General features: G+C 37.5%; 2 protein-coding genes across 3 annotated transcripts in view; both read left to right on the plus strand.

Moving 5' to 3' along the window:
• LOC109821470 (lysophospholipid acyltransferase LPEAT2) lies at positions 43,738 to 59,961 on the plus strand. 2 transcript variants are annotated; one of them, XM_020387659.1, is made up of 14 exons: positions 43,738 to 44,306; positions 45,325 to 45,505; positions 45,671 to 45,730; positions 46,561 to 46,724; positions 46,792 to 46,855; positions 49,807 to 49,875; positions 50,717 to 50,812; positions 53,849 to 53,893; positions 55,124 to 55,194; positions 56,345 to 56,411; positions 58,580 to 58,630; positions 59,094 to 59,210; positions 59,297 to 59,344; positions 59,800 to 59,961. In XM_020387659.1, the coding sequence occupies exons 1-14, from the start codon at positions 43,873 to 43,875 to the stop codon at positions 59,911 to 59,913; spliced, it is 1,581 nt and encodes a 526-aa protein (XP_020243248.1). In that variant the 5' UTR covers positions 43,738 to 43,872; the 3' UTR covers positions 59,914 to 59,961. The 2 variants fall into 2 exon arrangements, with proteins under 2 accessions (XP_020243248.1, XP_020243252.1); XM_020387663.1 differs by lacking the exons at positions 59,297 to 59,344; positions 59,800 to 59,961 and having other exon boundaries at positions 59,110 to 59,210.
• LOC109821482 (polygalacturonate 4-alpha-galacturonosyltransferase-like) overlaps positions 62,537 to 68,944 on the plus strand; it is an 8,873-nt gene continuing 2,465 nt past the window's right edge. Inside the window, 11 exon segments of the mRNA XM_020387672.1 lie at positions 62,537 to 62,674; positions 62,746 to 62,897; positions 66,325 to 66,359; positions 66,461 to 66,520; positions 67,381 to 67,518; positions 67,624 to 67,693; positions 67,767 to 67,810; positions 68,060 to 68,349; positions 68,424 to 68,781; positions 68,893 to 68,941; position 68,944. The exon segment at position 68,944 is cut by the window's right edge and continues 502 nt beyond it. Coding sequence (XP_020243261.1) covers positions 62,765 to 62,897; positions 66,325 to 66,359; positions 66,461 to 66,520; positions 67,381 to 67,518; positions 67,624 to 67,693; positions 67,767 to 67,810; positions 68,060 to 68,349; positions 68,424 to 68,781; positions 68,893 to 68,941; position 68,944 — 1,178 coding nt within the window. The 5' untranslated portion in view covers positions 62,537 to 62,674; positions 62,746 to 62,764.

Genomic DNA, 68,944 nt, shown 5'->3' on the forward strand with positions numbered 1-68,944 from the left:
ACATCATTCTGCTATAATCATCAATAAATAATAAGAAATATCTTCTTCCATTTAATGATGGGGTTTGTGTTGGGCCACAAACATCAGAATGCATTAATTCTAACGGGGCTTTTGCTCTCCAAGATGTTTTAGTAAATGGTAAGCGATGCATTTTTCCATAAATACATTCTTCACAAACATTTTCTTCTTTATTTATGTGTGGGAGTCCTATCACCATATTCTTTATTTTTAGCAAATTTAGACTCTTGAAGTTTAAGTGGCCATATCTTTGATGGCATAATAGAGAATCATTATTTTCTTCTGATTTGAGTGCAAGATTCTCTATTGACATTTTTAAGGAAAAAACTTTGTTAGGAGTCATTTTTATTCTAGCCACTATCTGCTTATTCTTATCATCTATTATCACACATTCATTCTTAAAGAAATTGATTGCATATCTTTTTTGGATTAATTGTCCCACACTAAGTAAATTTTGAGTTAGCCCCGGAACATAAAGAACATCTGAGATGTATTTCGTCTTACCTCCTTTTGTCTGGACTGCTATCACTCCTTTTTCTTTAATGTTTTGTAATTTTCCATCTCCAAGCTTTATTTGAGAGCTTGTTTCATCCATCAACTCTACGAAGATGCTCTTATTTCCTGTTATATGATTGCTGCATCCACTATCCAAATATCAAGTATCATTTTATTCTGATTGTGCATTAAAACATGAATAAAGTAGGTGATCGGTTTCTACTTCTGTATAGTGGACTTCATTATTTTTCTGATACCAGCAATTTTTTGGGGAGTGATTAGCATTTCTACAGTTTGTGCATTTAAACTTACAGTTGTATGTGTTATGTCCAAACTTACTACATATTTTACAATAGGAGGTAGACTTACCTTTTGAGAAATCTTTGTCTCTCTCATTAATTTTTCCTTGTCTCCCAAACTTTCTTTCATGGTAGTTTCCTCTTCCATCTTGTACTTTCTGAGAAAATCTTCTATTTTTATTTTCTTTAGTTCTATCTCCTCCTTTCCTTGAAAATATTAGTTTTGACTGAAACGCTTGCTCCACCTCTTGGCTTAAAAATCTGCTTCTTCTAAGCTCATGTGACTCCAAAGAAGCCATTAGTTCATAAAAACTTAATTTTGATAAGTCTTTAGATTCTTCTATGGCAGCAACAATATGATTCCATGTAAGGGGAAGATTTCTTAGTATCTTCTCAACTATCTTCTTATCCTCTATTTTATCCCCATAGCTTCTAATTTGATTAATAATTGAGGTAACTCTATCAGCAAATTCTTTCACGGATCATTATCTTTCATCTTTATGTTGTCAAAGTCTCTCCATAATGATTGTAGTTTGATAGAGATTATACCTTATCAGAGCCCTTGAAATCTTGTTTGAGTATGTCCCATGCATCCTTTGATTTTGACGCAGACATTATTTAGGGAAAGATTGCTTTGCTTACCCCTTGTTGGATAAAGAGAAGCGCATTCACATCCTTTTTCTTGTTCTCTTTATACTCCTTTTGCTTTGCTGGTGTCCATGATGCTAACATTGCTGAGTCATCTGGACCTTCATAGCTTTCTTCGACAAGCTCCCAAAGTTCTTGAGAGATGAAGAGTGTCTTCATTTGGAGGCTCCAGAAGTCATAGTTTTCGCCGTCGAAAATGGGGACTAAGTTTTGAGAGTAATTGAAAAGAGAATGGGCAATTGCTGATGAGGTTGCCATTTAGAATGGTAGTGAAAGGCTAAATGCTTTCAAGATTGATTTGAGGTGGAAAAGGATGGCTCTAATACCAAATTTGTTGGAGTTGAGGAAGCGGGATGGATTGAGAATGGAGAAAATAGGAGGGAAACTGAGAAGAGGCTAATAACTTGAAGAAACTTTGTATGAATTGCTTTAAAGCTTATTTATAAAGCTTACATTCAAGGCTATTTATAGCCTCACAAGGAATTCTCTAGAATATTTAGATTTTTCATGATACATCAAAATTCAAGAGAATTCTATATAATTCTACATACATCCATGCTTAATATATTTTCTTCCTAAATTATTCTAGATATTTCTACTTTACATACTTTTTTACAAATATCCTAGAGTTTTCTAGAATTACAAATTATCTTCTAACATATGTGACTCCGTTGCGTTTCTTGTACTCCCTTATCTTTCGTCTTTATAATTAATAGTTTTTTTTTTTTAGAAAAGATGGATTACCAACATAGTAATCCAGCCAGCTAATTTATAATTAATAGTTTGTTATCTCAAAAATGATATTCTCTGCTAACGTTACATGCAGGATTTTGTTGCGTCATTTAGGAGACATCACACGCTCATCTGCAAGGCGAAGACAGAAGAAAAATGTAACCTAGCTTTTTGCAACTCCTGACCTTTAGATCTGATTTTTTTTTTTGTTGGGTCATACTGACAAACACCGTTGATGCTTATGGTGGAATGTGTTAGGCTCTGATGATATGATGCTTATGGCATTCACTACTATCCTCGTGTGTAAAGAGAGGAATCCAGATATTCTCCTCTCGAATTTGCGTTGAGTAGCTCATTAAATAATAAATTAAGTGAAAAATATCACAAGGAGCACGACGAAGAAAAAGAAATGTGCTTGAAATTAAGAAAGGGAAAGTTTGGATGGAATCAATCGAATAATAACGCACCTTAATTTGCAAGCAGATGGGATGCGAGTAGTGCGTACGTAGACCCTGATTGATGGATCCTGAAGAGCAGAAATTACTAATTATGAAGGTCAATTCTGAAGCCGAAGAAGAAGAAGAAGAAGACAGAGTGATGGGGTCAGGAGAACCGACAAAGGTCGGTCTTCTGAGTTTCTCGGAGCGGATACTGGTATTGGTGGGCGTCTAAATGTTGTAAGTAAGGGAAAAATGCTTCCGGCCCCAAAAGCTAAGGAAACGTGTTTCTCACCCAAGACTTAGTCAATGGGTGTTTTACCCCTAAAAATAAAGATTCTGTTCTCTGAGCCCCAAAACACAAAACTCAAGAGATTAAAATATGTGAAGACCATAGTACCATTTTCTCTCTCTTTCTTTTTTTATTAAAATATGATGAGGATTATTTTATCATTTTCGTTTTTTTTCTCTCTCTCTCTCTTTATCATAATGTACTAATATGATAGTTGAAATGATTGATGATGATTATTTTATTATTTTTATTATTTGTATTGGGAGATTGTTAAAGTTACAGATTAATTGTTAAGGTTACGAGTTAATTGTTAATGTTACGGGTGAATTGTTAAGGTTATGAATCCTCTCTCTCTCTCTCTCTCTCTCTCTCTCTATCATGATGTTACTTTGATGATATTAAAATGATTGAAGATGATTATTATTTTATTATTTTTGTTTTTTATTCTTTTTGTATTTTTAGAATATTCATTGTTAAGGATAATGGTTGGTTGTAAAGGTTATGCATTGATTGTTAAGGTTACGGGTTGGTTGTTAAGGTTACGGGTTTGTTGTTAAGGTTATGGGTTTGTTGTGTATGTTACGGATTTATTGTTAATGTTACATGTTTAATTGTTAAGGTTACGGACTTACAGGTTTAATTGTTAAGGTTACGTGTTTAATTGTTAAGGTTACAGTTTAATTATTGCGGTTACAGTTTAATTGTTAAGGTTACGGTTTAATTGTTAAGGTTATGGGTTTAATTGTTAAGGTTACGGGTTTAATTATTACGGTTACATGTTTAATTGTTACGGTTACGGGTTTAATTGTTAAGGTTACGTGTTTAATTGTTAAGGTTACGGGTTAATTGTTAAGGTTACGGGTTTAATTGTTAATGTTACGGGTTTAATTGTTAAGGTTAAGGATCAATTGTTAAGGTTATGGATCCCTTCTCTCTCTCTCTTGTAACCTTAACAATTAAACACGTAACCTTAACAATTAAACCGTAACCTTAACAATTAAACCCATAACCTTAACAATTAAATCGTAACCTTAACAATTAAATCGTAACCTTAACAATTAAACCCGTAACCGTAACAATTAAACCCGTAACCTTAACAATTAAACCCGTAACCTTAACAATTAAACCGTAACCGTAACAATTAAACCCGTAACCTTGACTAAACACGTAACATTAACAATTAAACCAGTAACCTTAACAATTAAACCCGTAACTTTACTAACAAATCCGTAACCTACACAACAAACCCATAACCTTAACAACAAACCAATAACCTTAACAACCAACCCGTAACCTTAACAAACAATGCATAACCTTTACAACCAACCATTATCCTTAACAACAAATATTCTAAAAATACGAAAAGAATAAAAAACGAAAATAATAAAATAATAATCCTCTTCAATCATTTTAATATCATCAAAGTAACATCATGATAGAGAGAGAGAGGGGGGATTCATAACCTTAACAATTGACTCGTAATATTAATAATTAACTCGTAACCTTAACAATTAACCCGTAACTTTAATAATCTCCCAATACAAACAACAAAAATAATAAAAAACGAAAATAATAAAATAATAATCATCTTCAATCATTTCAATATCATCAAAGTAACATCATGAGAGAGAGAGAGAGAGAGGATTCATAACCTTAACAATTGACCCGTAACATTAACAATTTCAACCCGTAACTTTAACAACCTCCCAATACAAACAACCAAAATAATAAAAAACAAAAATAATAAAATAATAATCATCTTCAATCATTTCAATATCATCAAAGTAACATCATGATAGAGAGAGAGATAAAATAATCATCATCAATCATTTCAACTATCATCTTAGTACATTATGATAAAGAGAGAGAAAAAACAAAAATAATAAAATAATCCTCATCATATTTTAATAAAAAAAGAAAGAGAGAAGGGTATTATGGTCTTCACATATTTTAATCTCTTGGGTTTTGTGTTTTGGGGCTCAGAGAACAAAATCTTTATTTTTGGGGGTAAAACACCCATTGACCAAGTCTTGGGGGTGGGAAGCACGTTTCCTTAGCTTTTAGGGGCTGGAAGCATTTTTCCCTTTAAGTAAACTTCAGAAAATCAAAACCGACTAAATAAATATTGCGTGTTCAACGTCGGTTCTTATCTTAACTAATAGGCTTTACTAGGATATGTAGACCGCCTGATTAGCGAGCTCCCTCACGATGCAAAATATAATACCCAGCGTGGTCATGGTCTGGTCTCGACTCAATGGAGTACGTTAGATATTGAAATCTAAATAAATACCGAGGACGTAACGAAAATAAATATGTTGATGTAAAATGATCACACAGTCAATAATATCCGTGGAAGGATAAGGGTGAGTTTGATGGGGGGGCGCTTCCTTCCCCAAATTTCCGATTCTGAGTTGGGTTGCTAAAAAGTCTGCACATTGTAGGCTGTCTAAAAATTACTGCAGATAGTTGATCCTCATCGGTATGAAGATAGAAAAGAAAGATGATGGGCTCCAAAATCTTCATAAGGATTACAAATTGACGATCCTTGTAGAACTTGAGAAAAGAGATTACAATTGACGATCTGTTCAAGGTCAAATGCGAAGGTCCACATTCACGTTTTTAATTCCAAACGCGGAGGTCATACTTGCGTCCCAACAACAAAACGTGGAGCTCGTTGCTGCACGCCAAGCTCAAGACGCAGAGCTCACCGCTGCGTTTCATACTCAAAACACAGAGCTCATTGCTGCGTTCCTTATTCGAGACGCAGAGTTCACATCTGCGTTCCAAGAACAGAACGCAAAACCCAACTCCGCATCTCAAGTTCAAGACGCGAAGTTCATGCCCAGAACACGAATTTCGCGTTTGACTCGTTCAAACACGAGCTAAACATCGATATGCTTGGTACGAGCATTATGAACTTGATTTTTCTCCAAGTGAATCACACTCTGAATGTAGCACCACAAGTTCACGTTCTCCTGCTCAATCCCCAAATCGTCTAGAAGATCCCACAACCACAATACTTCATTCACTCCCTCCGTCATGGCCATGTACTCGGCCTCTGTAGTAGAAAGTACCATTGTAGCCTGCAACATCGATCGCCAACTAACTGAAGCCCCATGTATTCTGAATACATAATCGGTAGTAGATTGTTGTCTATCTAGATCGTCCGCATAATCTGAGTCAACAAACCTATCAATCTGACACGTATCTCCATCAAAACACAGACCCATATCAACGATATTCTTTAAGTACCTTGGGACCCACTTTACTGCTTCCCAACGTACCTTTCCCAGATTTTCCATGAATCTGCTGACCACACTGACTGCTTGTGAAATATCTGGGTGTGTACACACCATGGCGTACATCAAACTACTAACTATGCTAGCATAAGGAACACACTCCATGTGTACCTTATTTTCCGCTATAGTGGGAGATTGTTTACCTAAAAGCCTAAAATGTAAAGCCAATGGAGTCACCACCGACTTTGCATTTTACATCCCGAACCTTGCGATAACCCGCTCTATATAGCCCTTCTGATTTAAGAACAATCGCTGATTCGCCCGCTCTCTCCTAATCTCCATACCCAGTATTTTCCTAGCAGCGCTCATGTCCTTCGTCTCGAACTCTTTACCAAGTTAAGATTTCAACCTATCTATCTTCATCCTGCTCTTAGAAGCAATAAGCATATCATCCACATACAAAAGAAGATAGATATAATCACCTCCACGAAGCTTTCGAATGTACATACAACAATCATAATCGCTTCGAAAAAACTCATGCTTCAGTATGAAGGAGTCAAATCGCTTGTACCACTACCGAGGAGATTGTTTCAGTCCATAGAGTGATTTCCTCAAGCGACACACATGATTCTCCTTGTCCTCAATCTTGTAGCCCTCATATTGATGCATGTAGATCTCTTCATCCAAGTCTCCGTACAAGAAGATTATCTTTACAACGAGTTGTTCCAGCTTAAGATCACCATGAGCAACAACACTCAATAGCACCCGAATAAAAGTGTGTTTCATCATCGAAGAAAATATCTTATTGTAATCCACATCCTCTCTTTGTGCAAACCCTTTAGCCACTAGCCTCGCATTGTACCTTGTACCACCGAACTCTGAAGGATCTTCCTTTTTCTTATACACCTACTTACAACCAATAGCTTTTCTTCCTATAGGCAATGGGACCACCTCTCATGTTTGGTTTTTCCGAAGAGATTCCATCTTCTCCTCCATCGCAGCTAACCAACTCTCACTATCTCTATCTCGAATAGCTTTCTTGAAGGAGACCGGCTCATCATCCTCTACCGAGAGTGTGTATTCCACTAAATTAACCTGCCCATAGTGTTTTAGGGGTTTATCAGCCCCCAGCTTCAGTACCTGCTTGTATGCTTGTCTTGGCCTAGTGGAAGGCAAACTATCATCGAGCTGCTATTGTTGTAGTGCTTGTGTATTCTCCTGCTGATCAGTGGTTGATCAGCCCCTAGTTTCAGTTTCTGCTTGTATGCTCGCTTTGGCCTAGTGGAAGCCAAACTATCCTCGACCTGTTGTTGTTATAGTACTTGTGTATTTTCTTGCTGAACCTCCTCCTACTCAAGCTCATCATCTACCTGATTTCCCACTTGAACATGACTAGAACCTGGTTGGTCTTTAGGTTCTATCTCAATAACCTGGAACTTTGAAGTTCCAATAGTCCTAATACCATCATCATCGGGCGCCTTAGCAACCATGGATTTCTCATCAAAGGTAGTATCCCTGCTGATCATGAACTTTGAATTTTCTATACACCAAAGACGGTAGCCTTTTACACCATTTGCATATCCCAAGAATATAGCCTTCTTAGCCCTCACGTCAAGCTTTCCCTCGTTGACCTGATAATAGGCGGTACACCCAAAAATCCGGAGCCTCTTATAATCTACATGCTTTCCTGACGACACCCTATAGGGTGTATCACCATCCAATATAGATATGGAGAATGGTTTAAAATATAAAAAGCTGTAGCCACCGCTTCTGCCCACCATTCCTTACCCAATCCAGCATAAGATCGCATACTCATTGTTTTCTCTTATAATGTTCGGTTCAGCCTCTCCGCGATCCCATTTTACTGTGGTGTAGATCTGACTGTCTAGTGTCTAGCAATGCCCTCCTGATCATAGAACTCATTGAAAGTACCATATATATACTCTGTATCGTTATCAGATCTCAGTGTCTTCAGTTTCTTCAGTTTCTTCCATGTCCTGTTCTCAACCATCGCATTTCACTTCTTGAATGTCTCAAATACCTCATTCTTATGCTTCAGAAAATAAATCCAAGCATACATCGAATAATCATCTATGAACGAGACAAAGTATATGGAACCACCCTTAGAAGTTGTTTGAGCCGGGCCCCAAATATCTGTGTGCACATAATATAGTATCCCTCTGCTCTTGTGATTGCTTCTCAAAAATTAAACCCTGTGTGCCTTCCCGTACACACAATCCTCGCAAAAATCCATGCAAGGTTTCTTCATATTCTTCAGCAAACTCTCCTTACCAAGCAGAATTAGATCCTTCTCTGATATGTGCCCAAGCCGTCTATGTCATAACCGTGTGGGATCACATGGGTCTCCACTACTTCCTTTAGTTTCAACCATTGCATCTCCCATCACCGTCGTACCTGAGAGTATATATAAGTTACCGTGACGAAAACCCTTCATCACTACAAGGGAACCCTGAACAAACCTCTTCACTCCATTCTCCGTAACAATCTTGTAACCACCGGAGTCTAAAGCACCAACTGAGATAAGATTCTTCCGCAAGTCGGGAACGTGTCTCACATCCGTCAAGATTCGGACCACTCCATCATGTATCTTGATCTTGATATTACCTAGCCCCACCATTTTATAAGCATTATTGTTTCCCGTCAATACGGTTCCACCATTAATGCTTCTGTGGGTAGTAAACCACTTCTTATTTGGGCACATGTGATAAGAGCAACCTGAATTAAGAATCCACTTCTCGAAGATATCCTCGCCACCCATGATGATATAGCATTCCTTCTCGCTCTCTTCCTCTGAAACATAGCTCGCTTCTTCCTTGCCTTCTCTCCTCTCAGTCTTGTTATTATTCTTCTTCCCACCTACTCTCTTATTTGGACAATTGATCTTGAAATGTCCAACTTCACCGTATTTGAAACATGCTCGTCCCGCAAGAGGTCTTGATTTAGATCTAGACTTTCCCCCCTTGCCTTTTCCTCTCTCATTGCTCCTTCCTCTAGCAATCAATCTATGCGCTTGATCTTTGCCACCACTAGTAGTTATATCACTTGTTGCAATCTTTCGAAGGTCATCCACTAGAAGTGTCATTCTAGTCTCATCCATCGTCAAATTGTCTTCCACAAGCATCAGTGTTTGCACCATGTTCTCATAAGACTTCGGCAGAGATGGAAGTAGTAGAAATACCTGATCCTCGTCTTCAACTATCACGTCTATGTCCTTTAAGTATGATATGATCCTATCAAACTTGTTGATGGATTCCCGGATTGATGAGCCATCCTCAATCTTACAAGTATACAATTTGGATTTTAAATAGATCCGGTTCGTTAGACTATTCATCATGAAGGTACTTTCTAACTTTGACCACATGCCCGCAGCTGTTTCCTCTCCATCTACCAAGAAAGCTACATCCCTTTCAAGGCAAAGGATAATCGACGTTCGTGCTTCCAGACCAGCTCCTCCCAATCCTTATCAGACATATCCTTGTGCTTCTTCTCTTTTTCAGCCAAAACCTTATGCAATTTTTGTGAAATCAACAAGTTTTTCATTTGCATCCTCCAATAGAAAAATTATTCTTCCCATTAAACTTTTCGATCTTGTACTTTCCAATTTAAATTGTTTTGCTAGTTGGCGTCATCCTCCGCTTGTATTAATAAATTTGTTTCTCTCAGGAAATTATCGAGCATCATCTCAAAACAGAAGCTACACCACTCCCAATCTGAATAACAGCTCTGATACCAATTGTTGGGTACAGAGTCATATGCTCACGCTGTGGAAGCGATATAACCCGAGAGAAAGCTCTGGTTTTTATTTTCATAAAAGCTCAAGCCAACCTCTATATTCCCGTTTCATAAAGGAAACAAGAATAGAAAGTAAAATATCTCAACAAAGTAAAATATACACTCTTCCTCTCATCAGTTCTAGGACTGAATTATCGAGGGAACCTACAATTGCAATAGCCAAACACCCAAAAACAGTAAAGACACGAGATTTACATGGTTCGGCAAACTTACCTACATCCACGGGGAAGAGGGAGAGGAGATTCCACTATGAGGAGAACACCGACGACTTGTACAACCCACAAGCTCGTCTCAAAGAAGAAGGTCTGACTTTTACCCAAAAGAAATTGACCTCTCTCTTGTAAAATCTCTCTTTTTCTCTCCTCAAGATCTCAGTTTTCTAGATCTGAAAAGACTCTGCTTTTATCTCAAAAACAGCCGCCTAACCTCTTTTCTTCCTCTGCGATTTTTCCCCACGCACAAAACCCTAGAAATCATTCTGTATTTATAAGTTTCCACCTCTGTAGCCGAAAGAAATCATTGCCGATGGGCCGCACTGGGCTCCGTGCTCGTGGTGCACCCGAGAACCCCACGTGGGTGTGGCGATTGCGAGACACAAATTTGTGTCTCACACCCACGTGGGTGTGGCCCCCACAAGACCCCATGTTCACAGCGACGCTGACACGTTGTCAATGGGAGAGGCTCGAGGCTGAAGTTGTCATCTAGCTTCGCCAAGAAGTAACGCCTTTTGAGTCGACCTTGTGAGGCGTCGAGTAGTTGCTCAAGTGGGCTCGTTGCGAGTCGTCTTCGACAAAAGAAGCGACAAGTACCGTCTTCTGAGTCGACATGAGGGAATGTCGACTCGACGAGTCGGCTAAGTTGTCATCCTTGCTGGTCTCCGGCCGCCAACTTGATTGAGGCATTGTATGCAGACGTACACTTATTTGTTGCTAGCAAAGCGTCACAGTTAAGTGATTGAAAACACCATAACAAAATCAGTATCATTGAAAAATTTCTTATAAAACGACCGAAAACATGTAGCTTTATTGATATTGTAGCCAGTGTAAAACGCAAACTGAAATAGAAAACATTGAAGATTCAAGAACATCATGTAACTTTAGACGTTATCATACAACATATTCAAATATTTTTATGGATCCAAATAAACCAATGGAGGCTGACACTAGCACATGAAACAGACGCGGTTTCATACATTGCTATACGCACTCTGTTAAAAAAATTCAAGATATGTAAGCAGTTCACATGTCACAAATAAATAGTTCTTTAATTCTACACACATCAATGAAGATGACGTTTACATATAAACCGTTAAGTGAACTAATAAGAAGACAGAGTCAACCGAAGCTAATCATTGCTTTTATTTCGGTAAAACTAGTTGCATAGACTAGATCACGTAATATATGAAAAAGTTTAAAATATTAAACAACACTGGTGGAGTTGACTTTGATATCACATATTAGATATTAAAATCTAAATAAATACAGAGAACGCAACGAAAATAAATTAAATTAAAAGATACATTCAGCCATTGTTGTCTAGATAAACTTGTAACTCAGAAAATTAGATCGAATGTAGAGATAATATGAGTATAAACATAAACAAAGAACAAAAGTTAGATCACTATTAGAATAAATAAAATAGAGAAAACAGAAAGAGTTTCTAGCCTATGCCTTACCGAAAAGCCTTATATCTGATGGAGGAATTATGGCTGTATTTATAGGCTAGGCTAGGACCCTTTTGTTATAATTAGAATTCTTAAAAGATAAGACTTCTTAAAATTGTTTCCATCCATCAGGGAAACTACATAGATATGATCTTATATAAATTCATTATAACTCTTTATAGTATAAGAATTTAAATATCATAACAAATTAAGATAATATGTATCGAGTGGCCAAAACTTTATCTGGATACAACATTCTTCCACTTGGTCCATATGATACAAATATCTCATAATAAAAATTCTTACCATTTAGTAGTGGATAGCTCCCACTCAAATAAAAAATCTAATGCATGAATTATAGTGGTCAAGCTCTTAGTAGTAATAACGAGTCATTCCTTCAATGTATCACGATGCATAAATTTATCAAGTGAGCAACATTATGAGAAAACTTTATGAATAACTTCCTACAAGTCACTCGGGTCCAACTTTAACTATCCTAAAGGATATAATTTAAATATGAAGACTTTATTTGTGCACAATAAAATCAAACTTCATTCTCCAAGAATTTTCAGAATATGTCTAAAAATATTTAGAGAGAGAAACAAACACATAACGAGCTAAAACAATCTCATATGCTCCACATGACTTAGGAACTGTTTTGTCGGCAATCCTTTAGTCATCGGATCTGCAATCATAAGCTCGGTATTAATGGACAAAACACTTTGTTTCACATTCTCTCTAACTCTATACTACTTTATGTCGATATGCTTGCTTCAGCTTCCACTTTTATTATTTTTGGAGAAGAAAACAGTCGCTGAATTATCACAATAGATCACTGTAGGCCTCGCAATAGAATCGACAAATTTGAGACCTGAGATAAAGTTCCTCAACCGTAATGCCTGTGTAGTGGCTTTATAGAACAAATAAATTCTGCCCCAATGTTAGATGAAGCAATAATTATTTGCTTAATACTCCTCCAAGATATAGCACCTCTGGCGAGAAGGAAGACATGCCCCGAAGTAGATTTTCTTAAATCTATGCATCCAGCAAAGTCTGCATCTATATAACCGACTACCTCCAAATGATCAGTATGGCTGTAATTCAATCTACTATCCTTGGTTCCCTTCAGATATCTCATGACTCTATTAGCAGCCTTCCAATGCTCCATACCAGGATTACTCTGGTATCGACCCAATAATCCTACTGCAAATCCAATGTCAGGTCGAGTGCAGACCTGTGCATACATCAAGCTAGCCATAGCAGATGCATAAGGTATGCTCTTCATCTGTTCCTTTTCTAGTTTATTTTGTGGACAATGATCTTGACTAAGTTTATCTCCTTTGATGATAGGTGCTAACATGGACGCACAATCTTTCATTCTGAATCTCTCTTACACTTTTTCAATGTAGGCCCTTTGAGATAGTCCTAAAGTTCTTTTAGACTTATCTCTGTGAATTTCTATGCCAATGACATAAGAAGTTTCACCTAAATCCTTCATTTTAAAGTTTTTAGAGAGGAATTATTTTTTCTCATGTAACAAACCTAAATCACTGCTTGCAAGTAGAATATCATCCATATATAAGACTAGAAATATAACCTTACTCCCACTGACATTACGGTATATACATTGATCAACGATATTCTCAGAAAATCCATATGAAGAAACAACATTGTAAAACTTTTTATACTATTGACATGAGGCTTGTTTTAGTCCATATATAGATCTCTTTAGCTTACAAACTAAGTGATTATCTTTCTTGTCACAAAATCCTTCCGGTTGCCTCATGTATACTTCTTGCTCAAGATCCTCATTCAAAAAAGTTGTTTTCACATCCATTTGATGTAACTCCATATCAAAATAAGCTATTAGAGCCATACAAACCCTAAATGAATCCTTCTTAGAATTTGGAGAGAAACTTTCATGATAATCAATCTATTCTTTTTGAGTGAAACCTTTAGCCACAGGTCTAGTCTTATATCTCTCAACATAAGCATCTCTTTTGGTCTTGTAGACCCATTTGCAGTCTATAGCCACAACACCTTTTGGTAATTCAACGAGATCCCAGACTTGATTTATAGCCATAGATTCCATCTCTTCTTTCATGACATTGTAGGCGTCAAAAAATGCTGAAAGATATCCAAATACAGCTCAAGAGGAAATCATTCAAAAAGGCAGAAGAACACAAGTCTTTACTGTCTCGCACGCGAGACAGACTTGACTGTCTCGCCGTGCGAGACGGTCTTTACTGTCTCGCGGGCGAGACAGGCTTTTACTGTCTCGCCCACGCGAGACAGTCTTTGCTGTCTCGCCCATGCGAGACAGTCTTTGCTGTCTCGCCGTGCGAGACAGAATTTACTGTCTCGCACGTGAGACAGCTTTCTGATGGTCAAAACTACCTTTGCAACTGCCCTACACGTGGCCACTAACTGTTCAAGAACGTGGAAAATGTCGTGGGCGAGAATCACGTGGATAACTGCCAAAATAACGGAGTTTGAAACGTGGGAAGGCAGTTAAAACGAAAACTGCCTGCGGTTACTGTTTCCGAGACAGTATTTACTGTCTCGCGGGTCGAGACAGCAAACACTGTCTCGCCCAGCGAGACAGCAAACACTGTCTCGCCCAGCGAGACAGCAAACACTGTCTCGCGAACCTGTTTTCTGCCAACTGTTCTTGGAGGTTATAAATACCCTCCTAAGGCCATTTTTCCATGAGGCTGATCATTTAGAGAACTTCAGAGCAATCCAGAGCAGAGGGAGAGCAGAGTTCTTGAGCTTCTGGCAACTCCTTGATATTCAGGCTTTGACTTGATTTCAAGAAGAACGACTATCTTACCTTGATAAGAAGGCAAAGATCCAACGCAAGCAGTGATCCAAACAACGATCCTGCGTTTGTTTCCCAAGAGTTGTAATTTTCATTTTGTTGTGTAAAAGAAGTCTTATAAAAAGGCTATCTTTTTTTTTGAATTTATTGTAATCGACCGAAGATATAATGAATTCCATGACAAAACTAACTTTTGACGCAAACAAGATGGCGACCACAGTGGGAGCCAACGGTCTCGCTGCCGAGATCGTCGTGTCGCAGCCAATCATCAAGATCCTGGTTGAATCAACGGTCGAGTACGAGTTCGACCAAGCAAAGTTTGAGGAGTATTTGTCGTCCTCATCTGTAAAGTCTTCCTCGCCTCGCAAATGCAGGAAGATTTCATCTTCATTGAAGTTATCAAATGCAACGGATGAAGACTCTGGCTCGATTGTTGCTGAAAATTTTACTCACAACAACTCTGCTCAACAGCATAACTCCCCAATTAAGGAGTCATTCGATCTAAATTCGCCACTGACAAAGAGGGCTCGTCAAAGGCGACGCCAACGCCGCGCTCGTCAATTGGCTAAGGCATTGGAACAAATCGACGAGGTTCGTTATCACGCCGACCTAGAGTCAAGGAGGCATCGAGTGGTTCAGTTGTCTCAACGACCAATCACTCATATCTCTGCTAAGTTAGCGATGGAGGAATGGACTACAGTCAAAAGGGCTCGTTCAACCCTCAAAGAACGTATACAAAAACGTCGCGCAAACGCTGCTCATGCTCGTGCTCTAGTACAACAAAGACGAGAAAGGAACAAGAAAACGGTGGCCAAAGAACCATCGGAACTCTGCCAAGTTTGGATTCCAAAATATGGAGTTGTTCAAAATCAGCATTCGGAGCCCGTCAAGACTCCATACCCACAAGGGGGTGGTTTTAGACGTGCGACTCCCGACATAACCTTGGATCGCTCAAAGACAAAAATGAATTGTCCTGAGAATGCCAACAAGGTTTTGCACCCCCAGAAGAAGACGTATTCACCAAATGATATCGTCATACCTGGGAGGTCATGCCAACAAACTATACGATTTTTTGGCAATCATACCGATGAATCGTATTATCAAGTTGGGAGTGTGAATAAATTTTGAAAAAGAATTATTTGCTCTCATTGTTCCTGTGCACGACTTGTAAGATCAGCTGTCCAAGATGATGAATTCCCTGAAGTCACCATCAACGTGGCTGATAAAAGAAAGTCTAAGTGGCATTCGAATGAATAGAGACCCGACTTTTCCTCAGGAGGAAAAGTCAATTCAAGAATTGCCCGACGGAAGTCTCGACTCCGGCCAGGAGCTATCAGGAGAATGCATGAAGAGATGTCATCAGAGCATGAGCTCTCGGACACTTGTTCTGCGATCGCTTCGGATGATACATCATCTAGCATAGGACAAACCAGAGAAGTACTCACGATCACATCTGATCAATTTGCTCAAATACTTCAAGAAGCTCTAGCCAAACAACGTGAAGAAATTAGAGCTGAAGTAAAGACAGAGATGGAGTTAGCTATCCAACAAATGAGAGAATTGCTAGCTCAGCGGCCTCAACCCCCTAAGTCCAGTCAAAGAACTGAATCCAGCCGCCACACTCAGAAAGTTGTGGATGACAGTGATCCAGAAGTGGACTGATACACCTCCCAATAGCAATAACGCTGGGGGTGGTTTAAAGGATCCTCCCAATAACGATATTGGAGGTGGTTCAATAGCACCTCTTACAGGGGGTAGTCTAACTCATTCTCCTCAACGTCCTTCGAATGAAGATATAGACGAAGACGAGAAAATGAAAGAGCTTGAAAACAAGGTCAACGCTCTGATGAGAGAATATTACTCAGAATATTCTTAAGAATAACCTGAATACTCCAATAGGTACACGAGTCTAAACTGTTTTCCTACCCTCAACAGGAAGTTTCTGGAGAATATTACTCAGAATATTCTTAAGAATAACCTGAATACTCCAATAGGTTCACGAGTCTAAACTGTTTTCCTACCCTCAACAGGAAGTTTCTGGAGAATATTACTCAGAATATTCTTAAGAATAACCTGAATACTCCAATAGGTTCACGAGTCTAAACTGTTTTCCTACCCTCAACAGGAAGTTTCTGGAGAATATTACTCAGAATATTCTTAAGAATAACCTGAATACTCCAATGGGTACACGAGTCTAAACTGTTTTCCTACCCTCAACAGGAAGTTTCTGGAGAATATTACTCAGAATATTCTTAAGAATAACCTGAATACTCCAATGGGTACACGAGTCTAAACTGTTTTCCTACCCTCAACAGGAAGTTTCTGGAGAATATTACTCAGAATATTCTTAAGAATAACCTGAATACTCCAATGGGTACACGAGTCTAAACTGTTTTCCTACCCTCAACAGGAAGTTTCTGGAGAATATTACTCAGAATATTCTTAAGAATAACCTGAATACTCCAATGGGTACACGAGTCTAAACTGTTTTCCTACCCTCAACAGGAAGTTTCTGGAGAATATTACTCAGAATATTCTTAAGAATAACCTGAATACTCCAATGGGTACACGAGTCTAAACTGTTTTCCTACCCTCAACAGGAAGTTTCTGGAGAATATTACTCAGAATATTCTTAAGAATAACCTGAATACTCCAATGGGTACACGAGTCTAAACTGTTTTCCTACCCTCAACAGGAAGTTTCTGGAGAATATTACTCAGAATATTCTTAAGAATAACCTGAATACTCCAATGGGTACACGAGTCTAAACTGTTTTCCTACCCTCAACAGGAAGTTTCTGGAGAATATTACTCAGAATATTCTTAAGAATAACCTGAATACTCCAATAGGTACACGAGTCTAAACTGTTTTCCTACCCTCAACAGGAAGTTTCTGGAGAATATTACTCAGAATATTCTTAAGAATAACCTGAATACTCCAATAGGTTCACGAGTCTAAACTGTTTTCCTACCCTCAACAGGAAGTTTCTGGAGAATATTACTCAGAATATTCTTAAGAATAACCTGAATACTCCAATAGGTACACGAGTCTAAACTGTTTTCCTACCCTCAACAGGAAGTTTCTGGAGAATATTACTCAGAATATTCTTAAGAATAACCTGAATACTCCAATGGGTACACGAGTCTAAACTGTTTTCCTACCCTCAACAGGAAGTTTCTGGAGAATATTACTCAGAATATTCTTAAGAATAACCTGAATACTCCAATAGGTTCACGAGTCTAAACTGTTTTCCTACCCTCAACAGGAAGTTTCTGGAGAATATTACTCAGAATATTCTTAAGAATAACCTGAATACTCCAATGGGTACACGAGTCTAAACTGTTTTCCTACCCTCAACAGGAAGTTTCTGGAGAATATTACTCAGAATATTCTTAAGAATAACCTGAATACTCCAATGGGTACACGAGTCTAAACTGTTTTCCTACCCTCAACAGGAAGTTTCTGGAGAATATTACTCAGAATATTCTTAAGAATAACCTGAATACTCCAATGGGTACACGAGTCTAAACTGTTTTCCTACCCTCAACAGGAAGTTTCTGGAGAATATTACTCAGAATATTCTTAAGAATAACCTGAATACTCCAATAGGTTCACGAGTCTAAACTGTTTTCCTACCCTCAACAGGAAGTTTCTGGAGAATATTACTCAGAATATTCTTAAGAATAACCTGAATACTCCAATAGGTTCACGAGTCTAAACTGTTTTCCTACCCTCAACAGGAAGTTTCTGGAGAATATTACTCAGAATATTCTTAAGAATAACCTGAATACTCCAATAGGTTCACGAGTCTAAACTGTTTTCCTACCCTCAACAGGAAGTTTCTGGAGAATATTACTCAGAATATTCTTAAGAATAACCTGAATACTCCAATAGGTACACGAGTCTAAACTGTTTTCCTACCCTCAACAGGAAGTTTCTGGAGAATATTACTCAGAATATTCTTAAGAATAACCTGAATACTCCAATAGGTACACGAGTCTAAACTGTTTTCCTACCCTCAACAGGAAGTTTCTGGAGAATATTACTCAGAATATTCTTAAGAATAACCTGAATACTCCAATAGGTACACGAGTCTAAACTGTTTTCCTACCCTCAACAGGAAGTTTCTGGAGAATATCAGTTAAAATATTCTTGAGAATAACCTGACTACCCCTAAACGGGTATATGCAGTGTCAACTTGACGACAAGAGCTGATTTCACAAGTACAAGTTCCAGCTTTAATTCAAGATCTCTACAATGGACAAGCGATAAACGCGATGCCGGAAGAATCTTAACTATTCTACAAAGCACTGAATAGATTGAGAGACAAAGAGATCAAAAGTTGAAGCCACCTACGGGTTCCTCTACATGATCTACTCAACCAAGCATTGAAAGGATCATAAGTAAGACCTATCTTATCCAAAGCATCCCAGAACTCCTCTATAAAAGATTGAGTCTGGAATACTTTGGAGGGGGTATCTGTAGGCGTCAAAAAATGCTGAAAGATATCCAAATACAGCTCAAGAGGAAATCATCCAAAAAGGCAGAAAAAACACAAGTCTTGACTGTCTCGCCGTGCGAGACAGACTTGACTGTCTCGCCGTGCGAGACAGTCTTTACTGTCTCGCCGTGCGAGACAGAGTTTACTGTCTCGCACGTGAGACAGTTCTCAGATGGTCAAAACCGCCTTTGCAACTGCCCTACACGTGGCCACTAACTGTTCAAGAACGTGGGAAACGTCGTGGGCGAGAATCACGTGGATAACTGCCAAAATAACGGAGTTTGAAACGTGGGAAGGCAGTTAAAACGAAAACTGCCTGCGGTTACTGTTTCCGAGACAGTATTTACTGTCTCACGGGTCGAGACAGCAAACACTGTCTCTGTCTCGCGGGCCGAGACAGCAAACACTGTCTCGCCCGTCGAGACAGCAAAAGCTGTCTCGCGAACCTGTTTTCTGCCAACTGTTCTTGGAGGTTATAAATACCCTCCTAAGGCCATTTTTCCATGAGGCTGATCATTTGGAGCACTTCAGAGCAATCCAGAGCAGAGGGAGAGCAGAGTTCTTGAGCTTCTGGCAACTCCTTGATATTCAGGCTTTGACTTGATTTCAAGAAGAACGACTATCTTACCTTGATAAGATATCGTTTCAAGTTCTCACTTCGATAAACGAAGTCAGAATCATAAACCCCTCACGATTCAATCAGAATCTGTGATTTGGTGGTCCACGAGTCAAAGCGCTCCCGGCACAGGCAAAGATCCCACGCAAGCAGTGATCCAAACAACGATCCTGCGTTTGTTTCCCAAGAGTTGTAATTTTTATTTTGTTGTGTAAAAGAAGTCTTATAAAAAGGCTATCTTTTTTTTTGAATTTATTGTAATCGACCGAAGATATAATGAATTCCATGACAAAACCAACTTTTGACGAAAACAGACATCGTACCAAAGAGTAGATTAATCTTCATTCATGGCTTGTGAAGACTTACACAGATCATCTTCAGGTCCTATATCAAAATCAAACGCCTGAAGATATATAACATAATCACTAGAAATAGATGACATTCTTTCCCTTGAGGACCTTCTTAATCCAGCCTCTTGATTTACATCAATAGGTTTCATTATGAACTTCAATTTCGTGGGCTAGTTGTTGTTGAATTTGTTGCTCGATAAGGTCATTTGTTTGATTTCCTTGAAGAATAACCAAATCTATGTCTTTATGCAACTCAATTTCCTTATGTTGCTTCTTCAAATTCTATCCTTTGAGGAAATGCACTCCCACTAGGTTCAAATCCTCAATAAATTTAGCATTTCTAGTCTCAACTACTCTTGTAGAGTGTGAAGGACAATAAAATCGATATCCTTTGGAGTTAACTGGATAGTTAATAAAATAACCACTGATTATCCTCGGATCAAGTTTCTTTATGTGTGGTTTATAAATCCTCACTTCAACTAGACAACCTCATATGTGCAAGTGATTTAAACTAGGCTTCCATCCATACCATAGTTCAAATGGTGTTTTAGGAACACTTTTGGATGAAACCCTATTTAAAATATACACTGTAATTTTCAAGGCTTCGCCCCAAAGAGATTCAGGAAGATTAGAATTACTAATCATGCTCCTCACTATGTCAATAAGCGTGCTATTCCTTCTTTCTGATACACCATTTTGTGTGGTGTACCAGGCAATGTATATTAGGCAATGATGCCCTCTTCATTAAGGAATTTTACAAATGGAGCTGTGATTTGTCCTTTTTTGTGTGCATGTCATAGTACTCTCCGTCTCTGTCTGATCTTTCAATTTTAATCTTTTTATCATTTTGTTTCTCTATGTCCACCTTATAGCTCTTGAAGGCATCTAATGCCTCTGCTTTGTCAAAAAGGAGATAAAGATACATATATCTGGTATCATCATCAATAAATAAGATAAAATATCTCTGACCATTTAAGCAAGGAGTAGTAAAAGGTCCACAGATATCAGTGTGTATGATTTCTAAAATACTAGAACTTCTGTTGGCACCTTTAGTAGACTTGTTAGTTTGCTTTCCCTTAATGCAATCAACACAAGTACCAAAATTAGAAAAATCAAAAGTTTTTAAAACTTCATCATTTACTAATCTCTTAATTCGCTCTATGGGGATATGTCCTAATTTCCTGTGCCATAAGGTAGAAGAGTTTTCATTAATAAAGTTTCGCTTTATGCCAACATCAACATGCATATTTAAATAAGTCGATTCAAACGTGGGATCTAGATCAAATTTATATAAATTATCGATTAAGGTTTCACCACCAACATAGCCTTTATTCAATAAAATATCAAAATATATTCCTTCAAAATGAAAACCATAACCAACAGAAACTATTTTCGAAATTGAAATTAAATTTCTAGATAATTCTAGAACATAAAAGACATTTTCTAAATCCAATGTGAAACGGATCTTCAAAATCAATCTAAAGGTTCCCACAGCCTCGACTTATGAACGCATCTGGTTTCCTGAATAGATGCATTGTTCATTTCCCTTCGACTTCCTTAGGTTGAGAAAGCTCTGCATTGTATTGACAATATGGATTGTAGAACCAGAATCCATCCACCATGAATTGTTTGGAACTTCAACAAAAAAGGATTCATGACACACAAAAGAGATGAAATTACCGTTCTTTACAAGCCATTTTTTATACTTAATACAATCTTTCTTCATATGCCTAGCCATTTTGCAGAAGAAGCATATATCCTTATCGCCATATTTCTTCATTAGCACATTTTGTTTGCTCTTTTTTTGTTGAGCATGATTGTTCTTCCCAGTGTTTCCTTTATTATGAGTAGCCAAATGTAGGGGTGGACAAAAACCGAAACAAACCGGTTCAACCGAAAAAACCGTCCGAAAAAACGGATCGGTTAACCGAACCGAATTAAATGGATGAGAAGAAGTCTCTAAACCGCCCGAACCGAATTAAACCACTCTGGATCCGGTTTGAACCCCTGAACCGCCCAAAAAAAACCGAACCGAATTCTTAAACAAAAAGTAGCTACGATCCTTGGGTGTGAAGAAAATTTATGGCTGAATGTTTAGCATTTAAGAATTGTGGGGTGGAGTTTATACTAACATATATTTGAGTACGCTCATATAGTTAAGTGAGATTTCCGTAAATCAATACAAGATGTTGAGGTTGAAGGATAAATTTAGTGTTTTAGTTAAATTTCAGTGATAACATGAATACAGCTTGCTGGTGCTGGATATCAAATTAACCTATAGTATAGGCTGTCTGCCACAATGTTGAATATGTGGACGGATGTTCTTTTCAACGGTTGAGAACTAACCGGCAGCGCGGGTTAGCCACAGACTTATCATTGCTTAGGTTTCAGGATAGAATACCCCAGAATCGAACCCTGGTGTCTTTTTGTACGGAAAAAGACTAAACCGGCGACGCGTGTTAGGCGTTGACTTATCCCTACTTAGGATTCGGGATATTAAGCTAGTTATATTCAGATCATACAATTTGATTAAGTGGCTTAGTACAGTTTTGATTGTTTCTTTTCAGTTTTGATTGCTTCTTTTCAGTTTTGGATATAACTAAAACTTACCCAGATTTTTGTGAAATGGAGTTAATTCGGTTCAAAACCGAAACCGAACCGAACCGAACCGAATTTCGGTTGGGCCGAATATTCGGATGAAGGGGGAAAAATCTAGATCTGGATGAGAGTTTTGAGAATCCGAAAAATTCGGATTGGATGCGGATTAGGCTTAAAACCGAACCGAACCGAATACGCCCAGCCCTAGCCAAATGAGCACTTTCAGGCTTCTCATGCTTTAGTCTCTCTTCCTCCTGAACACACATGGTCAACAATTCATTCACAGGATATTTTTGCTTATGTGTGTTGTAATAATTTTTAAATGGCCCATATTCAGAAGGGAGAGAGTTCAAAATAAAATGCACTAGGAATGACTCAGAAATTTTTGTCTCAAGGGACTTGAGTTGAGCAACGGTGTCCCTCATTTCCATAATGTGCTCACGCACACTCTTAGAGTGGTTGAATGTTTTACTTGAAAGCCTTTTCATCAAGGTGCTGGCCAAAGCTTTATCCGAGCTAACAAATTATTCCTCAATGGCTTTCATGCCTTCAGCCTTATGGCAATCTGGAATAGAGCCTCGGATGCTCTTGCTGACATGAGACTTAATATGCATCAAACTCAGTCGGTTTGATCTTTCCCACCATTCAAATATTTATTTCTCATGAGGTGTACTTTCCTCCGTAGGATCAAGTGGTTGATCCATACGAAGCGCCAAGTCTAGATCCATGCACCCTAATGAGAATGGTTTTGTCTTTCCAACCGTCAAAGTTATCATCACAAAGTATTGAAACAACATAAGTAGTAGGAATAGCTGCAATAATCAAGGAATTTAAACTTTAGTGCTATGAAATAAAACTTGATTTCTAAACAACCAATGTTATTTTAGAATAGATCTAAAATAAATTCAAACCTTCCTACGGGCAGAGGTATCATCATGCATGAATTTATTCTTATTTTATTAATAAGACTAATTAAAGATTAATATCAAGAAATAAATTATTCTACACCCTAGAAAAAATTTATTCTTAATATTATTTTTTAATATCTTATTCCAATTAATCCAAAATAATAATAACTTCCTATGGGGGGCCAAGCTACTATTTTTTAGAATTAATTGCAATCTAGATGTCATTAAAACTTAATGAAGTATGTCAATATTTATTCAACTATCATCATGACATAAGATGCTATGGCTACTCTTAAGTCACTTGATGATCACTATTACTTCATGACATCATAAAACCAAACTTCAAGTCTATATTTTATAAGAGGCAAAAATAACTTTACTTTATGAAAGAATACATCATAAACTTTACATAAGATTATCAACATAACTTAAAGTTGCTTCAGGCATTTAATTCCATAACTCAACTGAAACTAGAACGTTATTACTTTCGGTCAAAATATATACTGTCACATGACAAAATCAGTATCATTGAAAAATTTCTTATAAAACGACCGAAGACATGTAACTTTATTGATTTTGCAGCCAGTGTAAAACCCAAACTGAAATAGAAATCATTGAAGATTCGAGAACATCCTATAACTTTAGACGCTATCATACAACATATTCAAATATTTTAATGGATCCAAATAAACCAATGGAGGCTGACACTAGCACATGAAACAGACTCGGTTTCATGCATTGCTATACACACTCTGTTTAAAAAAAATTCAAGATATGTAAGCAGTTCACATGTCACAAATAAATAGTTCTTTAATTCTACACACATCAATGAAGATGATGTTTCCATAAACTGTTAAGTGAACTAAATAGAAGACAGAGTCTAAACTTTTATGTCATCTGACCCGAAACTAATATATGCAAAAGTTTAAAATACTAAACAATACAGGTGGAGTTAGCTCTGATACCACATGTTAGATATTAAAATCTAAATAAATATAGAGAACGTAGCGGAAATAAGTTAAACTGAAAGATACCTCCGGTCATTGTTGTCTAGATAAACTTGTAACTCAGAAAATTAGATCGAAAGTAGAGATAATCTGAGTATATACATAAACAAAGAACAAAAGTTAGATCACCGTTAGAATAAATAAAATAGAGAAAACAGAAAGATTTTCTATCCTATGCATTACCGAAAAGCCTTAAATCTGATGGAGGAACTATGACTGTATTTATAGGCTAGGCTAGTGTTGGGGATGCACAACCCCCCTGATGCGATTTGGAAATAGAGATTTAGGAGAGAAGAGAGAAAATCAAACAATCTCAAACACACAAGATTTACGTGGTTCGCTTCTCAATGTGAGAAACTACGTCCACGGCCGCCGCAGGAGAAAAATTCACTATTTTTCGTCTCTTTACATCATGCCCTAATCAACCCTTTTAGCAGCACCATGCTCGGTCGACCGCGACGAAGACAGAAAGCTGGGTTGCTCTCTGGACTTTGAGCGGTCGACCGCAGCGCCATGCTCGGTCGACCGCGACGAACTTCTGGCCTGTGCACCCAGCTGTGCACATATGCGGTCGACCGTCGCGCCCTGCTCGGTCGACCGCGATGCAGAAAAAAGCCTCCTTCGTCGTTTTGCTTGAACTTCGCCATCGTCGATCATGTTCATCCTGTTCCAACTTTGTTCCTCTTCATTCTGAAGTGTAGGGCATGCCTGATAGTTAGGCTTCACATATCCTAACAATCTCCTACTTGGAGACTAACTATTAATCTCTTTCAGCTCTCTCTGCGGCGACGGCCTCCATATCATCAAGTGCCGAGGCCAACTGAAGTTGAGCACAACTTCAGTTTCTCTATAATGACAACCTTGGTAAACATATCAGCTGGATTCTTGCTTCCTTGAATCTTCACAAGTTCCAACATGTCCTCGTCCAACGCTGATCTTATGAAGTGGTAGCGGACCTGTATGTGTTTGGTTCTTGCATGAAAAGCGGGATTCTTTGCCAAATGAATTGCGCTCTGGCTATCACAATGTAAGACACTCTTCTCACTCTTCTGTCCCAGCTCCTCCAAGAAACCCTGCAACCATATCATCTCCTTGCTTGCCTCTGTCACAGCAACATATTCAGCCTCTGTCGTTGATAAAGCAACGATCTTCTGCAACTGAGAAACCCAACTAATAGCTGTAGAGCCCAAAGTGAATACATATCCTGTAGTGCTCCTTCTCTGGTCTATCTCACCAGCATAGTTTGCATCAACAAAACCCTGCAGAACTAACTTGCCTCTTCTGAAGCATAAACAATCTTCTATTGTACCTCGCAGGTATCTCAGAATCCACTTTACTGCTTCCCAGTGCTGCTCTCCTGGATCTGACATGAATCTGCTCACAGCTCCCACTACATGGGCAATGTCAGGTCTCGTGCATACCATGGCGTACATAAGGCTTCCAATGGCTGAAGCATATGGAACCTTAGCCATGTAGTCTTTCTCTTCATCAGTCTCGGGACACTGCACCTTAGTCAAATTGAAATGACTAGCTAACGGTGTGCTAACGGCCTTAGCACCGCTCATCCCGAATCTCTCAAGCACCCGTCGAATATACTCGGCCTGAGATAGTCGTAGTGTGCCTAAGAGTTTGTCTCTGCTAATCTTTATTCCCAATATCTGCTTTGCTGCGCCTAGGTCCTTCATGTCAAACTCACTCGACAGCTGCTTCTTCAGCTTCTTGATCTCTCTCATATCTGAAACGGCTACAAGCATGTCGTCGACATATAGGAGCAGGATGATGTAACTTTTGTCAAACTCTTTAACGAAACAGCAATGATCAGCATTGCACCTGGAGTAACCGTTCCTGTGCATGAATCCATCGAACTTTTTGTACCATTACCTTGAAGCTTGTTTTAGGCCGTACAAGCTCTTCTTCAATCTGCATACCATCTTCTCTTTTCCCTTCTGAGTAAACCCCTCTGGCTGCTGCATATATATCTCTTCCTCTAGATCACCGTGGAGGAAAGCTGTCTTTACATCTAGCTGCTCAAGATGTAGATCTTCAGCTGCAACAATACTCAGGACTGTTCTGATGGTAGTTAGTTTGACTACTGGAGAGAAGATCTCTGTGTAATCAACTCCTTCTCTCTGCTGAAATCCTTTAACCACCAATCTGGCCTTATATCTCTTGGAACCATCATGTTCCTCTTTGATTCTGTACACCCACTTATTGCTCAAGGCCTTTTTTCCCGTTGGTAGCTTCGCAAGTTCCCATGTCTTGTTGGTGTCCAAGGATTTTATTTCATCTTTCATGGCGAGCTCCCACTTGCTCGCATCATCCACTCGAAGGGCCTCATCATAACTTTCTGGCTCTCCACCGTCACTCAATAATAGGTAGTTAAGATGAGCTCTGGGCTGTAGTGATGGATACTTTGGATTGGGCTTGGGGACTCTAGCTGACCGCCTCAACTCTCTAACGGGCAAAATAGTCTCTCTATCTTCATTTGCCCCCTCTGAAGTGGTCTCATCCATCAACTCTTCTTCTTCGTCAGAACTAGCTTCGGAATTGCCTCCATCTGAGGCATCATCTGACTCGAAATATGTAGGATCACTCTGCATCGTACTAGTGGGCTGAACGGCATCACGGTCTTTGTAGAGGACTGATTCGTTAAAGACCACATCCCTACTTCTGATGATTTTCTTGTTCTGCTCATCCCAGATAGCCAACAAAGAAACATTTTAAGGACTTAGGATCGAGTTTGCTTCTAGCATGATCACTCAGATGTACATATGAAACACATCCAAATACTCTCAGGTGGGAGAGGTTTACCTGCTTTCCACTCCATACTTCTTCAGGTATTTTGTGCTCCAAAGGCACTGATGGTCCCCGGTTGATCAAGTAGGCAGCTGTGTTGACTGCTTCTGCCCAGAATTGCTTTGGAAAACCTGCTTGTAACCGCATACTTCTGGCTCTCTCAGTCTTGTAACTGCATACTTCTGGCTCTCTCAGTCAACGTTCTGTTCATCCATTCTGCTATGCCATTCTGCTGGGGTGTACCTGGCACTGTCCTCTCTAATCTAATGTCGCTGTCATAACAGAACTTCTTGAACTCTGAGTCTTCATCCTCGCCGCCGTTGTCAGAACGAAGCTTCTTGATCTTCAAACCGGTCTCGTTCTCTACCATAGCCTTCCATCTTTTGAAGACTTCAAACACTTCTGATTTGTGTTTCATGAAATAGACCCAAGTCTTCCTCGAGTGATCATCTATGAAGGTCACAAAATATAACCTTCCGTCGGTGGATGGAACTGATGCTGGGCCCCACACATCTGTGTGAAATAACTCAAGCTTCTCTTCTTTAGGAGTTCTGCCAACCCTTTTGAAGCTTATTCTCTTTTGTTTCCCTAGAATGCAGCTTTCACATAGGTCAATATCAGCCGATCTCAAACCTGGTAACTTCCCATTCGATTGCATAACCTTTAGGCCTTTGCTACTCATGTGACCTAGCCTCTGGTGCCACAAATTTGGGTCTTCACTGCCTTCAGCCACTGCAATGGAACCTCGTGCATCTATCGTCATGTAGAGAGATCCAGTCTTCGTACCACGGGCAACAACCATGGATCCCTTTGTAACCTTCCATGTATCACATGCAAAGGTTGATACGTATCCCTCTTTCGCCAATTGTCCTATGGAAATCAGATTTTTCCTCAAGCTAGGAACATGTCTCACATCACTCAGCTTCCATGTAGACCCATTGAGCTTGATTTGCACGACTCCTTTGCCAACAATATCACAAGGCTGATCATCACCAAGATAGACTTTTCCTAGGTTTCCTGAAACGTAGTTCTCAAATAAATCTCTATTTGAGGTAGCATGAAACGAAGCTCCTGAATCCAGCACCCACGATTCAGTTTTGCTCTCCAACGAACAGATTAGGGCATCATCTGATTCTCCTGAGGCCACGTTCGCTTCAGTCTTGTTCTCCTTGTCCTTCTTGGGTTCTCGGCACTGATTCTCATAGTGGCCAAACTTGCCACAATTCCATCAATCGATCCCTTTCTTGCTCTTGCAGTTTCTGGACTTTGATCTGTCTTTCCTCGAATTAGGTCTTCCACGGATATTCCCTCTATTTTTGTTTCTGTTTCTGGCTCTGCTCTCAAATTTCAACGCCGACCCTGAATTAGAAATTCCTTCCTCTTGTCTTCTAATCTCCTCAGTCATAATCATGTCCACCACCTCTGAAAACTTCAGTTTTGATTTGCCACATGATCCGCTGATCGAGATAACAGTACCCTTCCAACTGTCGGGCAATTGACCAAGTATCAAGAGGGCTTGGATTTCATCGTCAAACTGAATATTGACCGAGTTTAATTGATCCGTGATCTCGTTAAACTCGTTCAGGTGTTCCTTGAATTTCTGGCTCTCGGACATCCTCAAATTAAACAACTTTTTAATGAGATGTACCTTATTCGCCGCAGAGGGCTGCTCATACATACTGGACAACGCCACCATGAGATCCGCCGTCGTATTCTGATTCTTGATGTTGAACGCTACTGATTTAGACAAGGTCAACCTGATCGCTCCAAGGGCCTTTCAATCCAATAGCTTCCAATCCGCATCCTTCATATCCGTCGGCTTCTCTCCCAATGGTAGGTATAAATCCTTCTGATAGAGGTAGTCCTCCATCTGCATCTTCCAGAACCCGAAGTTTGTTCCATCAAACTTCTCAATCTTGGATGTTTCCTTCTCAGATCCCATTGTCTCTGACCTCAAATCGCTCGCGCCGAACCTGGTCGCTCTGATACCACTTGTTGGGGATGCACAACCCCCCTGATGCGATTTGGAAATAGAGATTTAGGAGAGAAGAGAGAAAATCAAACAATCTCAAACACACAAGATTTACGTGGTTCGCTTCTCAATGTGAGAAACTACGTCCACGGCCGCCGCAGGAGAAAAATTCACTATTTTTCGTCTCTTTACATCATGCCCTAATCAACCCTTTTATAGACTTAAGGGTTTAACAAGTAAAGAAGGAAACAGAACAAAACAGGTTAAAAACGAATCTGGGCCAAAACCTGACTCCGGTCGACCACGTGCGGTCGACCGCGACGAATCCTATTCCTGATCGAGCTCTCTGGACTTTGGGCAGTCGACCGCAGCGCCATGTGCGGTCGACCGCGAGGCTGACTGCAGACTGGGCTTGCTCTCTGGACTTTTGCCGGTCGATCGCAGCGCCATGCTCGGTCGACCGTGAGCTGCTCCTCACCCTAGTGCCTGTCTGTGCACGTCGTCGGTCGACCGCCGCGCCATTTTGCTTGAACTTCTCCATCGTCGATCCTGTTCCTCCTGTTCCAATTTTGTTCCTCCTCTCTTCTGAAGTATAGGGCATGCTTGATAGTTAGGCTTCACATATCCTAACAATGCTTCCCTATTCCAACATATTATCCTCCATGAATCTAGTCACTAGTTGTCAAAGCAACAAACATTAATCATACACTAGTTATATCCATTTATTTAAGTTATTTCAAACTAAGAACTTGCAACAAACATTAATCAAAATAACTAATGGAAGGACTGGTTCAGCGCGTTCAGCTGGTCTTGGAATTCATCGAACCTCTTGTCACGGGTGCTATCCGCAGTGTGCGACGTTCCTATTGATGTCTTGGAGGAATAATCGGAATGTTGATTATCCTCCGCCTCAGACACGGGACGGAGGGGAGGTACCCACTCCCTGTCTCTAGTTTGCCGGGGTAAGGGGCGTTGGGCCCTTTTCTTCTTTTTCTTCTTGTTCAGCAGTTGTTCCATCATCTCTCTTAGAGAGTCGATGGTCGCCTGCTGTTCCTCCAACTTTTGAGCCATTGTCTGCTCGTGGTTGGTATTGGTCATGTGTGCCTTCGCCTGCGCGTCTTGGCTTGAGCGCGAGGTCTGAGATGTGGCAGCGGCCGAATGGTCCTCATCTTCGCCGCAGGAGGGAGGTATTAGGTTGGAATAGTCAAACCCAATACTTACCCCCCGGTGACTACGGGTTCGCTGGAATATGCCTTCCTGCCGGCGTCGAGCGGACCGAGTGTTAGGTCTTAGGGCGGAATCCGAGTCTGGCGAGTCGGAGAGTACTGCCTTCCCTTTATCCGTCATGTTAACCGTGGCGGATGAGAGTTCCAAGTCATCGGCAGCGCGTCTTTTTTGGTGACGGCGCCTTTGACGGGAGGGCCTTGGTCGAGAGGACTGTTGGGACAGTCTCCCAAACACCGAAGGTCTCGCCGTTCCGACGCATTGACAGTCGGCGAGGACCGTGTGGATGAGTCTCTCGCAGTGGCACTGAGGATTCGCCTCATGGATAGTGCGTTTGCGAGTTAAATATTCTCTGAGGTCTTCTACGGGCGGTTGGTGACAACCCCCGGCCTCAGAAGAGTCGCTCTGGTGAGTCGACGAGAGGTTTTTGGGTGCGCCCTCTGGTGCGCGTTGGATGGAATGCTTTGGTGCTGGAGTCGAGCGATCTCGCCTTGACTGGCGAGTCTTCGCGTTTGAGCGAGCTCCAGTACGTGGGCGGGTTTCACCCCTTCGCCTGGAAGAACGGGTTCGCGAGGACTCGCCTACTTCTCTACCTTTACGTTTATCCGTCAAATGGTTATGACGAGGCTCGCCAGCCTTCGAGGATTCGCCTACTCGGGTAGGCTCACTCCTTGGAAGTGAGTTATTCGCATCAGGGATATGACCTGAGAAGCGAAGTCTTCCCGAGCGGGCGGCTCTGCCTTCCTCAGTTGGCGCTCCTGACTTGGAGGGCCTCCCAATGTCGGGCAGTTTGCCTTCTCGCCTAGCGTTCCTCGGGCCCGTATGATGGCTCAGGCCGTTATGAGGAACGGAGGTTTGGACCTCCTGTCTGACGAGTTCCTGCCGCCGCTGTTGGTTAGTTCTCCCAACGGGGAGAACGTCACCGCGAGCTGTGGCAGCGTGGTTTGTGCCGGAGTGAACCGGCGTTCCCTTCGGGGTAGGTGTCTGCGGGGATCGCTTGGCGACCCATTTGGCAGACCCTTGCCCTTTGCGCTCGACCCCCGGCTTGGCGTTGATCGATTGTGAGGGAACGGGTTCTTCCGATGAGACTCGGGTAGAACCCGTAGGTGCAGAGGCTTTGACCGTCTGAGGTCGGCCTCGACGCACGACTCTGTGACGTTTGCGGGACGCATCGCCACCAGAGGAGGAGGAGGACAAGTACTCTTCGTACTTGGCCTGGTCGAACTCAATTTCTAGGGACTCCACTGTCGTCCCTACAGCAACCTCATCAAACTGAGCCACCACCATTTCACTCGATGAAACAGCTTCTCCCACTGTGGTCGCCATCTTCTGTAGGGTGAATATTTGATTTCCCGAAAGAGGGAGTTTCGTTTGTATTTATAAGAAGGCTTATTACAAACTAATGATCAAATAGTTACAACAGAAGCAGAGGGAAGGCCCTCTTTGTTTTGTGTGGGGACTTTTAGGTGGCTACAGGATGCTTCGCTCGATGCTCGTGTCGAGTCTGCTTCCCTTGGACCGTTCGAATGAGGTTGCTGGAGAGCTTCAGTTCGCAGTAGAAGCTCAACTTGAGAGAGTTCGGGTCTGTTTAGTTCGCCGGCGATCGGAGCTCGGAACTAAGCAGTAGTGCTGCAATGCAAAGAAAGTTTTGCAGAGAGCTTGGTCTCAACTCTTTTTTCTAAGTTTTGCGACCTCCTCTCCAGTGTGCCGGAAGAGGCTTTTAAATGGGAGAAGGACAACTTGACTCCTCCTTGAATTGTGGGATGTGACCACATCTTCTTCAGAGACGTCTAGCTGTTCCTCGAAACCATGATCGGTCATTCCAGGGATTGTGCTTTATGTCCTGTCACCTACGATGGGAAGGCCCATTCTTGTATGTGAGGTAACAAACGACTACTATCCGAGTGGATTTGACCAGCATTAATGAACCGCATTTATGAGTCCGCAGATCGATGAGGCGTCTGTCCGATCACCAGTACTGTGCGTGACCGCCCGGCGTGCTTTGAGCACGACGCTTTCTCCTTTCCGGTCAGGAGAGGCGGTGAAGTAGGTGTACAGTACTCGAGTGAGTCTAGCCAGCTTGCCGAGTGCCGGCGGACCCAGCTCCAGACTCAGACAGCCGAGGTGAGTCGCATTTATGAATGCTCAGGTTGACTCGACACCTGTCCAGCTCCTTCGCGCTGTGCGCACTGTGGGCGGCCGTTTTGACGGCCCTGGGGTACTGTGCTCTCTCTCCCTTTGGGTCGAGAGAGGTGGGAAGGCCCACCTCAGCACGTGGGGTAGTGGATACCCAGCTGTACTGACGGTTTTGGGGCTTGCTGGCGGATTCGACTCCGAACTCGGGCAGGCGAGTTGAGCGAAGAGCAAATTTCCGCCATCCTGATCGCTCCTGACTCATGCTGGCGAGTCGACCGTTAGGCGAACCTGGATTTGAGCCCAGTCGACGTCTACGCGGCTTAGGTTCGTGTCAGAGAACTGGGCGTGTAGACAAATTCCCTGTAGACCCATAGAGGTATTTTTTACCGTCTACAACTACAAGAGAATGCATGAAGGAAAGTCATCAGAGGACGAGCTCTCGGACACTTGTTCTGCGATCGCTTCGGATGATACAGTATCTAGCATAGGGCAAACCAGAGAAGTACTCATGATCACCTCTGATCAGTTCGCTCAAATACTTCAAGAAGCTCTAGCCAAACAACGTGAAGAAATTAGAGCTGAGATGAAGACAGAGATGGAGTTAGCTATCCAACAAATGAGAGAATTGCTAGCTCAACGGCCTCAACCTCCTGAGTCCAGTCAGCGAGCTGAATCCAGCCGCCACACTCGGAATATTGTAGATAACAGTGATCCAGAAGTGGATGAAGTTATTATGGATGATACACCTCCTAATAGCAATAACACTGGGGGTGGTTTAACGCACCCTCCCAATAACGATATTGGGGGTGGTTCAATGGCACCTCTTACAGGGGGTGGTCTAACTCATTCTCCTCAACGTCCTTCGAATGAAGACATAAACGATGACGAGAAAATGAAAGAGCTTGAAAACAAAATTAACGCTTTGATGACGGCTCAAGAAGTGAAAAACGAGAAAATGAAAGAGCTTGAAAACAAAATTAACGCTTTGATGACGGCTCAAGAAGTGAAAAAGACGGCTATCACATGTCCCTATCCAAGAGAATGAGATTCAATACCGTACCCGGCAAAATTCAATCTAATTAACTTCACACCGTTTGACGGGAAAAGCTCGCCTACTCAGCACTTGATTTATTTCAAGTCTCATTTGGGCACGATCTCTAGAAATGAGGCTTTAATGGTCCGGTCATTCGTTAGCACCCTTCGTGGGCCCGCCTTCGATTGGTACCGACGTCTCAAGCCAGGGAGCATCAATTGCTGGGATGACATGGAAAGTTTGTTTCTCAGTAATTTCTTCGATGATGACACCGAAGTGTTAATCGGAACCCTTTTAGATGAGAAGCAAAAAGACGGAGAGTCAGTCGACAATTTTGTCAAACACTTCCGTAACAAAGCAATGAATTGCAGAGATCCTATTACAGAGGAGTTTATCCTGCAAACATACCACAATAATCTCTCCATCGATGTCCTGGAAGCCCTGGGGGTCGTACCATCCAAAACTTGGAAAGATTTAAAAGTGCGCGGTGAACAAGCTGAACACTTTCTTAAAAAAAAAGAAAGCTGAGAGAAGCCGACCGACGACATCTGTAATCGCTGGGAACGCGACTCTCGATCTGAAGTTTCAAAAGAAGTATTCTTTCGAAAATGATGAAGCTCCAGCCATATTGAAATACCTCCTCGCCAATAATAAAATCGAGCTACCACCTATTAAAGATCAAGAGGGAGCTAAGAGAATTACGGATCCAAACTACTGTGCGTACCACAGAAGGGTTCTTCATCCCACTGAGATCTGCTTCGGACTCAAAAACAAAATCCAAGCCTTAATTGACTCTGGTGTCATAACGGCGGAACAAGCCAAGTAGAGATGACTCTAACTCCATTGGGTGCACGAGTATAAACTGTTTCCCCTCACTCCAAAGAGTATACGAGTAATTGGGTGCACGAGTATAAACTGTTTCCCCTCACTCCAAAGAGTATACGAGTATAAACTGCTTCTCAATCCTCCAATCGGTATATGAGGTTAAACTGCTCCCTGATACTCCAATAGGTATATGAGTCTAAACTGTTTCCTACTCTTGACGGGAAATTCTTGGAGAGCACCATGCATGGTATTCTTAAGGATAACCCGGTCATATAACTCGGTATGATGTTAGATCCAGTTTCGTGAAGAAAGCTGGGGGTGGATGGTTCATGTAACGGGAAGTTCTCGGAAGAATGCTATACGTAATTTTCTTAGAGACAACCCGATCATTACAAACAAAGTGATAAGCACTACATCCCCACGGTGATTTTCGAATACTCTTTTGCTGAGACGAGATTCGATCACTTCGTTAGATCAATCTTCCCTCACAAACCCCTATTTGGTCAGACTTTTAAACAGTTAGGACCAAAGCCAAAATCCCCTCTCGATTCGTTCTATGAACGAGAGGTCCATAAATTGAACGATCAAACCTTTAAACAGTTAGGATCGTCTCAAACCCCTACTTGGTCAAACCTTTAAACAGTTAGGACCAAAACCAAAATCCCCTCTCGATTCCTTTCATTAACGAGAGGTCCACAAATTGAACAATTAAACCTTTAAACAGTTAGGATCGTCTCAAAACTCCCACTTGGTCAAACCTTTAAACAGTTAGGACAAAAGCCAAAATCCCCTCTCGATTCTTTCCATGAACGAGAGGTCCACAAATTGAATGGTCAAACCTTTAAACAGTTAGGACCAAAGCCAAAATCTCTTCTCGATTCCTTCCACGAACGAGAAGTCCGCAAATCGAGCGATCAAACCTTTAAACAGTTAGGATCGTCTCAAACCCCCACTTGGTCAAACCTTACTACAGTTAGGACCACAACCAGAATCTTCTCTCGATTCATTATACGAACGAGGGGTCCATTTTCAAGCTGAATAATCAAACCTTATGACGGTTAGGATTATTAAAACCTGTCCAGATTCTCTAAGTGGAGATCCCACTTTGAGTTTTCTTTAGACTTGGAGATAGAATATAAAATTCTTCCTCTCCAATTTTTGGGTTTATCTCTACCAACAAAAAAGAGACCTGGAGATAGAATATAAAATTCTTCCTCTCTAATTTTTGGGTTTATCTCTACCAACAAAAAAGAGACCAGGAGATAGAATATAAAATTCTTCCTCACCATCATCCGGTTCACCTCTACCAACAAAAAAGAGACCAGAATACTCCAATAGGTATATGAGTCTAAACTATTTTCCTACATTCGACAGGCAGTTTCTAGAGAATATTATTCTGAATATTCTTAAGGATAACCTGACAAACTCTCGAAGGACATACAAGTATCAATTTGGTGACAAAAGTCAAAGAAATACCAGCTTCGATTCAAGAGAAGGACATACAAGTATCAATTTGGTGACAAAAGTCAAAGAAATACCAGCTTCGATTCAAGATCTCGATAACGGTCGAGCGATAAACCAATTTGGTGACAAAAGTCAAAGAAATACCAGCTTCGATTCAAGATCTCGATAACGGTCGAGCGATAAACACAGTACCGGAAGAGTATTAGATATTCTACAAAGAACTGAATAGACTAAGGGATGAAGAGATCAGGAGTTGAAATCATTTACGGATCCTTCTACACGATTTACTCAACCAAGTATTGAAGATATCGTAAGAAATCTATCTTATCCAAAGTATCTCAGACTCCTCTATAAAAGAATGAGTCTAGAATACTTTGGAGGGGGTATCTGTAGGCGTCAAAAAATGCTGAAAGATATCCAAACGCAGCTCAAAAGGAAGTCATCCAAAAATCAAAAAAAGGAGTGCGAGACAATCTTTACTGTCTCGCCATGCGAGACAGTGTTTACTGTCTCGTATGCGAGACAGTGTTCACTGTCTCGCACGCGAGACAGCTTTCAAAGGTTCAGAACTGTTTTATAACCGCCGACGCGTGGTCACCAACTGTTCAGGAACGTGGGAAACATCGTGGGCGAGAATCCGTGGATAACTGTCAAAATAACGGAGTTTGAAACGTGGGAATGCAGTTACAAGAAAACTGTCGGGCAGTTGAAGATTTTCGAGACAGTATTTACTGTCTCGGAACCCGAGACAATGTTTACTGTCTCGGAACCTGAGACAGTCTTTTATAAATACCCCCCTGAGATCGATAAACGAGGAGGCTGGTCGCTAAGCATTTTGGAGCAGACAGAGCAGAGTACTTAAGCTTCTGGCAATTCCTTGAGATTCGAGCTTTGACTTGATCTTAAGAAGAACGATCGTCTTACTTTGATAAGATCTTCGTTTCAAATTCTCACTTCGATAAACAAAGGAAGAATCACTAAACCCCTCACGATTCAATCAGAATCTGTGATTTGGTGGTCCACGAGTCAAAGCGCTCCCGGCACAGGCAAAGATCCCACGCAAGCAGCGATCCAAACAACGATCCTGCGTTTGTTTCTAAAAAGTTATAATTTTCCTTTTGTTGTGTAAAAGAAGTCTTATAAAAAGACTATCTCTTTTGAATTTGTTGTAATCGATCGAAGATATAATGAATTCCATGACAAAACCAACTTTTGACGAAAACAAAGAGTAAACTGATTCGATGTATATTCTCCTATTCTATTAGATCTTAACATTTGAAGTTTCTTACCAGTTTGAGTTTCAGCCTTATTCTTAAAAATGATAATTTCTCTTGAGCATCATCTTTGATTTTAAGCAAATAAATATAACAATATTTGTTATAGTCATCTATAATGATGATAATATATTCTTCATGTCTTTGATCAAAACATCATCAAATTCATAAATATCAGTATGAACTAAGTCAAGCAACTCTGAATTTCTATCAAAAGAATGAAAATGTTTCCTAGTTTGTTTAATTGTTACACGTACTTCACAATTTTTTGTTGTGATCTATAGAATCAAAATGAACATGACAGGACGTTTATGCCAAATATCAGATGATTTAAATTGTTACAAATATGATAATTAAGAACATAAATTTTATTTAATCCAGAACTAAAAATAGATTATGCTCTAACATTATACATTCCATCAAAATCATAGCCCTTAAACAATAAAAGATCCAGAATGCAACATAACCATTTTATTGCAATTAAAAAAAATAATAACCCTACCTAACTAGACGTGAGCCATTGATTATGTTGCGTCAAACAGCAGGAACGTGATGCACCATGTGTAATGATAGAATTCGCCCTAAAGGGAACTTCATGTCCACTCATCCATATCCCATCACCTTAGATGCAGTTTGGTTCCCCTATCTTCATGATATTTCCATTTGTAGGGTGGTAAGACACAAATAGTAATTTATCAACATAAAATATGTATATTTGTGTCACTGTCTACCAACCATTCATTGGGTTCATAAATAGATAGTAACATGGAGTTAACAAAAACATACCCTTCGATGGATCCAACATGCTCAGTCATAACCATGTTAACTTGAGACACGCTAGTAGACCCTGGATCAGTTTTAGCTTTCTTTGTAGGATAGTTTTAGCCAACCTGTCCACAATTTCATCATGCTTTGTTTACTTTTGGATATTAGCATTGTCTTTGATTTTGTCAACAGGTTTGTCATTAGGTTTGTTTTTAAACATTTTCCCAGAAGTTATAACATTTACTTTAGGTTGGTGTTCAATAGACACAACGTATTTCTGATTCTTATGCTCTTCCTCTATGGCTATGGTAATCATCAAATCATCGAGATTTATTCCTTTCGATGCTTAAGAGATATTCCTAAACTTTCCCAAGAATGAGGAAATTTCTCGATGATTGTTATAACCTAAAATTTTTTAGGAAACTCCATTTCAGCATCTCGAAGTGCATGAAAAATAAAGTTCATATGCTTGTTCTATCACAAATTTACCCTCTATAATTTGAAACTTTAAAAACTTGTATACAGAACATTTTTCAATACTGAGGTATTCAGTATTATACTTTGTTGGACCCTAGAGGGGAGGTGAATAGAGTTTATGCTAATCTAATCTGATTTTATGCTAATTAAAACTAATTAAAAAATTATTCTTACAAGATAGATATACAATATGATATGAGCAAGAATAAGCAATATAACTATTGTGATATATCCTAGCAATGAGATATACTATATGGTATATGCAAGGATATATAAACTATCACAAGGGTAAAACAAACAAGATGCAATAGGCTATAAGATGAACAGTTATAAGTGCGCTAATGCAAACCAAACACGCTATATGTTCACGAGGTTCGGACATTCCGTCCTACGTCCCCGCTCCCCACTCTCGAGGAGAATCCACTACACAACCCGGTTTGGAAGCTGGAACTTCTCTACACACTCGGTTTTCTAGCTAACCGAAAACTCTACACACTCGGTTATCAAGTCAACCGACAACTCTCACAAATCCTCACAAAGTACATACACAAGTTACAACCTCAAGTGTTGGTCCTCACGTATCGACTCCCTTAAGTGCTCGGAATTATCACCTCTCACTAGGCCACCGACGCCACTCCTCTCGGTATCGACTCCGTCCTCACCACACACTCCTCTCGGTGTACAAGTGTATTACAAAGTGAACTTCACAAATTAAGCACAACAAATGATTGTTCTCTAAACAAGGTGAGAACTCAATTAGACACAACTCTAAGTTACAAACCCCACAACCCAAAATATACTATGAATATAAATACTATAAGCTCAATAGATTGTGTGTGAACAAAAAGATTCAATAAAAACAATTTAACTAAACTCAATATAAATCTAGCTTATAGAAATTAGAAACAAAACAATAAATAGCTAGAATGAGTTTAGGAAAACTTCTCTATAGATCAAGAGAGAGAGAGAAAGATGAGTTGAAGCTCAAACACCAAAGGATGATCTCTTCTTCCTCTTGTGAAATTATCTTCACAAAACCGAAACTTTGAAACAATGCTTTAAACACCTTTAAACAAACATAAACAAACTTTTAAAACTCTCTTAAACTTGTTTTAAAACATTTCTTAGATTATTGTGAAAGATGAGAGCAAGGGGTATTTATACCCATACAAAACTTTAGCAAAAAACCCCAAGAAAAAGACCAAAAAAGCCCCCAGAAAACACTGCTGGAAACTAGCCGTTACTGTGCAACGGCTCTTTCATAAGTCGACTTATTAGTCGACTCATGAGTCGACTTATAAGTCGACTAATGAGTCAGCTTATATGATTCGACTCAGCAGAAGAAAAATCATAACTCCGCTGCACTTCGTGAGTCGACTTATGAGTCGACTAAACATGCACAGACCTGAAGTGCACAGAAAAACTCAACTTTAAACTGGGTTTAAAAATATCAAATAAATTCCAAAAATTATAAAACTTTGGGAGATAATTATAGACATGATAATAATATGCTAAAAAACTAGTTTTCAAAAAGGACCTCCCAAATAAGAAATATTATCATTTTGAAAAATAGTCCAAAACATGAAAATGTGAACACATGAGTTTTGACATTTTAGCTTAGCCATGTTTTGAAACATTACAAAATAATTTTGTAAACTTACTAAAAGATGTATATGATTATTGTTAAGCCCATAAACCAAGAAAACAATATTTTCTCAAAATTGCATATTCTATGCAATATATTCTTAAACAAAATAGTATATATATACAAGGAAACCAATATAATGTGTGTGTATATATGATTGAGCTTAAAGTACTAACACACATAATATAAACCTAAACTAATGTTACCCAAGCGTGATCTTGATCTTCATTGTAGCTCAACTTGGTAAACTTGGATAAAGCTTGAACTTGGATCTTCAACTTTGAATAGCAAGGCTTCAACTACTATTCCGCCAACCTCCATTGAATATGATCATTGAGACTCTATTCCATCCATCCTCTAACTTATTGTTTGTCTACAATTGATATAAAAAACATAAACACTAAACAAACAACATTAGAAGTAAATTGTTTGTAAATCATCATCAAAACAAGAAGGCCAACATACTTTTTGTCCAGTTCATCACATAAGGCCTTTGTGGTGGCCGAAAAGAGCAATAGACATCGAAGAGCACATTGGATATTACCAACAAAATACATCCCCTAGATATTCGATCCTTCTCTATCCATAGCAATTTTATCTGTACTATGGCATATTTTTCATCTGGCTTTGGGCATTCTGAAAGTATCATTGCTAACATCCCCTTAGTCATCAGCCAAATCTTTATATGTTGCAGCCAACATTTGAAGAACTGACCCCTGAACTTTTCTGGCATTCCAGACATATCCATTTTAGGGGCAAAGATACCAGAACCAACTCCTGAAATAGAATACATAACTTCAGATGTTATTAGTTTCTTCAAGATTGTTAGGAAAAGTAAGATTAAAAATAGATCCAGACATAAGTAGATCAAACCACATAGGAATAAAGGAATAGAGCAAAGAGTTAAAAACACTATAACTGATAAATTTAAAGTCTAAAATACTTTACAGTAATGCCGAACGCCTTCAGAACAGAGGACTAGCCATGAAGAAATTATACCCCACATACGATAGCATAAGGTTTTGCACAATACTTTTGAGAATGAAACAGTAGCAGTCCAAAGAAGTGTTCTCTTCTGTTGAATACCTCGATTGCAACTTCACTTCGCTGAAATCTTCAATAACAACAACTTACATAATTATAAAAAGAAGAAGAGAATAATTCTGTTTATGTTTTATGTGTTTTCAAATGAATAAAGGAAGCCCTTTATATAAGGTTTAGGTGAGCTGAGGGGTTAGACAAGGCTTTGAATGCTAACTATTGCAACATTTGTTACGTCTACTATCACTAGCATTCAAATATTGTAATGTTCGTAATATATGAAACGTTTAGGCTGGTTAAATGCAGCACATGCAAAAAGGGCACATGCTGGACTACACACACGAACCACACGCACGGACCACACACACAGACCGCTCGCTCGTGCCCGCATGCTCAATCCCGCTCGCTAGCATACCAACACAAGTGTACATTTCTAACACATTTGCTATACCCTATATAGCACATATGTTAATTTGAACCATTTAAAATGCATTCAATTAGTCAATGTGGTACTAAAACTCACATATTACTAATTAGATATATTTTAGTTTTTCATCTATGGAATCCAACCATATAATATAAATGGTACCTTATATGTAAATCCTCTATCATTAATTTATATCAACATCTTTTACAATATGCAACTCTCATTGGGTTAGATCATCAAACCTAGTCCTGAAAGACCTGTATTTATAGGGTTCAAACTAGATACAATACACTATATGGCTCCTAACCTGAATAAAATCTCAAAACAAACAAAATCAGCCCAACTCGGTCTAACCGACCGGGTTGATCAGGCAGTGTACTGGCAGTGACACTTACTAGCCGGTATACTGCTCAGTGCTCCTCATTTTAGCCTCCTACTTCGTTGCTAACCCTTTCGATGTCTCTAATATCAAAATATTATAAGGCTACTTCCAACGATTACGGGCCACAACGATCCAGGTGATATCTCTCGTTCAATAATGTACTCCAACTCTTACACCTAAGAAGATAACCATCTATATTCAAAGTTGATTGTTGACGAAGCTAGGAGATATTCTACCTTTGATCATGGTGAAACAATAGGAGATGTTCGATCTTTGACCTAACAGTGGAGATAAAAAGTAGGCAAACGAAAATTGTAGAATCATTCAATTATTTCTCTTCAAAAGACTAACTTAATAAAAGAGTGATGTCAGACAATAACCATTAGCGACTGTCTTCTTGTCTATACGTGTAGAGACCTATGTGGATTCCACGGGTTAACTTGCCTTTTCCTGTGCTAAAAAAAAGAAAAAAAAGGATCATTGGAGCTAGGATGCTCCACCGATTGAACACGATGAGACATCAAATTTCATAATCCTTGAAATCAAAACAAAATTTGTTTTTGAGAAAATTTCAAGAGAGTCTAGTTTGTTACCGTCAATGTAAGATTAAAAATAACATTTTATACAGACCAAAATAGTTGTATATTATGAGCAAAGTATACTAATCTACACTAGTAATAAATAAATAAATATATTGATTTAATCCCTCAGTGGCCTAGCAGTCCGGGCTTAAGATCTTGGCTTAAAAGACCCATGGTCAATTCATGTTTCCTGTTTATGGCATGCCTTTCATCATTATTGTGTCACCTGTCCTATTCACTTGACGATATTCTAGATGGTTGAAAGGAGGGCCTAGATTCTGAGATTTACTTGGCTGGTACCTTAGGTTTGGAGCAATGAGTCTGAATTATGCATCATGTAAGGGGGTGTTTGTTTCACAAAATTTTTTGGCATTTGGTAGGGATTATAAGTTTTGGGATCAAAAAGTAAGTTTTTTTTTTGTATTTTGGGATTCCATATATGGTGTTTGTTTTTAAAAAAATTAGAATATTGAATCCCAAATGTGCAAAAAGTGCCCAAATTTTAGAATTTGCCAAATCCTCTCAATCGGAGAGGATTTTGACAAATCCCATAAATGGGTGTGCTTACCTCTCAGTTGGAGAGAATTTGACAAATCCTAATTTTGTCTTTTTTGTGGGAGGTAGCCTTATCAAGATAACATATTCATTATATTACAAATTTTTGGCATTTGGAATTGCTACAATTTGAGCTTGAAACAAACAAAATATTACAAATTGTAGTATCATAAATCCTAAAATATTAATGAAACAAACAACATTTTAGAAATCCCAGCCCATAACAAAACACCTATGCATTTTAAATTTCATGATAAAATCCATATCCTAAAATTATAGAATTTGAAACAAATACCCCATAATTGATTCACCATTTTGTGCCGAAAGTACAACACCTGAGGCCCCCTTGGTTTCTATGATTGGCCGAGTTGAGGGGTCAACCTCGGGCTCCTTCCTAATACGGGAGAATCTTGGTCCAAGATCTCTTGCACAAAAAGATTGATTTAAAGTTTGGACTCAATCAAATTTTTTTTTCCCATTAAAGAATGACGAGATGCGCAACCTCTAACAAAATTGAACCACATTTATTGAGCGTTTCTAAATTATGAACGCGAAATGTAACTTTCTAGAAAAGTTACTTTTATTAATATATTTATTATTATTTTTCAAGTCCCGAAAAAGGTTCGGATGGTTTTGTATTAAGAAAAGTTACTAGAAATAGGAAATTCCTAATTTTTTTTATTTATCTTCTAATTTTCAAAAAGGTTCTGACCCCCCAACTTTCCCCTCTTCGCTGTCTCCACCTCCTCCAAGATTTGGGTTAAGATTCGCTTACAGTCACCGCTGCCACCTCTCACAACTCTCTCTCTCTCCTCCTCTGCCGATCACTGGTTCTCCAATGGCGGACTCTAGCAACAATCTCAAAACCCCTCTCCTCCACAATCGAAACCAGAACGACGAAGAATTCGTCATCAACATCCAAGTCAACGGAGGAGGAGGAATCCGAAACCCTAACCCTAATCCGAATCCATTCGAATTCTTGGGGGCATCGCCGGAGCTACCTCTACCAAGGCCGAGCTCCATCGATCCGTTCAAGAACAGGACGCCGTCTGTCGTCGGCGCTGGGTTCTACGAGTGGGTGAAGGTGGTGGTGATTGTGCCGGTGGCTTTGGTTCGGTTGGTGATGTTCGGTTTGGCTCTCGCCGTCGGATATCTCGCCACGAAATCGGCGTTGGAGGGGTGGAAGGATCGGCAGAGCCCGATGCCGAGATGGCGGTCGAGGTTGATGTGGATCACTAGGATTTGTACTCGATGCATCCTCTTCTGCTTTGGGTAAAACAAATACAAACAGCTCTTCCACTTTGGTACTTGAACATAAAAGCTTGGCTTTATTTTGAAAGGGTTATTTGTACTTAGATACCCAAAATTTGCCCAACAGGTACCCCAAAGTTCTGCATAATTTAACTTTGATACCCCTGTTAATTGATGCAGTCGAAGGAGACTACAGAGAAAAACTACAAAGAGCAAGTTCAATTCCAACTCTGGTAGATTAGCTTCTATCTTAGGGTATAGGCCTGCATTAGTTGTGCATATGTGTGCATGTGTGTGTTTTGAGTCTTGTTATGAAAGACCACCTTATTACTCCAAGCATTTTGATAACAGGTTTCTTCCATACTTCTATGACGTTTCCGTGCTCCCAAAGTTGATCAAATTTCTCTTTGTAGTCTCCTTTGATTATATTAATTGCGAAAATTGCTCTTCGTATTCTCCTTCAATCATATCAATTTAGTGGGGGTACAATAACAACAACAAAGCCTTTATTCCAAATGTTTGTGTCGGCTCCATGAATCCTATATAAATTGGTGTATCAAGGTTAGATTTTTTTGAACTTTGTTTTTTTTCCCATAAAAAAGAAAACACTTTGGTGGCATCAAAGTTTTAAATGGGTAAGCTTCATGGTATTTAAGATTATACTTTGGAGACTAGACTTGGGCCTCGCTATTGAAGATATATCTTCAGAGCTAGATCTTTGAAATGAACTTGAATCAAATTTTCTTTTAACTTTTTTTTTTGGTTCCCACCAAGAGGAACATGAGATGACTGTCAAGTGGACCTTGCCACCAGAAATCCTATTATATCTTTCTTAAAACAGAAGGATTTTTTTCTACTCATCATCATTTGTAGCATTCACTCTATTCCATTGTTTCAACTCCGCCCAAATAACTTCTTATTCAAGTAATCTGGCTTTTAATATTTTGTGGTTTAACAAAAAAACATACACTATACCAGATCTATTTTCATGTTAAACTTTATATTCATTTTCTTATCTTGTTGTGTTGTCACCTATCAGCTACCACTGGATTAGGCGAATTGGGAACCCTGCTGCTCGGGATGTTGCTCCTATAGTTGTTTCCAATCATGTTTCATATATAGAACCCATATTCTTCTTCTATGAATTGTTCCCGACGATTGTTGCTTCAGAATCACATGATTCCCTGCCCTTTGTTGGAACTATAATTAGAGCAATGCAGGTATATTATATCCTGTTCTTCGGTAGAAAAGTTTACTGATTAAGGGATCTAGATATCCTGGTTAACTTCAAGTACTTTGGCTTTGTGATGGCCATATCATAGCTTACGTTATTGGAGAATGATTATTTGCTATTATTCATGATGTCTTGATTTGAAAATTTGTAGGTAATCTATGTTGATAGATTCTCAGCAGCATCAAGAAAACATGCTGTTAGCGAAATCAAGGTAGGATTTTTCTGAACTCAATTGTTTATTTTCAAGTTTTTATTGTTACCTTCTTATGCTGATTATAGAGTTTGGCCTAGCAAGCCTACACTTCGTTTCCTCTCTAATTCCTACAAACTTCTGGCAGTCGCATTTTCAGAACTGGGCTTATTTTCATTAAGGATTTTAACCAACTTATCTGGTTGGCTCCATAGATAATTGGGCACAGAGGAGTAGTATTCTCTATGCTGAAAATCTGAGAAACCTCTTTGCCCCTTTTAAAAACAAATTTATGGCAGAGATTGGGGCCCAGTGAAGGTGTCAGGCAGAAGAAATCAATTCTGATTGCAAAAGGCATCATCATCATAACATCTTGCCATCATCACTTTCTGTCAAACATCACGTCATCATTACTATCTGACAAATCACATACATTATGTCATCATAAGATTTCTTGTATCCAATCTAATTTAACTATGGAGCACAACTCCAAGTCAATGTCCTTATACGAACATATGCTTGTGCATCTGTACAAGATGGCTGTCTGACTCTTGAGTTTTTAGGATCGAATATTTGTGTACTTTTAGAGTGATGTTGATGTCATGCTTCCGAGTTTGACTGGTGCTCACCCATCTTTAGGATCTGTGAACTGCAGGCAAATATAGCCTTCGGTCTAGATTAATTAGGAAATTTCGCAAATGCATTATTTCTAATTACAAGCATGTACATGTTTGGATGAGCGCCTAAAATCTTTTTTCTCAGAATGCTTTCTTGAAGTGTTCAATAGAGAAAAAAAACTCTATTTATTAGCTATTTGATACAGAATCATTCTTTTAAGGACATGAATTCAGAGAAAGGCTTCTTGCAACAACTTTCCTCGTGTCTTATTGTTCCCTGAGGGTACCACAACAAATGGAAGATCCCTCATCTCTTTTCAACTTGGCGCATTCATTCCTGGCTTTCCAGTTCAGCCTGTGGTTGTTCGTTATCCACATGTGCACTTTGACCAGTCATGGTAAGGCTTCAATTCGGTTTTTTTCCCTTTCATTCTTTCATTTATGTGACATTTGGGCTTCTTTTAGGGGCCAGATTTCTTTGGCAAAGCTCATGTTCAGAATGTTCACTCAATTCCACAATTTCATGGAGGTAAAGCTGCGTCATATTTGTTTTCCATACTAGCATGCACTCTAAGAAATGTGTTTTACATATACACAATATTACTACTACTTTTAAAGGCTGTCCTCTGTATATAAACCTTGCCAGAGTTGTCTGTTCATATTCATTCTTTCATTTTCTCTCTCAAGGCAGGACAAAGGAGGAGGCTAAAGTTAGGTAGCCGACAACGAACATAAAAGCATAAAAACCTAGTAGGATCCCAATAAATATGAATCCTAATGATTGCGGGGGAAATAAACCTTAACAAAACTGAATGGAAGAGTTGGATTCGTGCAAGGAGTTCCTTAAAAGGACTAAAGTTTCTGGAAGGAACCTGATATATAACAATACTCCATTTCTCGAATTCTTTGTCTAGGAGAAGTTTGAAGGGTTACTCCCTGGTTCATATGCTTAAATTGCATAAGGGACAAAGGTAGGATTTTCCACTTGAGAACATCTGTTCATAATTTATTTATCTTCTTTGATGTTCAACCATGAATATAACACCAATATAGGGCCATAGGCTTGATATAATCAGAACAGACTTCAACATTTGATTGGATAGAATCATAGAAGATGGTGATTTGTCATGCCAAATAATCAGAACAGGCTTCAACATTTGATCCTGTTGTGACCAGTGTTTTAAATATCGGCCGCCATGTCGGACATGACGGCCGATATTGCGGATTCGGAGCCTAGCCGCCACAAAATTGTTGAATTTAATGCGTATGGCGTTTTTGAGGTCATGTCGGGGACATGTTGGAAAATAGCGGATATATCGGGCGACATTTCGGCCATCAAATATCAGCCAAAATTCAGAAATATCGGTTTCACATTGACATGTTGAAATCATATGATTTGCAATATCTTTCACCTTCTATTTCTATTTATGTAAAGTTTCACATTGTTTCCCATACACTACCCATATGGGTGCTTGTTGTAGGTTTTAATTACTTGTTATTGCATGTGTTTTCTTTATAATGGAAGGCTATAAGAACACATGAATTTATTTGTATTAGGTGCACATATACTTCGATTTTACTAGCTTCTTGTTTGGAGAAATGACAGATATATAATAAAAATCCTGCAATTGTTAGTCGATGCAGTTAAGTAGTTTAGAATAGCAATTACGAGTTTAATTTTCAATTTCAGTAGAATTTTCTTTTTGTTCCTACTAGTATAATGCACGCGCTTTGTATGTGAACATTTTTTTTGTAATCTTTTTCTTTGAGTGTAAAATTATGAAGTGACTTTTATAATAACATAAATTCTTAAATTGAACAATTAATAAATATTTACATTAATAAATAAAGTTGTGTATAAAGAATTGTATTAGTAATTTTTATATTCTGGATAATTATTATACTTTAATAAGAATTGTCTAAACATATGCAGTTAAGCTGTTCTAGTGTCTATTTGGTTTTCTATGCAAAAGCAAAAACTTGGTGGTTGCTTGTGAAAATGAAGACCTTCTCATATGTACTTTTTCATATGTTTAGACAATATAATTATCAAGTATGTGAAGATTCCATTTATGATATTATATCAACCTATCCGATATGGCAATCCGATATTTTTTTCATGTCCCCCGATATATCCCCGATTTCCGCTATCCGACATGAATTTTGGCCGAGCGACATGAACCCGACATCCGATATTTAAAACCTTGGTTGTGACTAAACCAGTTTACCATTCCAAATAAGCAGAAAAGACTTCAACTTTTGCTCTTATCAGGAATAAAGAAGTTTAGCCGTCTCTGAACCGATGTTGGGAAAAAAAAAGATATCGCATGAGATAACGCTTCACCTCCGGTTAAGGTTAAAACAAAACTAAAAAAATCGTAACACATAATGTAGGTTACTTGTTATTATTATTTAAATATTTAATAAATAAAAAAATATTCAAAATGATGTTAATAAATAGAATCATCACAATCTTCAAATATATAACATCACAATTATCAAACATCTCAATTTCGACATAATTACGTCATAAATGCTTGACAACCAATCTCAAAGCACATGTATTCCAAGGTTAAAACAATTTAAAGAAAACACTCTCAAGTCTTAAGCAATGTTGATTTACTAACAAGTATCACAGTAGAGTATTTAATTAATAATCACAAATTTTCATCTCGTTCTTAATTTCACGTTCATTTTATTAACCATGTTCATAATTTCACAATCACATAATGATAATGGTGTCACCAAAATAAGCATGAATGCTTAACAAACAATTCAAAAGTAATCACATAATTGCTTCAAGTTTTAAGAAAGGAAATACTCTCAGTTCTCTATGCAATAACGCAAGTTATGTTCAAATAATGCATGTTTTATTCAAATAGCGTGACGTAAGTTACATTCAAATAACACATGTTATATAGTAATAACATAGAGTTATGACGTGCCTAAGTTATTTCAAAAGGTTAAGCAATGTTTCAGGTCTGTTAGATTACATGATGCAAATAACAGTTGAGTAATGTTTTTCCCCAACAATGATCCGATCAAAAGTCAAACTACACCTGAATCAAATAAACCTAAATACAACTGGTTAATCATTGTGATTATAGATATGTAGCATTAATAATCGCAGAAAAGTTGAAAGGAAAAACATCTGCTAGTTGATTTTGTAGCAAATTCTTTTATGCAATCTGATTATATGTGTCCCTCTTTCTGTGTCTTCTATTGTTTGTTTGTTGACTTCTTACACGTCTTTGCTAATGCTACTATTATCCATGCAAATGATAAAGCTACCAATAAAATTGGCCACCAAAGTTTATTACAATGGACCACAAGTTCATTTAAATGGTCATGTTTTTGTCACACATGCTTACAATTTTATACATAATTCGTTTTATAGATATATTTTCCTCCAAATTTCATGAACTTAACGTATGCCCTTACTAGAGATCTATGTAATGGCAACCCTCTTTTATTTGACAGGTGGAGTACCTGCCTTTAATTGCACCACTTGAGATCAAACAAGAAAGTGCTGTTCATTTTGCCGAGCGGGTGAGCAGTGGGCAATGCTTTTCCATATTTTTGGGGAATTAAGTTTCCATCATCTGATTTTTTCAGTAACACCATTATATTTAATGTTCTTAAATCACGTTGAAAACATTGGGTTTTATTCCTAACTCACTAGCAAATTGTCAAGTAAAATAGGGAGTGGTGTTTTAGATATATGTATATTGTTTATTGCTTTGGCAAGTGAAAGGTAGGAACCACTATTTGAGATGGTGTTTTTCTTTTGTTTTGGAAAGAGAAGATTAGATCCGTTCTGATGCCATTTTATGATGGAAAACAGACTTCAATATCCTAGTGAGACATGGTTAGGTTTTATTTATAGTAGAGCAGTACAAAGAAAGTAGGATTTTCCAACATGAAACAAATATCTACAACTTCCTTAATACTCTAATAACTCTAGCAATCATTAATTCAGTATATCAAGAAAGTTTGACCAATATCTCAAGAGGATATATTTTCAGTTCATTTCTTGAGGGGGTGGGGGGAGCTTTTGTTTCATGTGTGCATCTCTTTTTTTATGCCTGGCATGATCAATTGACTTTGAACATATATTACCTGCTTTTTGCTTTTTTCCCCTTTCGTGGAGATGTCAAGTAGCGTTTTGTATAATAATGATGTCATTATTGTCATTGCTGACAAGTATATTTCCTGTATACTGTCCTTAGAATTACTAACTGTTAAGGAATGGAGGATCTTTGTTATCTTGATGAGTGGTTCCTGTCCCCAGAGATATTTTCTTCTAGGTTATAGCATATTTAGCTAAGGTAGACTGGAAGCTGCCTGGTGAACTAACTTACCTTTTTCTGTGCATGCATTGAATCTGCAGACTAGCTATGCTATGGCGAGGGCACTTAATGTTGTGCAGACATCACATTCTTATGGTGATATGATGCTTCTTACAAGAGCTTCACAGCTTACAAGAGTAAGAAGTTTTGCCTATCTTGTAAAATTCTTTCATCCAATTTCCTGATCAGTTGTGCTGATTCTTATTCCTGAAACTGATAAGTTATTTGTTATTTCCTGAAAAACCAGCATGGGCTGGTGATGAATTTAGAATTTTGATGTCATTCTGCTGTTGTTACTTTCATTACTTTATTATTTTACTATATCATCTTCATCAATGAAAAGATTTGGTGTCATTGTTTTTATGATTTCACTAAGACAAGATGCTACAACAACTTAGACGTGTATTGTGATGCCTTAAAAGTTTCATTTTCAATGAAAGGGAATTTATGTTGTTATAAATTTGGAGCTTGTACTTCAGTCGGGTTTTGACCTCTGTTATATTGATAGACCTCACACACTTTAAACTCTTTGGGTCGAGCCTGAAATATAAAGAGGGATATTTGGATCCTGAAATCTGAAATTTGGACCGTGTAGCCGTTCTGTAGTGCTATTGTAACAACCACGAACAAAATTTGATTTGGATTGATGTCGATGTGATGATGGTGAATCTTTTCTGCTTTGATACTAATTAATAAATAATGGAAGACAACAGGGAAGAAGGATAAGAAGATTAAGGTTTGCGGCGTTTACCTTTATTTAACCACCTTCACATGCAAAATCTTCATAGAATTTTGAAATTTAATCAATTCCCTAACTAAAAGAGATTACATAATATGAAATTTCCTAATCCTAACTAAACTGTAATTTTCAACAAACTAAGATATATTGGTTTAATCCAATCCCAAATAAAGTAGAAATTTCAATGCTGCATAGATGACATAGATGAATTTAGATTTCTTCTAATAAACTCCTAATAAATTAAGAAAATTAACTCCTAATAAATTAAGATTTCTTCCATAGATGACATTTTGGAGTGAGTATACTGTATACTATCTCTCATTCTAGATTTCCATATAACACTTAATTAAGCTATATATGACTTGAATAGTTGTTCTGTATCAAGAGGAGGATGCTACTGGAGTCAAGGTGGAGGAGGAAGGAAGATTAGATGAAATTTTTTATTTAAGGTGTTCTCATTAGATTATTTAATAATCAGAATTTTAGATGGTTCTCGTCATGTTTTCTTGTTGCTATATGATATAAAATTAACCGCTATAATCAAGAAACAAAACATTAAATTTCCGAGTATTTTCAAATTTACGTTAAGTTAATGCTGCATGAAGAAGTTTTTACCTCTCAGTGTTGAACATTACTGATGTTTAGAGAGAACCTTGCGTGTTCATGATATATGCATGCAATACCTGCAGCAGGACATTGATTTTTTGATGTTCTTCTAGGATCAATTTATTAGTTATTCTTCACTACCATTCTCATCCAAATGAACATGAAATATATTTTGGTGTTGCATATTTTTTATTGATTGTTTTATGGAAGATATATTATTCGATAGTCTTGTTCCTTCCTGTTGATAATACAGCTATTTTACGAGCAGTATTAACCAAGGCTATGGGCAAAGAATCCATAGCATATAATATAGGAGATCCTATTCAGAATTCCATCCTCTTTATACTACTATGATGTCAAACAGATGAACGGCCAACCCCCCTTATCCATGTGCAGTCTATGCTTAACCATACAACATATCTCCTGACTCCATTATCCTAGAATTCCCTTTAGCCCTCTTGACATATGATCATAATAATATAGAGCAGTGTTATCAAAGGCATGCGCTTCACTGTACCCCATGCGCCCTGCGGGGTGGTGGCGAAGCTCCCGCTTCTCATTCGGCAGGCCTTTTTGCCTCGTAAGCACTCTGCAAGTGCAGGGCATATGCAAGGCATAGTCTTGTGTATTATTATTCTTTAACTTTTCAATCAGGCTTTTATACCCAATAACCCATATCCTGAAGAGCAAAATAAACTCATTAGGCCTTTTTAGTAGCCTGATTGAGGACCCATATGATCCATGTTTTCTATTCGATTTTGCTTCAATATTAGTCTTGATTTGACTTTTGATTTTGAAAATTGTGAAATTTGCTACTATGTTGGATGTGTTGGCATTATGAATTTGGACCGTATTTTTTTATTTGGTTGTAGATATTATTTAACTTGACATTTTTTATGTGAAAATCCATAAACATGTTCTTTCATGCTTGATTATCTATCTTCAAGAATTTTTTGTGGTGTGTGTCTTGCTTCAGTCGGGTTCGTGCATCGCATGTCGCCTTGCGCATGTGCGCGTAAATGGACTTTGCACCCCACATTGCGCGTCGTGCATGGAAAACACTGATATAGCATTTTGAAGCCTTCCATTTTATTTAATCCCACTTTGCCTTGTATTCATCTGTTATAGTCCTGGTATCTCCCTGAACCTAATACAAGCCCATCTAAACAAGATTCCAGGTATGGTACTTGCCTGCTCGTATGTAAAGCCAGTTGATTGAATGTGAAAGAAAAACCTGAAGTAGTTTGGAAAAGTTGTGGGTCAAAATTTAGCTTCAATCAGCACAACATAGTGCTGGTAATTCTCTTTTTTCTTGCTATCCGCTGCATATGAAGAAAATACTTTTGCATGGTAGAAATACAATAGCTCTTATGTGAAACTTGTTGGTGGTAGGTAGTGCAGACATTGCAAACAATCTGAACATTTACCACCTTCCTACCCATTTAACTAGGCAGTGGTCCGAAGTCCGAACTATCCTCCTAAAGATGAACTGCAGTGATATTGAATAGGGCTCCTACAGTGATCGATAGAATTCCCATAAAAAAATACCGCTAGATTGGCATGAATGATTTTATATATAGTTAAACTATTGGCTAATTGATCAAGTGGGTAGATCCAGTAGACACATAAATATACAGTGTGTCCATATGTCATGCTGTATTGTACATGTGTCACATTGCTTACTATAAGCAGCTTGCTTATTTCTCAACACTCATAACAGTTCTTTTCCCCTTCGTTTTCTCCATACATTTTATGTGTTCTTTTTTGGGACAACATTTTTGTTTATTGAATTAATGCATTTGCAAATTCTTAATGTATTATTTTGCAGGAAAAGTGTTCGACTTATATGGTAGAAATGGCACTGACTGAAAGTGTGAGTCCTTTATTCTTACTAAATACACTTCTACGAGTCCTGATGTAATTTATCCACTGTTCATTTAGTTTTTATTTTTTTATTGACTAATTTTTTTCTGCCTCTTGTAAACGATATAATCTCAAAATCCATGGGTTAAAACTTAAAAGAGAAGCAACCTAAATATCCTCCTGTAAGTCGATGAGAAATGTTCTCCTGTCTCTAATTTATCTTATGATTGAGAATAATCTTTTGGGGGTATCATGATTAGATGTATGAGTTATCATAGCATCTTGTCTTAACACCTGTTCCTATAATGTTGCTGATCTTTAAAAGAATAGTAATGAAGGCATATCTTCATCATAATTAATAGATTAGTATACTTTGTGTGATTGTTATTTAGTATCTTCATGAGAGGAGAAGTTAGAGATAAGTCAAAACCAAGGTTGAACTTGGTTGACAAAGAGGAAGCTCAGTTATCTATTAAATGATTTCTGTGCTCAATACTGTGGGCTGTAGCTATCCAGGATCAAGTGAGGCATGATATGTTACTGTATATGAGCTGACTTGGTGACACAACTTTTTCTGCCAACTACTTTTATGGTCTCTGGGATCAGGTATATATAATATGAATTAATCTGTGAACCCTTTAGGACGTGTAGGTTTCCTCTTAAAATATAAATTTTGGTAAATGTCTCATATATATTCCATTGTGATGGACATGAAATTACCTCAGCATTTTTCTTATGACATAATATTTTCCTTGTTAAACATGTTCCATTGCAGATAATAATATTCCTTTGTCCTATTTGTTTGTGCATTTGTCACATTTTCTCAAGGACAGAGTAAATCCTACTTCATGGATAAATTAACTGGAGCTTATACCAGTTCTACGAATATAACCCTAGGAAATTCTTATGATCACTGAATTCCTAGCAGAAAAGATACCGTCCAGGTCTCATTTTCTCTCTTTTCACTGTAAAAGAGAGTTAGCTCGTCTTCAATAATGGGATATCTGAGGCAGATTATTGTTCTTATTTTGTATCATTGGCAATTTTTGTCGAATTACAGCAGAAACTACCCCCAAAAATACTCCTCCTCTACCAGTATCTCCTAATTGACTGTTGGCTACTAGGCTTAGATGTGGTTGTTACTAAATACTAGTAAACCTTCTACATTTGTTACTGCAATATTGATGACTCCTTTTTCACGCTTCAGTTACTAACTGATATTTTGTTTGTTTTTCAACAGTCATTCGGCATAACGACATCTGAAGCCATGGAACTTCTGGATCAGTTCTTTGCTATGAACCCCGATACAGAGTAATGTCTAACCTTTCTTATCTTCTTATTTTGTGATTGTGTTTTCCCCAAGTTTGAGTTAGAATGATCTGAGAGCATTATTTAGTATTCTTTATGTACATTCTACATAAATGTCACTGCATGTGGTCTCATACATGCCAGCATTATAGATTCTATTAAAGTACTAGTTTGACCTTTTTTGAATTTTTTAACTGAATGCAGTTCCATTTATTATATGATCGCTTTGAAAGAAATGACAGGTGAACAAGGGATTATTTAGGTGCTTTCCATATCGTTTTGCTGATGTTTATTTAGCATGGTCAACTCTCATTTGTGAAACATTATTTCTTCTATTGAGAAGATAAAAATCTTAAAAATACGTCATTCTTACTCTATAGAGAAAATTAGTTAAGATTAAGTCAGTAAAGATCATAATTTGTAATTCGAAAATATCGAGGGCACTTTAAATATTTTATCACCATGCGATTTAAACTTCTCTTGTAGCTTGTTTGGTACATATTGGCTGTACCATTTTGGAATATAAGCATATCGATCACATGAAGAGAAAATCAACTAATTATAACTGATATTAGTTAATAACAATCAATACATATTGGTATTGGCTAACGACTTTTAGAAAGTAGACATGACGTTTGAAGTATCAAAAGTTGGTTTTATAGTGTAATGTTGAGGGAAAGTGGAAAACCAAAATCAGTCAATAGAGCTTATAATTAAATGGACTAATTCTTGTATCGGTAGTTCCGATCCAATGCTATGAATAATCAACTACTTCCTATAGCACTACAAATAATGGAGAACAAAACCATAATTCTTTAGCATTTATCCTAGTGCACTCTTTTGTTAAATAACCTTTAGGATATTGTCTAGTTAGAGTATGATCTTGCTTTAAGTATCTGTGTGTTTGATTGCTTGCATTTGGAAATCACATTAGATCCTAGAATTCCTTGTCCTTGGTGAAGGCAGAATATTCACAAGATATGTATTTTTTATTATATTTTATTGTTTAAGCAAAAACGTAGGCCAAAAAGCTTTTGTTGCTTGTTGTTATTGTTGGTATACTGATAATTTGACATTCAACGGATTGATGTTTTAAGTTTAAGGTTAACACAGCTTCAAAATTCCTTTATACTATTAAAATTCTTTGTGGCAGTGGACGTGTCAACATTCATGGCTTTTTACCAGTTTGTGGGCTTGGATATTGTCGTCTCTCCGAAAAGGTTAGATATGTTCCTAATGCTGTTTTGTGTAACTTGCTTTGCACAAATGTTTATTCTTAAATTGGGATCTGCGATTCTTTTTGTCTTAGAAATTTAATGACATTTTTTCTTAAATCATTCTTCGTACTTTGGAATGTTATACATAATTAATTTAACATGATAATAGATATTAATTATGTTGCTTTGTAGCTTTCATAAGATTTTAAATGAACATTATTATTGTTAACTTAATGCTTCTCTCATTGCATGCATATTTACATTTATAGTTGCTTATGAATTTGTTGACTATAAAAATAATACTTAAAAATTGAAAATGCATTCACAAACAGAATAATGCGCTCCTGCTCCTTATGAATTTTTTTTTTTTGGCCATTTGTTAAACTTTGGTTTAATGTTCCTTTTCAGCTTTTAGCAGTTCTTTATCATTACATTAAGGTGCTTAAGAAATAAATGGGAGATATTTTAATCCTACATTAATTCATATCCCTTACTTATTGGATGGTTCAATTTGCTTAATTTTTAAAACTACACTTATAGAGAGCTTGACCATGTTAACACAGGGTAACAAACTAGAACTCGGCGGTGAAACCTAAGAAGGGTTAGAATGTGACGTTCTAACATTTGTGATAAAAAAATGATAAAAGCTCAACAATTTGTGGAAAATGTCATACTTGGTTATATATCAAGAAAGTAGCAACATAAACCCTTTGAGAACCTAAGGTTAATTGAGTAACCAAATTAAAAAGAGGTGCTGATGAATGATAGAGTAAAAAGAAGAAAAAGCTTATCCGATTGTCATTTTGTAAATAAAAATAATAATAATTTATTTTCATTTTGAAACACTCCAAGGGTCTCTATTACTGTAAATGCAAATGCTCCTAGAAATCTATAGTCTAATGCTTTTTGATGGAATATAAAAATAGAATCCTCAACCCTCACCATAACTTTGGATTTTTCCTATATTGGTTAGAAGAACTTTAACACGGCAATAGAGCAAACCAGTTTCAAATCCCATCGGCCATGAATTTAAAAGCGGATTTTAAAAAAATTGATTACTGTGTGAATCCAGGGTTCGGCCCATAAAAGAAGGGTACTCAACCTGCGGAAGCATGATAGAATATGAAAATTGTCAAACTCTCAGCATAGCTTCAGAGTTTTGGGGTAATTGTTAAAGGGACTTTTAACAGTTCTCATGGTTCAATCCTAGGCTTCCATTTAGTAAGTTGCTCATCCACCACCAATTTAGATAGTGTAGGACCGTAGGTACTTCAAAATCTCGAGCATATGCTTCCCGTGCACTTAATTTCGGAGGACATTTAGTTCATTTCATGATTATTTATGACTCATGTTCATAATTTAATTATGTGATTAGTAACGACTCATGTTCATTACACGATTATTAATGGCCCATGTCCATTACATGATTATTAATGACTTGTGGTTCATTTTTCTAAAAAGTTTTTCTGTTACCTTGCTCCACTTGATCATGGTTTTTGTACTGCCAAGTCAAAATCCATAGCATGTAGAGAGGATGAAACTTGTAGAGAATCTGCAAGTTTGTACAGTAAAGATCAAAGTGTCATACTAAAGGAGGAAGAAATCAAAGTTATGTAGAGGAAATATTTTTAAGTTGTCTTGTGTGAATTATATGAGATGATTTATGTAAAATCATGCAATTCAAACTATGTTGAAATTGTAGCTACAGATGAAAGAGTATTCAGTTAAGGATGCTTTTAGGAAAGTGAAACTAATGAGAGTTTCGAGATTAAATTTCCATCTATTTTGTGTTTTAGCCTCTTTGGCTTTTCACAATCTGAGTTTCATAAGCTCATGCCATTAGTTTTCTGTAAAACATCAAAAATTTCCCCTGAAACAGCTTATTGTAAGAAGTATTCGAAACTAAATTACAGATTTTATTCCCATATAAATCTCCTAGTCTTGGTTATCTAGTTTAACTATATGTCGGCCTGCAAACAGAACCATCCATAATTATCTAATCTAGCTTGGGATATATTTCTCCTTGTATGTTTTGCTTTAAACCAAATAGTTAGGACATATTTTTGATGGTTATGATGTCTCTGGTGCTTGTGCTTTGGTTTTAGTCATGCATCTTCCACTCTTTGATATGACTTTCTAAATCAGAACCATTTGCATTTTTTTCCTTACAGATTTTTAACTACTTAGATGTGGAAAAGAAGGGATCCATCACATTTCGTCAGGTAAAGTTATTAGCATCAGTAGTTTTACAATTATGCAAACTATTTGAAGTTCCTTGAAAGAGGAGGATCCTGCATATCATGTTGAAAGTTTGTTATCAGTGACCTTGTCATGCTTATCAGAAAGCTAGATACTTCAACTTTGTTCACTTGGTTGTTGGCTGCTTGAGGATGGATTTGCTAGGCCAGGAAAATCTGAACTGAAAAAAGCCCAGTATAGAGAGCGACCAAACTTTATAGGAGGTTGAATTTTTGTAATATATATTAAATCAAATAAACTTCAGAATAACACAAAATGCATCGAGCCATCTACTTCTGATTGTTATCTCTTTATACCAAAAATTGACATCATTTAGCTCTTGATACCCTCTTACAAATTGCTAACTGATTCAAATTTGTTCCTTGCATAATTAAGCTGCATATTTCACTCACACAACAATTCCCTGACTCACAAACTGCATCGCAGTTCTTGCTTGGATCAGGATATGTAAGGAAGCAGCCATTGTTCAGGAATGCTTGTGAAACTGCATATAGTAAATGCAGTGATGATGGTGGTGCTGCAGACCATATAACTCTGAACAAGGTAATTGGTACGCTTTTATTATTCATTATAGTGCTGCCTTATTATTAGTTCTTCAGTTGTGAAATTAACCTATATTCATGCTGTAGCTTGGTGACTTAATTCAATCAAGTATGCCAGATACAAGCGAAGAAACTGTAAGCAACATTTCACCGCATCATAAGATTAGCCTTCTTATCATATAGATTTTTTTTGGGTTTTTTTGTATATTTACCCCTTAAACCATGAGTATTTGCAAAACTACCCCCAAGTCATTAACTTTGGAGGAAAAAATACTTCCCAAATTAACAAATCATCGACTTTGTTGAATATACTGTGTTAAATTTGGACTGCTTTCGGGGTATTTTCTACATTGCAGTTACTAATTAACATATCAAAGTTGATGATTTGCTAGGAATTTTTTTCCTCCGAAGTTGATGATTTGTAGTAGTAGTAGTTTTGCAAATACTGATATTTGAGAGGTAGTTTTGCAAATACGTATGACTTAAGGGTATCTATGCCCAAAAAAAAAAAACTTTTTCGCTTAAGTCGCTAATCTTGAGCTCATTTGCTTGGTAGAGTCAATGAATTTTAGGTGTTTACTCCCTGGCAGGTTCATCAACTACTTCAAGGTTTTGATGTCGACAATGATGGAGTGATCAGCAGAGCTGATTTCCTGAGATGGCTACAAAGGAACCCCTTGCTCATTGCAATTTTTGCTGCTTAGAGCTAAGGTGAAATCATACCAGAGTTTGGCAGAGTCCAAGCCATCTATTTGAGTACAAATTTAAAGAAAATTTCAGTGTTGTAATATATGAAATGTGCCCTGGGTAACAGGCCAGAGCTTGATATAAAATGCAAATTCATGACAATGAGCTTTATTGCTTATGCTTGCGCGTAAAACAAATATTCATTTATTCACAGCACACAGTATTTCATACAATCCGGACCAAGAAACGAGAGCATGTGTTTTTTTGAGGTTTTTTAAATATGATAATGCAATTTTATTTTTTGGTTTCCTTGCTGGTGTAGAAAGCAATACATCAAAATCAGTAACAAAATTTCTGCCACTTATTTATGAAGTGCGGCATGGATTACTTCTTCATCATCTGAAAACTTGCATTAGGAGACAAATCAATGGGAAAATAGTCACGGGAGAAGCACAAATTCTGAAGATAAAAGGTCCATTAACTATTGAGAGCCATTGAAGCCATCAACTTGGGATTTATTGCAACTATTATAATTAGAGTTTAAAAGGAATTCATGAGAAATTTACAATATGTAAAATTTGTACATGCTAAGTGATTAAAAAAAAAAACTCTTATGTCTAACTAGGAAATGGCTGGGAGAAAAGCTGATCGTAAATTTAAGAAATGAAGTGGTGAAAATTCCTAAGCATTTGTTGCCGCGACACCATCTAACAAAAAAGTCACACTGCTTATATTTTTATTGTTAATAGTTTTTGACACTCATCACACTTTGTCCTTTTGTAAATTTCTTTTCTTTCATTCATGGACAATTTTTTTTTAAAAGAGCAATGCTCATCATCTACTCTTCTATACAAAGGGGAGAACTCAAGATTCACCATTCATACTACAGTAAAATGCTACAGTAGTATTTGTTGTAGCAAACATGATGCTGGATACTGTAGGCTTCGTTTGGGTACCATGATGTTTTCTTTGTTAAAACATTAGTATTGAACATATTATTAATATATTATATATTAATTAAAATAAAATATATTGTAAATAAATTGTTATAATATTAACTTTACATTATTATAGTATTAGAAGTATTAAATATAATGCAATACAAAAATGTATAATGTATTATAATATTATATTGTACTTAATAAGTTATATTATATTATAATTATTAAATATTATTTTCAAATAATTATATATTTAATTATTTTGGTATATCAATTTGTTATTGTTATATATTATATTAATATTTTATAATAATGTTAATTTATTATTAATATAATATTATACTATTATTAATATAATATAATATTTTACTATTATTCAAATATTATACAATATATAATTATTATATTATTATTTTATTTTTAAATATGTTACTATTATATAATATCTTATAATTATTAATTTATTACAGTTTATTTAATAAAAAATTAATAATATTATAGCGATTATACTATTGGGTAGTATATTATTATTATATTATTAATTATTATCAATAACTTTTTATTTTTTATTTTTTATTAGTTTATTTATATTTTATTAGTATTTATTATTATATAATACATTGTTAACATATTAAATATTAGTATTTAATATGTTATTATATTGTTATATAAGATATTTTATTTATTTTATTTTTATATTATTTAATAAATATTACTAAATAATAGATTAGCTATAATATAGTATAGTATAATATAATATATAGTATAATAAACATGTTGATAATAACTCTATGTTAATTACATTTAATATATTATGTTAGATATTATATTAACACATTCTCAAACTCAAAATCAAAATACCAAACTTAAAACACCTTTTAGATGTTTTGAAATAAGTGTTGTGTTTTTGGTTTAAGGATGATTTAGCTCAAAAAACACCGTGATTTTCAAACGCATTGTGATTTTTTTGGCAAAAACACCATGAAACAAATAAAACACCATGGTATCCAAATGGAGCCCTATGTTTTTTGGAAAAACACTGTAGCATAGGGGAATGCTCCAGCATTTTAAAAAACTATAGCAGAGATGGGAACGGTAGCAATCTCAAAAAAATTAAAAATATCATTGTAGCATTAAAAAACTGAGATTAATATAGCAGGAAAAAAAATATCTCATGGTTTGCACCGCGTTCACGGCTAGTATTTATTAAAGCTAAGACATTTCTCTTCTCTTTGGAACAGGGCTCACCTGCATCCGTATCTTCCATCAAAGTTGAGTCATTTCCTTCTATAAATAAAACATTCAGGATTTTGGATTCTAGCCCCTTACATCTTTAACATATTCAAATTAGTTCATTGCATCTTTGAGTAACTGTATAGATCCCCCAATTCTTATAAGTAATAATTCCAAATTAACCCTCCAGTCAAGAGTAGGAGTAGGAACTAAGAAGGTATCGGAATGTAAGCGGGTGCTCACAGCAATTTCAATTCTCCAGTCAAGAGTAGGAATAAGAACTAAGAAGGTAGTAGAATGTTAAGTGCCGCTCATAGCAATTCAATAGTTTGGGGGAGTAATTTAAAAATACTAAAAATGTAAGGGACTAATATCGAAGAAAGCTTCATCCTTTTTTAGTGTTGCAGCGTGGCTTTCCGGATCTCGTCTCTCGTTCTCTCCTGTACTACTAAAAAATCATTTTTATTTCTCTCTCTTCACTTCAACATTTTCCAACGAGTGAGGAAACAAAAAAAAGTTTTTTTTTCTTTTTTTTTTTTTTGAAAAAAGGCAGCCTCAGCCCTCGTCAAGATCGATCCATCGATCTAAATCACAGATCCAACAGGTAAGCGCTAGTAATTCATCATCAAATGTGACAATTCTTTGCTTAATTTGGTGTTTTGGGGCTTTTTCTAGGGTTTGGATCTTGGCGGCAATGGCCGCATCAACGAAGCGCGGTGTGAACAGAGGCGGAGGAGGAGGAGGATGCCGTCCACTTCCTGTGATTCTTCTCCTCTTCATCTCCATCATCCTCGCCCCATTGCTTTTCTTGTCCTCTCGTGGAAAAGGTACTCCCTTTTTCTTGACTTACCTCGTTGAGTCGTTCATTTCTAGGGCTTATCTCTGCCTCGCGCTTCTCATATTATCTAAATTTTGTGTGGGATCCATGAGACTTCGTCCGTAAGATCTAGTTGTTATGAGGGATGGAACGCAAATCACTGAAAAAGCCTCTTCTCTTTATAGTCTATCGTTGGTTTCCATGAATGCAAAAGGTGAATCTAGAGTCAAATTGTCGAAATTTGTTACAAGTTATACTCGTACCTAGGATCTTCAGCACCCAGTGCACAGTGCAAAGCTCTTAGCCTACCGTCATAGTTCCTTGATGGATTTACATTGCTTGAAGCGTAAATGAAAATGATTCCTTTTATCTAACTTTGTGATCGATGATCTTTCTCAAGCAGAGTGTCACTGGGCTATCATGATGGAAATGAGCCAATGGCTTCCTTTTCTCTTAACTTCGTAGGGTATTTCATTGCTCTTACAAAGAGAAGAGATATGGGTTAGCGTTTTATATCTCCTTAGATCCTATTCTCCCCACACATCATCTTTATTTGAACCTCGAGCTACATGTCTTCTTTCTTTCTTCGCATAGAGATGTCTAACTTCTTAGATATTCTCAGTTGAGACAAAGTTTATGTTTTAATCTAATTAATGTAATGTGTCAAGTTATCCAACTGTGATTTAGGATATAGTCATTTCTCTTCCTAATTGATTTGTTGTTTTAGCCCATAGAGTTTATTTGGGTTGTTCTTCTTGTATATACCCATGGGTGTTGTCTATCAACTTTGAATATCAGTAGCCATTTGGACTTGACTTGTTGGGGACCTGATCTCCTGCTCAAGTTATCAATATATTCCCCTCAAATATCATGTTTATGTTTTACAACCCAAATAGTATGAAGATATTATGGCCTTAAAACTTTTGTAATTTGACTTTATCATCTGTTCATGCCATACTGTGCTTTTAGGTATTCAGTGGCAGATTTGTGAAGTAAGAACCTACATACTTTATGGTCTGTTCCTTTATTTTAACGATCTTCATAAAAGATGCCAAGTAATGCTAGTACGAAACAGACATGTTATGCATGTAATTTAATGTAATATGAATACAAAAACTATTGCTCACCTATGTTACTTGGGGGGCTAACGATCTTCATAAAAGATGCCAAGTTATGCTAGTCTGAAACACACATGTTATGCATGTTATTTAATGTGATATGAATACAAAAACTATTACCTGTGTTACTTGGGTACTTCTATTAGGAAGTTGTACCTGTACTCGACACGTACCCATATCCATACCCAAACCTCTTGGACACTTCTTGGATATAGCATATGTTATTTGGGCGTACACTCAATTATGTAATACATGTTTTAATTTAAAACACATCTCGTACACTTCTTGGATGTGTATTCTATACTTCACATCTATTTCTTTTATATTGATCTTGTGTAATTGAAAAAACAATATTGATCTTATATAAATTATTAATTTTAACACATAAATATGCATAACATGCATATATAAAGCCATGTCCCTGTACCCTACTTTTTACAAAATTTTCATGTCTCGTACCCATATTGGTACCCGTACCTGTACCCATGCAACCTAGTTGCTCATAGTTCCAGCCTTTCCAGGTCATGAGACGTAGACCAATATTTAAATTCTCTGGGAGGCTAGGTGGAAAACTGTTCAACGAAGAAATATTTAGTTGATTCATTGCCGGAATATTATGATTTTGAGTACATTCAATTGTCCATCATGGCCAAACACTGTGTTTTCTACAATTTTTTTTAATAGGAAGTCATAGGTTATCTCTTGTGTGAATTTAAGGGGGTGTTAGTCAATTGGAATATTTTCACCAGAAGCGGGATAATTGGTCAAGGGGAACAATTTTTTGAATGTAGGATAGTGTAGTGGGATAATTGGAATTTGAAGTGGGACACTTTGGTAACATGATGTGGGATAATTTGTGATTATAAATAAGTATATAATTTATGCATTTTGATGATACGACTATTATATTCTTATATATTTTTAGACTTAATTATCAGTTAGGGTGTTTAAGATATTAGTCCCTCAAATCTTTAAACATTCCATAACAGTCCCTCAAATCTTTGAAATTGCTCACAAGTCCCCTATGTTTTTCTCCGAAAACCCCTATGTTCACAAACCTCAAAATTTTGGGGCATTTTAGACATTTGACCGATTTGCATGATCCCTATGTTCACTAACCTCAAATTATGTCCACAAACCTCAAATTATGAGCAATTTCAAAGATCTAAGGGAATAATTATATAATTATTGAAGATTTGACGGACTGCTAATTAATAATTGTTTATTATAAGGTTAGTAAATTTTGAATTACAATAGATTGGACAACAAGAATATTGTTAATAATAATAATAATTATTATTATTTTCTTGGTTTGTTTTGAATTGCTATTACTATAGCACAAGTTTAATTTTTAAAAGTTTTTCCTATTTTCTTCCCTTTTTCTTCGCTCCTCTATATCTCTTTTCTTCATATCTCAATTTTAATTATTTTTAAATAAATTATAGATTGCTGTATTTTTATTTTAAATTAATTGTACAAGTCTATTATTTTGTTAATAAGAAATAACACATCAGGAGAGTAGTAGAACGATAGATTATCTAATCTGATAATGTGGTCTAATCATGATAGTAATCATTAGAGGAAGAGAGAATGGATAAAATAAAATAAATATGAAAATTAAAAAACTATAAGGAATAGGAGAGTTTTAGTTTTTCACCATCTAGTTCTAGTTAAAAATTTGGGACAATTTGAGAGATTAGAACTCTCTCATTTGTATAGGAATATGATAAAAGTGGGATAAATTTGTTCGATTACTCCTGTTACAGTTTTGATATAGATCTTCTTGACTAACACATTAAAATTTTATCCTAGTTCTAATTCCATTTGACTAACTCTATAAAGTTTTATCCCACAAATTATCCCAATTCTAGATTTTAGTTCTACTTGACTTACGCTATAAATTTTTATCCCAGTTAAAGACTTGGGAGTCCCTTTAATCATGAAGTTTGGCACTATTTTTATGTTGTGACATATTCACAATTTAGTTCTGGAAGTAAAGTAGTTTTAGATATTTGTCTTGTCTCCATTTGGATTACCTTTCAAAGAAATGGAAGTAAGACATGATTTTAAGCTCCTTTGGTATCTGGCTTAATTTTGTTCCGAAGTGTCTCATCAATTGCATTGGCCATGAAGTCGAACTAATTGCTCTAGTAAAATAGAGACTGTTTTCCTGGAGTGTTAAGTTTGGAATGTATCCTACATTAACGATTCATCAACGACAAATACATTTCATTTGGAAACTTGTTTTTTTTTCTAACTAAAGTTATGAGATATAAATCTTATTGCGTTAGGTTAACAATGCATCTCTCTTATTTGCAGATGGGAGGGACATGCCAAACTTTACAAGTAAACAGGTAGCTTACCTTTTGAGACCTGTATTCTTTTCTCACTTCTGAAGACATGGTTTACAATTTCTACCTCTTTGTATCTAAAATATGTGGATATTTCTTGGCAGATGGTTGATTGGAGAGAACAATTGGCTGTGCAACATCTTAAATCTGTGCTGACGAAAGAGGTCAGTCATTAATACTAATAGCTGCTTTATGTTTTCTTATCGCTCGTATGGCGACATTTGCAAGTTGTTTTTCCACTGGCTTCCTAGCTGCTCAGATATAATGCTGTGGGCCTGTTTCTAGATAAGTTTGTAAACTAAGCTCGACACACGTCATCACATAAATATCAAAGATTTTATTGTTATTTCACATTATTTCTGCAAAATATTTGCTAGATTGCCCCTGTGGTCGGGAAGCACAGATTTTATGTAGTTTTAGTACATGGCATGTTATCTTATTGAATCTGTGTATGAACATTAACTTTATGCAGAGACATAGAACTAACAACATGCATTAATTTTGCACAAATACACCTATATTTAACGGATAACTAAAATATTTTAACTTGATAAATTTTTTGGTGAGTTAGTGACATGAGAAGAATTAATAATCACTTCAAACTCATCCATTAGTTGGCTATCCCTATTTGTTTACTAAATAATTAAGCTTTATTGTGCATAGATATGTTTCATTTGCAGATTACTTCGATAAAGAAACATATGACAACATGACATGATCAGATTTCATAGTCATTTCAAACTGATTCATTGGTTGGTTTTGGGTTATATATTTATTTGAAGAATCAAAACTTTAGAGAACAGATGAGAGTTTTCTGTGTCACTTTCTGCATGACGCCTGGCCTCCTACACCCCTCTGATGTCCAAGTATCACTGTTTATAGAACTATCTCAAGTTCTCAACACCTAACCCACCAAGGAGTGTCAGAGTAGCTTGATGATCTTGATGGATTGATCATTGATATCTGCTCTCTGCAGGATACATAACAGCTATTTCTTAAAATCAAAGGGTCTTCATGTCTGCAGGTAATTGATTCGATTTCTACTAGCCGAGATGATTTGGGGCCCTGGAGTCTTGATCTCTTCAGAAGAAACTATGTCTCTTCTTCATGGCAAGTTGAGGGGACAAACAATGCTGAGCAAGATAAGACGACTGTAGCAACAGTAAAAATTCCCCTCTTTCAGTTTAATATCCAACTGTCATTAGGAAAAAAAACTGGTGACTATGTGCCTATTAAGTGGTGTTAATTTTCTTTGAATCATATGCAGACAGCCATTAATGTTGAACACACATCATCTCCAGTCAAAGTGAAAGTCAGTTCACTTAAAGATGACGCTGGTAATTACCATCTTATTGTAACTGCTTTGTTTGATATTCTCTGTTGTGACCATCTTGATACTCTGTGATGCAGATCAGCATCAACTTCTTGACACGCCAGCAAAATTAGCCCGAAGGGTAAATGAATCTGGTTTTCGCCCTTTAGATTTGATAGCTCTGGATGGTTTATATTGTTTGAACAATGTGACTGGACATGTGTCCTGCTGCTTCCATTTCATTTGGATGTATTTCTTAGTGACTAGTGAAAACAGCATGGTCTTTTCAAATAATTATACTGAGCTTGGCACTCTGGTGGATTTGTATATTTCACCTTAACAGGTATATATATTTTTTCTGTAATAATATGCTAGTTTTCATGTGGTACAGCAACTGAGAGAAATGAGGCTGGTTAAACTTGAAAATGCTGCCATTGAGCGCTCAAAAGCAGTCGATTCTGCTGTGCTAGGAAAATATAGCATATGGAGAAAAGAGAATGAGAATGAAAATTCTGATTCAACAGTTCGACTGATTCGGGACCAAATGATCATGGCCAGGGTCTACTCGGTCATTGCCAAGTCAAAGAACAAACTTGATCTGTATCAAGAACTGCTGATGCGGCTTAAGGAAAGTCAGCGTGCATTGGGGGAGGCCAATGCTGATGCTGATCTCCATCACAGGTAGTGGGATCTCCTTTCTTGTTCATCTATGTTCTGAAGTCAATCCTTTAACTTTTTTTGACTTCTAATACCAGTGCCCCAGAGAAGATCAAAGCAATGGGTCAGGTTTTGTCAAAAGCAAGAACAGAACTATATGATTGCAAAACAGTTACTCAAAGGCTTAGGGCGATGCTTCAATCTGCTGATGAACAAGTTAGGAGTTTGAAAAAACAGAGCACTTTCCTAAGCCAATTGGCTGCAAAGACCATTCCAAATGGGATCCACTGCTTATCCATGCGCCTAACTATAGCATATTACCTCCTTCCTCCAGAAGAGAGAAAATTTCCTAAGAGTGAGAATCTGGAAAACCCGAAACTTTACCATTATGCACTCTTCTCTGACAATGTCTTGGCTGCATCTGTTGTTGTTAACTCAACCATCGTGAATGCTAAGGTAATTTGTCTGTTTTCCTCGTTTCTTTTTTGTTTAATTGTACTAGTTACTGCAAATCATCATTTTTCTAGGATTATAAGTCCTGGGTTTAACAACTTATGTGGACTACAGGAGCCGGAGAAGCATGTGTTCCATCTAGTTACTGACAAATTGAACTTTGGAG

Source organism: Asparagus officinalis, chromosome 1 (genome assembly GCF_001876935.1).
Source record: "Asparagus officinalis chromosome 1, Aspof.V1, whole genome shotgun sequence".
NCBI classification, from domain to species: domain Eukaryota; kingdom Viridiplantae; phylum Streptophyta; class Magnoliopsida; order Asparagales; family Asparagaceae; genus Asparagus; species Asparagus officinalis.

Excerpts from the sequence above, each read along its gene's own strand:
- LOC109821470 (XM_020387659.1), top strand. The coding sequence starts at position 43,873 with ATGGCGGACTCTAGCAACAATCTCAAAACCCCTCTCCTCCACAATCGA. Across the intron at positions 55,195-56,344 it reads GCTATGAACCCCGATACAGA|TGGACGTGTCAACATTCATG; the intron begins GTAATGTCTAAC and ends TCTTTGTGGCAG. Across the intron at positions 58,631-59,093 it reads GATCCATCACATTTCGTCAG|TTCTTGCTTGGATCAGGATA; the intron begins GTAAAGTTATTA and ends ACTGCATCGCAG.